A 72,089-nucleotide genomic window follows, 5' to 3' on the forward strand; every position below is an offset into this window, starting at 1 on the left:
TGCCTCATTTGACCGGAATCCATTAGAAAGCAAAACATTGCCAAATCTCTCATGCCATTGCTTAGGGGCTTGTTTTAGACCATATAATGATCTAACCAATTTGCATACTTTATTTTCTTGGCCTTGTAAAATGAAACTTTCTAGTTGATCCATATAAACTTCTTTATCTAAATAACCATTCAAAAATGCTCTTTTCACATCCATTTGATGGATTTTGAAGTTATATATTGATGCTAATGAAATCAATATTCTAATCGAACATATCCTAGTCATGGGGGCATAGGTATCAAAATAATCAATGTCTTTAGATTGTCTAAACCCTTTGGCTACCAATATAGCCTTATACTTATCAATAGATCCATCAAATTTAAGCTTTCGCTTAAATATCCATTTACGTCCAATAGGTTTAGATCCTGATGGTAAGTATACCAAAGTCCAAGTATTATTAGACAAAATACACTCCATTTCATCATTGATAGCTTCCTTCCAAAAAATGACATCTCTTGATTTCATTGCTTCATCAAAACTGAAAGGATCACTCTCCATATTAAGACAAAAAAAAATTCATTCAAAATAGAATTTGAAGTCCTTTCCACAAGGTAAGTCACAAAATCAGGACCAAAATTCAATTCTTTGCTAATTCTTTTGGATTTTCTAATTTCCATATCTTTAAAAGAATTTTCAGAAGAATTATGATTTAGAGATTTTTCTTGATTTTTAAAATCAAATTCTAGAGATTTATATTCTTTAAAGGTTTTATCCTCAAAGAATTCGGCATCCCTAGATACAATCACAACGTTTATATTTATCTCTAGAAAACGATATGCTTTGCTATTAGAAGCATAACCAATAAAAGCACATTTAGTAGTTCTTGGCCCCAACTTTGATCTTTTCAGATCGGGCAATCTAACATAAGCTAGACACCCTCACAATTTCAAATATTCTAAGTTAGGTTTTCGACTAAAACATAACTCATAAGGAGATACATTCCTTTTAGAAGGTATTCTATTAAGAGTATGTGCAGCCATTAGGATTGCTTCACCCCAAAGATTGTCCGGAAGACAAGAATGGTCAAGCATTGCATTAACCATATCCAATAGAGTTCTATTTTTTCATTTAGCCATACTATTTTGTTGTGGTATATATGACCATTATTTTCACAAAATGCATCAAAATCATTGTTAAAGTATTCACCTCCCCTATCACTTTTAAGCATTTTTATTTTACCACCAAGGAGATCCTCAACTTCAGATTTGTATAATTTAAACTTACTAAGTGCTTCATCTTTTGTCCTTAATAAATAAATATATGCAAACTTAGAAAGGTCATCAATGAAGGTAATAAAATATCTTTTACCACCTCTTGTGAGTTTATGATTCAAGTCACAAATATCAGAGTGCATCAATTCAAGTAGAGTTGTAGAAACTCTATTTACACTATGAAATGGTTTTCTAGTTAACTTGGTTTTAACACACGTTTCACATTTACTTCTATCATTATGTAAATTTGAAGGAAGTAAATCCAATTTAACTATTCTTTTAACTAAATCAAAATTCACATGACATAATCTAGCATGCCACAAAGACAAAGAGTCGACAAAATAATCAAAAGCATCATTCTTTACTAAATTTAGTTTAAACATACAATCTTCGGCATATCCCTTGCCGACAAATAAACTTTTCTTAGTTAATACAAATTTGTCCCATCCAAACACAAGCTTATAATCATGCTTAGAAAGCAAACCACCCGAAACAAGATTCTTTCGAATCTCGGGAGCATGGTATACATCAAGTAGAGTAAGAGTTTTTCCCTATGTGAACTTTAGTTTCACTGAACCCTTTCCAATTACTTTAGTAGAGGAAGAGTTACTCATATAAAGCGAGACATCGTCATTTACAAGTTCATATTTCTTGAAAAGATTTCTCTCTCCACAAATATGACGAGTCGCGCCTGTGTCCATCCAGCAATCATTTTTGCCTCGGATATAACAGCAATAAGATTTTCTTCAACTTTGTTGGATTGCTGTTGCTTTTTCTTAAAAATGTGACACTCATTTTTGTACTGTCCCTTCTTCTTACAGTAATGACATATTATATTCTTTTTGTTGCCATTCTTCTTCTCACTAGAAGGATTATCTAATCGGGATTTCTTTCCTTTCTTGTTGTCTATTTCAACAACATGGGCAACTTTTATCATTTCTGTGGTTTCCTCGGCATTATCTCAAAGTCTTGACTCTTTCTCAATTCTGAGTTGTCGTTGAAGAGCCTCAAGAGTGAAATTATTACCCTATCTCTTAAGAGACTTCCACCCATTTCATGAATAAAATGTGACCAATTAACCAACCAACAAAACTACTTGTTACAAATAACATCTTGTTGTTGCATCGAAACATATAAATGTTGACTAATCTGGCTAACGTTGAACTTGGTAAAATGAAATGGTTGAATAATTGAAAAATTAGATTATTCAGGAATACACATTGAATGCTGAGATTACGCATTGAATTTCTGGTAGTAGATCCATAATCCAAAAAGTTTTTGTGATTGTTCCAGAAGAAATGAAACAAAAGATACGGTAGAACTAGGACAGTTATTGTATGAGGTAGTCTTTCCAACTTAGAGGTAATTTGGCGTTGATAGCACCAACTTGAAGTTTCTCCTCTATAGAAATGCATTCAGAAAGCATTTGTTGTACAATAAGCTGTAAATCATGGACTTGAGAAAGAATAGGCTTATTCTCAACCATTTTAAAATCAAAGTAATTGGATATAAGATAGCTTTTGTTACCAGAGTCTTATATTTTATACTTATTCTCCAAGGCTATCCAAATCTCCTTTGCGGTCTTCATATGAGAGTACATATCAAATAGATGGTTGGTGAGGGACCCAAGAATAGTACCACGACACAAAACATTGTCCTCGTCCTATTTTTGCTTTGCGATTTTTTCTTCTACAGTAGACTTCTCGGTCAAGACTAGACGCTCCTTTTCTATTACATAACGAGCCTTCATCACCGTAAGGACAAACTCAATTTTCTCCTTTCATCGCTTATAGTTATTTCTATCAAAGCAATCAAGTTTGTCATGCGGCAACGTAGATGAAAGTGCAGCATTTGAATCAGCCATTTGAAATCACTTAGTCATACTAAATTTTGTTCAAGAATTGTTGGAGGAATATTAAAAGTGGAGATTAATGAAATCAAATGGCTAGGCACTTGCAACGGTCAGGCGAAGGTTAATCTATCTCTAGAACAAATTTGTCGTCCGCTTGTTGCAATTGGAAATTTCGAAGGCAATTTGTTCTCGGGATATAAGACCTTCACGAATCAAGGTGCAACTCGCAAAATTGAACATTGATCTGAACTAGAGCTAATTGTAACAAAACAAGCACTTAGGTCTATGGAATTATCCAAAACAATATAACCATCTTCTATTTATAGAAAATGAAAGGACACCAACTAAAAGGTGCTAGTAGTTAGATAACTAAAAAATAGTTATATAACTAAAAAGTAGTTAGATAACTAAATAATAGTTATGGTAGTTAAATAACTAGAAAGTAGTTAGATAACTAAAAAAGTAGTTATGATAGTTAAATAACTAAAAATAGTTATAATTATGAAAAGGTGTCTAATCTAAATATTTATACAATTCAAACAAGGAAACATTAAGTTTGAATATATTTCTAAATTTCCTTTTGCTGTTCTGCTGCTCCGGTGTGCATCTGAGTTTCTTGGTGCGCACCCATCCCTACTAACACAGAAATTCATACATAAATCTTATCTTGGTGAACACCACACTGTATACGTGCGCAGTCAGCCTCATGACTTTATCATTTTTTGACTCATTTTGCATTTACTTTTTTATTCTCTTCGTATGTACACTAATCCACAAGTAGTGTTTTGATCTTACATTAATTCAAGATTAAGTAGCATATTTCTAAATATTTTGTGTCCATAAAATGCTATTATATAAAATTAGAAAGAGAAAATTCTTATTCTAGTACGTCTTCTTATACTAGTATAATAAGTTAACAACTACTTACCTTAATAATAGTTTACTAAAACTTACTTTTCTCTCCTCTCCTTTTTCCATCCAATATTATTATTTTTACTAGTTCTCATTCTATTCTTGAAAAGACATTACTTCTATTAATCATCATTTTAATCTTTTTTTTATCTTTCTTACTTCGTTTCTCACCTCATCCATCTACGCTATAAAGGATATTTTGTCATTTACTAAACTACCATTTTAACTTTATGTTATATCAGAGTAATTATTTTGCACTAAGAAATACCATAATAACTTACACTGGAATAGCTTCTTTTATGCAAGTCTAAAAATGAGCAAGTTTATACTGTTATACAATTTATTTCATAAGTGAATACCCCTTATCTAAAAAGTTAGAAGGACAAACTTAGAGGTGGCAGATTCGGGTTGAATATGATAATATAAATATGAACACAATCCGTTTATTAAATGGGTCAAAATTTTTAAATACAAACATGGCTTGTTAAGATGTTATTCATGTTATAATTGAATTTGAGTTGTAAATGGATTTTTCTTTGAGCATGTTTATACTGAATGTCCCTTAACTAAAAAGTTAGAAGGACAAACTTAGAGGTAGCAATCAGGTAGCCAGATTCGGATTAGATCATAATAATATAAATACGAATACAACCCGTTTATTAAATGGGTCAAAATTTTTAAATACATACACTGCTTGTTAAGATATTATTCAGGTTATTATTGAATTTTTTCGAGTTGTAAATGGATTTTTCTTTGAGTTATAAATGCGCTTTTTATATTATAAATGAGTTATCGGTCATAAAACGGGTTAGTCGACCTTTATGAGTTAGTATAATCATAAATAAGTTAAATAGGTTCAGATAATAAACATAAATATGACTTATTTAATAATCGGATTAGACGGATTGACTCATTTACAACTCAAACCCGATTAGATTAAATTCTAACCAGTTTAAATTTTTTTAGATAAAATTAACTTTTGCCATGCACCCTTAGACAAACTCACTACTGTTTGCATCAATCGCTCTCTTAATACACAATCATCTGACACACCATGGGGATACATAATGGAGTAAAGAACCTCTTCACATGCCTACTCTCATAAAGAAATGCATACCAAGACAAAGTAAGTATGCTAATTCCACTGTCTGTTCAGTTTGCCTGCAACAATCAAGCCCACCAAACGTGTGGCTACCTAAAGAATCAGAAAACACCTCAAGACTTGGGGATCTCAGAGTAGGTCGATTTTTCACAAGGGGCGTAGGAGAATAGGCGATCGTACATGGATGGGGGAAGGTTTGGTCTTCTAGAACTCAGCATCACTTTTCAACCTTCCAAGAGAAAAAAATGGAATAATGCAAATTAATCTTAAATTACTAGAATTTTATAACCCCTTGATTGTCATAAATAGAGTGCCGGAATTAATATTATATCTTAAAAATGATATTGACAGCGTCGTAGAAGAAAGATTTGACCTAGGCCTTGGATATCTTGCTCGGGCCAACACTGATATCTACTGCATTGTGCTTTTAAAATTTTAATTTAGAAGACCAACAGTTTTCGGTTGCATTCTTGACTAACACTAGGATACGAAGATGATTTCACTACAGATCAAAATGCTTGCAAAAGAAGTTTATCTGGTGTTAAGTTTTGTAGCAATTGTAGCTAATTTTTGGTTAGTTTTTGAGGAGATGACAAAGGATGTTAGGCAGGACAAACTGCATGTGGAAAATGAATCACTGCCTTCCCCAGAATCATTTGGGCATTTTATGCATCTAACATGCACGACAATAACACGTCAAACAATACTTAACTCTAAATACACATGCTTCTCACGTGGATAAAAATCCATATGGTTACGACATGACTTGTTTGTCAATATTTTTATATGATATATATAATAAAATCTAATATTTTCACAAATAGAATAAGCTAAAAAGAGTCCAAAATACGATTGGCCGTGACAAATTTCAAAATACATATTCATACACCTCATTGAAACAAATACCTACATAGGAGCTACATACTATCTAACTTATTTTACAATAATAAAATAAATAAAGAAACTAGAGAAAGATCTTCACCAGCTCCTCCGCAAACTTATGGTCATCTACTAATGTGAAAATATTTTTATTAAAAGGTGGTAAGCATAAAACCCAGCAAGTATAAAAGTTTTGTAAAGAAGGATGCCACATGATACCTATGTATGCCAACCTGATCATAATAATGCATCCATGCTAGATGCTCATATCTCTAGCACATATGTATTAAGTTCACACCGAGCCATAACTATGAATTATCATTACGAGTTATCCACCACATAATAAACACAGACTCACACATCATTTCAAACATTGAGGATGGGTAAACATGTTGCGATAATGTCGTCTGTACATGTCTAGCGACATTGCATATGTTTGGTTGTCTATGGCTATCAGACTAAGGACTCGAGTCGTAAGCCAATATCCCAATTCCATCATCACTGCTCTAGTAAATTATTGCAACGAATATAATCATTACTTGTAACAGAATCATCACACATAGCGGGATCATCACATACAGCGAAATCAAGAGCACACGGCTCATGAATGCCCTAATCTTGCGTCATCGGGTACCATTATGTCTACGCCTCTTACCTCCCAATTATAATTTTAGATCATTTAGTGTTTAGTCTCTATACTTGATAGTGTTACGTCTGCTTAAATCAGCACACACGGTGCTTGATAGTCTCCTCCTAACCTCAAGATCTTAGGCATTAGGAGATATAAATATATATAGTATATATACACTTTGCCCCCTGACCGTAGGCTAAGCGAGTAAATTGGCATTGCCAAGACGAGACTTTGGTGATATGTGCAAGTGGTGCAATTGTCAACATCATAGATCATACATCATATGCATCAAAGTTATCATACCCATGAATGCACCCAATAATTCATGCATAATTATGAAGCAATATCAAAATATGCTAGCTAGTAAATAAATATGTGCACTGCATTATATGAATGTGATGAGATCATAGACTAAAACATCATTTTAACATTACACTACTTCTAGACTACGAAGGTTTCACTTGCCTTGCATCACTTTCAAGTTAATCAACTCCAACTGTACCACGAATCATGCTCGCACAATAATAAATTTACCTCAATAATGAAAGTAATAAATATAAACATAAGCCTATCTAAATTAATTAATAAAATAATCTATGGATAGTCACTACGGGTTTGTGTATGTCCACCTAAGAATTCTTATGTTTATTAATCAAGTAGAGTTGATATATAATATCATAATGATCACTATTCCCTAATTATTGTTGGTTGAAAGTAAATTAGAACAAAAAATATTTGATTAGCTTACTTTATTGATTATTAAAGCATGATTTAAAAGATTAATTATTAGAACTAAACACCAAGGTTGGGCCCAAAGCCTAAACTATGCAAGATAACCACTTTGGCTATGCTACAACTCAACCCGCCATAAATATGGGTTGGGTAGCAGCCCAAACCACTACAAATTTACACTAGGTCGTAGCCCAACCCATCATAGATTTGGGCTGGGCTGCCCGTAGCCCAACCAAGCCCTAATTGGGCTAGCACCCTCAACCCAGCCCAACCTGATACATTTAGTTAGAATCTTTTCTTACTGCATTAGTTGTTTATTTTTATTAAAATAAAATTCTTGTAAGTCGCTTTCGAATGCAGGAGAGGTCACGTTCGAACGCCCTTGCGAACGCCTGCATCGCGTTCACACATACAGAGAACGCTATTTGTGCATTCAAACGCGATTGGGCGCGTTCAAACACGATCGGGCGCATTCGAACACGATCGACAAGAATTCTCTAGAATTAGAGTTACTTATTATTTTAGGACTTGTTGGCTAGCCTTTATATATATGTGGATGATAGCCAAATTCATTATGCTATTGGAATATTGAATTCTTGCCTCTCTATCATCTATCTACCCTAATCTCCCTTCTCCCTCTTCACCATCCTTCCATCTTTATTATTGGCAAGGTTTCTCCTAGCTTCTAATCTCCCTCGACTATTGAGCTACCCCTCTCCTTTAGGATCTCGACCACTTCATTTTCTTCGTCTATATCTCTTAATCACATCCACCATCCACCTTCATCTCCATACTCATCCATAACCCTAACATCCACTCCACTCGTCACCACCACCATCACCCATGTTATTCCGTGTTTTTGTTCCAATTGCAGTTCGAATCTGTGAATGGCGTAAATACGAAAGTTGTAGATCAAGAAGTTATGAATCTAATCCACTTAGTATCCCACGATTGCGCGGACTGCTTTCTGGAATAAATTCATATCTTAAGAGAATTATTTCGAAGCCAACCTTTTGGTACAAGAACCCATCAATTTGGTATTAGAGCAGGCAAACCTCAGACCTCCATTAATGGTTGAAATAAGAAAGATGACATCAACAAGGAGACCTATGGAGAGCACACCGATAAGGGAAGACTCAATCCACGATGACCCTAACCGTGAGGCCAATTCCTTTGGAGCGACCATGGCAGGACTGAGTCAACCAACGTCCATTAGTGTGAATATGGAGAGCTTGGCAGATGAACTTAGGGGCATGTTCCAAACATTGCTGCATAGAGTTGACACAATTCAAAGGGATCACAATGAACTGATTGGGTTTGTCATCTCCTCGACGACGATCAGAGCTTCAAGAAGGACCAACGGTGGGACCTCATCGAACTGATACCCCACAGGTCCAGTTGCGTTATGCAAGTATCAATGATCTCCTCTTACCTATGCCTATACATCATCCCCCATCTCCGATACAAAAGCTAAGATCGGCGGTGGTGGAACCCGAGAAGTGTGCGTGCGGTGCGCTCTGTCGATGAGGAGGATTGGCACTTTGAGGATGAGGTTGATTCCTTCGGAGATGGTGATGGACGTGCTTGAGGATTTAGTGAAGGTGATCAACATGCACAAAGGTTTAGACTTGAACCAAAGATCTTTCGCGAACCAGACAATGCTATTTGGGGGAGAATTGCACACTTGAACTTTCCAAAATTCTAAGGTGGTGATCCAACAGATTGGGTATTTCAAGTTGAACAATACTTTGATTGACAAGGGACAGCGGAGGACGCAAAGGTCCAGATGGCAAGCTTTCACCTCCAAGAAACGGCATTGCATTGGTATAGATCAGTTATTTATGGTGGAGGATTTATCGGTTGGGCTAACTTTTATAGGAGGATTACATGCAGATTTGGGACAGCGGCATATAAAAATTTTACTATCACATTAATCAAGATAGTTCAGAAGATGACCATATTGGAGTACCAAGCTGAGTTTGAAGAGTTAGTAGTCGTTGTGAGCTACCTTGCCTCGAACCAACATTAATGAGCACATTTATTTTAGGGCTACGGAATGAGATACAAGCGGATGTTTGTGCTCTTTGTCCTACTACTCTTGTGGAGGCCCTTGAGGCAGCCTTTGAGAAGGCCATGAGGATGGAGCAAAAATATAAGGCTCTTAAGATGATAGCGAAAATAAGTTGGGGCAACCGAGATGGGTGATTTGCACCTAGAACGTCGATTGGAAATTCTACGGGTTCAAAAATAGTGCCTGCGAGTACTAGACCACGACCACCTTTGAGGCCTTCTTTTGATGTTAGAGGAGGCACAAGACCCCCCCATTTGAACTCTCACACCTGCCCATGTGGAGAAGTGAAGAGAGAAGGGCCTTTGCTTTCGATGTGATGAGCGTTTCACCCCAAGTCATCAGTGTTCTAAACCGATCAGGAGTGTGATGCTCATCGACGGTCCCGAGGAGGATGATAAGGTTGTTGATGATGGGAAGTGTCCAGAGGAGGTCCATGAGGAGGCCATCGAGGTGAGTGCGGAGGAAGATATCTATGCTGAAATATCGATGCATGCATATTCGGGTACTTCCGCGTTGAGGATGTTATGGGTAGATGGACTCATTAGAAAGCATTGTGTGCACATCCTCACCGATTCGAGGAGTACACACAACTTTGTAGATGAGAGGTTAGTGAGGAGATTGGGTTTGGATGCCGAACCGACCACGAAATCTGACGTTGCTATTGGAGATGGCATGAAGCTTAAGGCGGAGAGCTTGTGTCGTCGGGTCGACATACGGGTGCAAAGGCACGACATCATTATGGACTTGTATCCATTAGCACTGCGAGGAGTGGACATTGTCCTTGGCACTTAGTAGTTACAAAGTTTGGGACCCATCACATTTGATTTCTGGAGCATGTGGATAAAATTTAAATAAAAATACAAAGATGTGCGGCTTGATGGCGTTCAATCTTCGCCGATTCCTGCGATGTAGTCTATGGTGGGGCTACCTTGGGCATATAATTTGGCCTATCTTCTTCAGTTAGGACCAGCAAGAGATAAGCCTCAAATGAGTTTAGGTACTACAAATGAATTATCTAATTTATTAGATAACTTTTCTAGACTGTTTGAGGAGCAATAGGAGTTGCCACTGAGGAGAGCGGTGGACCATCGCATAGAGATTGTGCCCAGGGCTGCACTGGCGAATGTGAGGCCATATCGGTATCCACATGTGCAAAAATAAGTTATCTCCAAGATGGTAGCCGATATGCTGGAGCAAGGCCTGATATAACAAAGTCCTCCTCCGTGTTATTGGTGTGAAAAAAAGATGGGACATGATGTTTTTGTGTCGACTATCGGGCACTAAATGTTATTACTGTCAATGATCGGTATCCTATTCCAGTTATAGAGGAGCTACTGGACGAGCTCACAAGGACGACTATAGTCAGCATGCTTGACTTGAGGGTCGGGTATCATTAAATTAGAGTTCACTCGGCGGATGTGCACAAAAGTACATTTCTAACTCCAAACGGGCATTACGAGTTCCGAGGGATGCCTTTTGGTCTCATCAATGCTCCAGCTACCTTTTAAGGCCTCATGAATGATATATTTCGGCCCCTATTATGAAGGTATGTCTTGGTATTCTTTGACGACATTTTGGTGTATTGCAGGGCTGAATTGGAGCATTGGCAGTATGTGGAGGATATGCTGAATTTGTTGAAGCAAAACTAATTTAAGATCAAGAAGTCCAAATGCTTATGGGGAGTACCACACGTGGAGTACTTAGGCCACATCATCTCAGCGGAAGGTGTAGCAGCGGATCCTAAAAAGGTTGCATGCATGACCACTTGGACTATTCCTACTACCACCACCGGATTAAGAGGATTTTTGGGGCTGACTAGATACTATCGCTGCTTCATCGTCGGATATGGCAAGATTGCTGCTCCTCTCACTTCTTTGTTGAAGAAAGACTCTTTTAGATGGATGGAAGAAGCCACTACAGCCTTTGAAAAACTAAAAACAACAATGACGACGGCACCCGTTTTAGCACTATCGAACTTCACCAAAGAGTTCATTGTGGAATGTGATGCGTGAGGAGTTGGCATAGGAGTTGTACTAATGCAAGGAGGATGTCCCATTGCCTATCTTAGTAAGGCTTTATATAAAAATATCAGCAATTATCGACTTATGAGAGAGAGATATTAGCAATTCTACATGTGGTGACATAGTGGAGGCCTTATTTGATTGGTAGGCGAGTCATTATCCGAACTGATCAAAAAAGATTTCCATACTTTATGGGATAGCGTATACACACTCCGGCACAGCAGAGATGGGTCACAAAATTGCTGGGGTATGATTATGAAATCTAATACAATAAGAGAATAGAAAATAGAGCGACGGATGCACTATCGCGCCAACCCGGCACCGCCATCCCTTCCTTGACGAGCTAAGGTATGCATATACATCTGACCCAGATGTTTCGAGCTTATTACAGGAGGTGTTGGATGATCCGGAGTGAAATGTGCGTTCAAACGCGATCGGGCGCGTTCGAATGCGGATGAAGTGCATTCGAACGCGATCGGGCACGTTCGAACGCGGATGGAGTGCGTTCGAACGCGATCGGGCACGTTTAAACGTAGATAGAGTGCGTTCGAACGCGTTTGTGAATGCCTGCATCAGCCTAAAGGGGAGATCGTATCGAGTTGGTATTAGAGCCACCGTTTCTCGGACACGTGCTTCCTATGATGACAACCAGAGCTATGGCTGCCTGGCAAGATGAGGAAGACGAGATCTCCCTAATAGAGGAGGGGGAAACTATTGCAGGGACTTCCACCTACGGAACCGCCTGACCAAACCTGAATACGGAAGAGCCTAGCATTCAAGCCATGTTTGGATCTCTTTCCGAACAAATGGTCCTCAACAACGAGATGATGATGGAGATGATGCGGGAATTACGGGCGACAAGGGAAGCTATGGCGAATAGAAATACACCATCGACCCCACGATGCGAGTCCAACCCCATGAACCCGCCGCCACCAGTTCAGAATTTGCAACCACAAGAGCCGCTGTTGCCACCACCCTATGGGCAGAGACAAGAAAGGATGGTTCCACCAGGCCTAGTTGCAGGTGAGCCCATCTGATGAGCGAATCACTATGGAGATCATCTTGGAGATCTAGATCCGAGGGTGGGGCAATACGAATAGGAACCGCATCGAGTTAATCAAAATTGAAGGAGGGATCATCAACCATTCATGGTGCATCCTCCTCTGGTTAGATAAGGACTTGGATTTGATCTGGATCGAGACAACAGTATCCGTGAGCAAATCGTGCATCTCAAATTTCCCAAGTTTATAGGTGGTGATCTGATCGATTGGTTGTATAGAGCAGAACAATTCTTCGTGTACTAGGGTATTGTGGAAGAATATAAGGTGACGCTTGTGAGCTTCCACCTTAAAGATGCGGCGCTTCATTGGTTTCGAGCAGCCAATGCCCATGAGATGATTCAAACTTGGGCTGACTTTTGCTCCAATATCACGCGATGATTTGGAGTGTCGGGGTATGAAGACTTCGATGCTCTCCTCTCAAAGACGGTGCAAAAGACCACGATTGGGGCATACCAAGAAGAATTAGAGAGGATAAGTAGCTGATTCTAACCCCCATGGACGGATCAGCAACTTCACAACACCTTTATCTTCAGGCTGCGAGGAGATATAAAAGCTGACCTGAGTGTAACAACCCAATCCCAAAAAAAAAAAAAAAATATATATATATATATATATGGGCACGACGCGACCGGCCACACTTTGGCCGGCCTCGTGCCCATGCCAACCGGCTGCAGCCAGCTGGGCGCGGTGGGCCCCGGCGCTGCCACTACTCCTCGTCCACCGCCTTCTCTCTCTCTCTCTTTAAATCTCTCTCTCTCTCTCTCTCTCTCTCTCGCCCGAGGTTGGGCTCGTCGGAGCCGAGCCGCCGACGAGAGGCCGGCCACTGGCTGGCTAGCAGCGGCCGGTGCCCTCCCCGTCGGCCTGGGTCCGCAACCTCCTCCCTCACCTTCTCTCTTTCTTCTCTTCCTCTTCTCTTCTTCTTCTTCTTCTTCTTCTTCTTCTTCTTCTTCTTCTTCTTCTTCTTCTTCTTCTTCTTCTTCTTTCTTTCTTTCTTTCTTTCTTTCTTTCTTTTTCTCCTTCTTCCTCAGCTCTTTCTCTTTCTTTTTGCACAGTGCCGAGCCCAGCACTGATGGCAAATTTAATTAGTTTATTTATGTTATTTATTTAGGTATTTTTCTTCTTAATTAATGCAAATACATTATTTAGACATTAACTATTTTAATAATATTATATATCCATCAATATAATTTTATTAATGATAATTTTTATAATTAAAGATTAATTAGGTATAAATATAGGTAATACTTATATTTATTTATTTATTTACATATCTATTAGATTAATAGATAGATTTATAAATTATAATTATTAGATTTATATACTAATACCCTCATCATATATTTTAAGTATTTCTATTAATTTTATGATTATTCTGCAACAAATAAAATACTAAGTTTATTTAGTTATTTATTTATTATTTTATCGAGTAAAGACTGCGTTGTCCCTAATTAATCAAGATAGTGTATGAATTATAAAATTAATTAAAATTAGACCTTGTCTATACTTATTTAGCCTTTTATTTATTTATTTTATTTTATAATTATATATTTAGAAATACTCTCATATAAAAGGAGAGAGGCCTCTTCTCCTTATGTTATAACTAACATTTTATAATAATAAAGAATTATAATATTTGAATCGTATCTGTATTATAGACCTAGTTATGATATTAAAAATAAAGAAAAGTGATTCTAAACCTAATAAACCTTTATATTTTAACTGAATTAATTCTACTTAGATAAACGACTAACATCATATTACTTAAATATTTCAGATCCCGAACCCCCTTATTTGAGACCCCGTGGACCTTGCTAGCAATGAGTGTTACTCGGTTACCTAACGGATGTGAGAGATGTGTGGTTTGTACCTTCTGATTAGACGGTGAATAGTCTTATCCCTTAGATGTCTTTCTCAAATTAGGTTATATTATATATTTATGTACATGCATGTTTTGGCCTCCACCATGATTTTATGATTTTATCTAGAGATGATTATAGTCGAGCATAATTTATCATGCATTCGATTATGCTAATTTGGGATATGAGTACATTGATGATATATATATAGAGATGATTAAATATGATTCTACTATTATGATTGTTTACCGAGTTGATCTATAGCATGAGTATGCATGTAATAGATTAGCATGAGTATGCATGTGTTGACGATACAGTTGGAGACTACATTGCATCATTTTTCTCTTGATTCCTATTCCACCTAAATTCCTATTATGCATTGACTTGTTATCGTATTGGATATATGCATATGATCTGTCATTTAGAAGAAAAACATGAAATGTGATTGATAGGATAGTTGATAGAAAGCGTGGGAAAACCCGAGTAGGCGCCAAGGTTAGGGGTGCTTGGAGTGATGATATGGTCGCTGATATGCGATATCTCGTGGCCCATGTCGGAGGTCAGTTGAGTCTGTGCGCACAGACAATCAGACACATGCCGTTCGCCAGGGCATATGTGGCGAGTTATCCTTACGAGGTTTCTATCAACTATGTGGGGTGCCTAGTCTAGATGGATGTTGATACCCTTAGCGGATGGCAGGGTATGGTTATATTTGAGATACTCCTTGCGGATACACCGGGTACTAGGTGTTGACTGTGCACAGTGGTCTAGTGTGATGATATTATACCGAGATGTCGGTGATGATTATGATGTTGAGAAATGCATATGATTTCATTATCATTTGATTACCTGATTATCAAGTGGTCAATATACATCATATATGATTGCATTTGATATTATAACGTGGTCATAGTCGGCATCCATCATGTGATATATTTGAGAGAGAGAGTTATGATGATAGTATGATACAGAGATTTGTTTACTCATGGTCGAGGATTATATACTTTTATCAGTTATGACATGTTATCTACTTTTCTTTTATATATTATTGAGGATACATTCATATACTCATTTATGACATGATACTCTTTCTGATTCATATTATCCAGTACATGATTTACTCTCTGTTTGGCATCACTGATTCGAGGTAAGGTCTATTCACTGAGCCATTTGCTCATGACTCTTTTTATTTCTTTTCTAACCCCTCAGATTTGTGGTACGTGATAGCGACTTGAGATATTTTGAGAAGATATTTTAGAGTGATGACGAGGTGAGCTATTGATGCGAGACGGTATAGAAGATAATTTAACCAGACATTGAGTTGTATCATTGTTTGTTATATTTGTATCTTATTGTATCAGATGATGATTTATATAGTATATGTCAGATTTTATAGCACTCGTGTATCAGTTGTTTAGTTCTATCTTGATGGTTTGTTGTGGCCTGTGTGGGTCCTGCCAGATTATATAGTGGTCTAGTGTATATTATTATGGACGTGGATATTCATATGTTAACAGATTTATTTGGTTGATAGTTTGATTTATTTGGCGATGGATTATGTGATCATGGATATGTTAGTAGGTGTTATTTGATGATGTCATGATTGTAGGTGCACAGGAGTGTATCTGTGCGTGACGGACCCCGCCCGACCTGTCACGTGCGCCGCGCATGCCGTGTGGGCGCGTTTGCGTGCACGTGCCCGTGCCGAGCGAGGGCGTTACACTGAGGGTTTAAGGCCTAGACCCTTAAAGGAGGCCTTCGAAGATGCAGTACTCATGGAAGACAAACATCGAGCCATGAAGTTACACCTCAAACAGAACTGGACGAGCCAAGGAAGCCGCAATCCAACTCAACAAACCATAGCGGCAGAAAATGTAACCGGCGTAGTAAGAACCGCTGCTGCAATGGAGCCTTCTCGAGCACCCCTAAAGCCCTCCGAAGATGTGAAGTACACGCCTAGAGGTCCGAGACGAGCACTCACACCTACTCAAGTGGAGGAACGAAGAGCCAAAGGCCTATGCTTTCGTTGTGACGAGAAGTTTGTACCCAGGAATCGCTGCACTAAACTGATGGGATCGGTGATGCTAATAAACGGATTGGAGGAGGCTGAGGATGATATTGCAGATGAAGATGAGGGTGTGGATGGACAGCAAGGAGGAGTAGCTAAGGAGCGACCTGTGGAAGACATGATGGCCGCGATCTCCCTCCATGCCTATTCCGGGACAGCCGCATCAAAGACTTTGCGGGTAGACGGTGTAATCAAGACAACCATAGTGAGAATCTTGATCGACACCAGGTCCACCCACAACTTCATTGACAAGAGGCTTATTTGGAAGATTGGGCTTGAGTCGAAACTCATGGAAGGGTTCGATGTGATGATTGGAGACGGCACCACATTGCGTGCAGATTTCATTTGTGGAGGTGTGGAGTTGAAGGTGCAACGCCAAATTTTCACATTGGATCTTTATCTATTAGCCTTGCGAGGTGCCGATATTATTTTAAGGACTCAATAGCTTCGAAGCTTGGGGCCGGTGACATTTGACTTTACAAATCTCACATTGATATTTTGGAGGAATGACCAGAGAGTGCTGCTGGATGAAAGTCAATTGCTGTTTGAACTTCCAAGCATAGGGGACGCAAGGAAGCTCGCTTCTTTCTCGGCATCCACCTTTCCTTTCTTCTCAGATCTGAGGAGAGCCAGCATAGAGGATAGTGATCTGGTCCGACTCATGGAGGAGCTGAGAGAGAATCCATCAGGCCACCCGGAGCATGAGGAGCGTGACGGGTTGGTACTCGAGGGCAGGCAGATCAAGGTACCCGCAGATGAAGATCTATGAAGACTATTGATAGCACACTTCCGTAAGACTCCTATAGTAGATCATGAAGCGGTCTTATGTACCTACAAGTGGCTGGCCCAAAAAAGTACATGAACAACGATGAAGTCAGACATGACGAAGTATGTCCGTGAATGCCAAATCTCCCAATGAGTCAAATCAGAGACACTCAAGCCCAGCGGGCTGTTGCAACCACTGCCTATACCGGAGCATATTTGGGAGGACATCTCCATGGACTTCATTGAAGGGCTGCCGAAGGTTCGAGGACAATTGGTGGTGTTCGTTGTGGTGGGTAGGCTCAGCAAATATGCTCATTTCATAGCATTGACGCACCCGTTTTCAACAAAAAAAGTTGCTGAATTTTTTGTTCAGGAAGTGGCACGCTTGCATGGGATGCCTAGGACGATCGTGTTAGACCCGGATCGTATCTTCATCAACGAGTTTTGGTTAGAGTTCTTCAGATTGCAAGGGACTCGAGTCAACCTTAGTTCATCTTATCACCCCGAGACGGATGGATAAATCGAGGTGGTGAATCACGGGCTAGAGCAATACTAGCGATGCTTTGTGGCGGACCGACAAAAGGATTGGGTCAAATATCTTCCTTGGGCTGAGTGGTAATACAATGCAGCTCATGACTCTAGCATCGGCATGACCCCCTTTTGAGGCGGTTTATGGGTGCACTCCCCCTGTCTTGCGTGCCTATGATATACTCGCGGCGACGGATAGGACCGAGCTCAACTTGGAACTTGCTAATAGAGATGAAACTTTGAGATGGCTCAAGATTCACCTAGCAACAGCCTAAAACTGCATGAAGCAGACTCATGACAAAGGCTGGCGTGAGCAAGAGTTTGAGGAGGATCAATTGGTGTTCATTCAAGCTCAATTGTACCGACAATCCACATTGAGGCCAATTTTGAACCAGAAGTTGAGTCACAAGTAATATGGTCCGTACCGAGTGCTACAACAAATCAGTTTAGTGGCTTTTCGGTTGGACCTACCCGAGGGAACCCAGATCCACCCGGTTTTCCATGTATCGGCATTGAAGGCCTAGATCGGGCCTAACCATGTGGTGGGTTCAGCCTTACCCAAACCAGGGGAAGAAGATGGCCCAGCTGAACCAGTCTGAGTCTTAGGCCGTAGGAGAAGACACCATGGATCCAGATTAGAGACAGAAGTGCTGATCAAGTGGCTAGGCAAGCCCACTGACGAGTCTACTTAGGAGTTAGAGTCAGATATCATGGATCGCTTCCCTAATTTCAAACCTTGAGGACAAGGTTGCGGAAGCCTTCGAAGATTGATACAATTCGGACTTCACTAATGTCATCTCGAGCATGGATATACTTTAGTGGTGTCTTTTACTCTTGTTTTAGTGTTTAATTCGCAGAAAAACTAAGTTTTCGGTATGTCGTGTTCGAACGCGAATGGAGTGCGTTCGAGCACACGAGAATGCCAACATCAGGTTCGCAAATACAGAGAACGGAAAATGTGCATCCAACGCGGTCGGCAAAAATCTACTATTATAGAGCTAATAATTGCCATTTTTGAATTGTTTGGTTAGCCTCTAAAGGTGTGAATGTCAACCATAGAATCATTATTGAATGAATTGAGTTTTGCCCTACCCTCCTTCATCTTCTTCTCTCTCGTTCTTTTGTTCCCCGGCGTCACCGCTTCTAGCTTCCCCTTTCTTCAATTCTATCTATCACCTTGCCCTAACCCCTTCCATCACCCAAAACCCTTCCACCACCACTTATTCACTAGTGTCACCCCATTATCGCTGGTCCACCACCCTCCACCATCACCAAGGATCTCGTGCCTCCATCCACGGATCCAAAGACGGATTCCTTGACATTTCTCTATTAATCAGACGATATCTCGAGATCCCACCATCTGATTTGCGTCAAACTTGATTTGTTCAAAATCTCTTTTCCAGGACTACAACATAAATTTCACGTCAATCCGATGGTTGCATCTTTCAGGATCTATTTTCAAAGTTCCGTGTTAGAACCTATCGAGATCTGAAAAACAAGAAGGATCAAACCTCAACCTAAAGGGGAAATCATATCAGTCATAAGGGTGCCTTGAGGACTTATAGGAGGATATCTCATAATTGCACGTGGGCAGGATTGAGATGAGATGTGAGGAGTTTTGTCCGTGTTTGTGAAGTTTGTCAAAAGGCTAAGGCAACCGCATTGAAACCGGTCGGATTATTACAGCTTTTACCTATATCGAATCATATTTGGGAAGATATTTCTACGGATTTCAAAGAGGGTCTTCCGTTGGTATGTGGTTATTCCGTTATTTTTGTGGTGGTTGACGGATTGAGAAAGTATGCACACTTTTCTACATTGTCACATCCATTTTTAGCCAAGTCGATGGCTGAAATTTTTGTTAGAGATGTTGCTTGGTTACATGGCATGCCACGCACGATTGTCTCAGATGGTAATTGTGCATTTATGAGCGACCTTCTATAGATTAGTGACATTATTTGTCTAGAAAGAGAAGCATGAATTAAGTATTTCATATGTTCTTGAAATAACTTGTATTTATCGTTCTACTTGGTATTAGTGATAATATTGAGGGATAATCTATTGAGCATGTTTGGGATCGAAGTATACATTCAGTAGATTGGAGATAATTTACTTAAATAGGTTGTATTTTATTATCATAGATGATTATGGCATTACGTTGTTATATTGTTGCAATTAGCAAAAAATATTGATAGATTTGGATAGCTTGAGGTATTTTGGACTAGGATATGATTCAATTAATAGGTGACAACACTTTTTATATTGTAGAATGAATGTACTCTTTCTTGTTGCAGTTGCATGCATGACCGCTTGGCCTATTCCTACTACTACCACTGGATTTAGAGAATTTTTGGGGCTGACCGGATATTATCGTCAATTCATCACCGGATATGGCAAGATCGTTGCTCCTCTCACTTCTTTGTTGAAGAAGGACTCTTTTAGATGGACGAATGAAGCCACTTCACCCTTTGAAAAATTGAAAATAGCAATGACGACGACGCCCGTTCGAAAGTTACCAAACTTCACCAAAGAGTTCACTGTGGAATGTGATGTGTCGGGTATTGGCATAAGAGCTGTACTAATGGAAGGAGGACGTCTCATTGCCTATCTTAGCAAGGCTTTATCACAAAAATATCAGTAATTATTGACTTATGAGAGAGATACTGGTAATTCTGCATGCGGTGACAAAGTGGAGGCTTTATTTGATCGGTAGAGATTCATTATACGAACCGATTAAAGAAGTCTTCCATACTTTATAGGACAACGTATACACACTCCGGCATAGTAGAGATGGGTCACAAAATTGTTGGGGTATGATTATGAAATATAATATATGAAGAAAATGGAAAATAGAGCGGCGGATGCACTATCGCGCCAACCCGATACCGCTGAGCTTGCAACCTATTCTTCTCCTACCTTTCCCTTCCTTGACGAGCTGAGGTATGCATGTACATCTGACCCAGATGTTTTGAGATTGTTGCAGGAGGTGTTGGATGATCTGGAGCGCCATCTAGAGTTGGAGACATCTTAGAACGTTTCTCCGACTTTTCACCTTGAGGGCAAGGTGGGGGAAGCGTGGTGGGCTGATATGTTTAGTTAGGATATTTTCTTACTGCATTAGTTATTTATTTTCATTAAAATAAAATCCTAACCTATTAAGACTCTAACTAAACCAAATAACCAAATAAGATAATTATACTCAATCAATTGAGCCCAATCTCCCTTTGATGTGATCTGATCTGATCGGTTTATATCAGAGATATGTTGGTTTTTAATTATAGATGTTAAATTGAGATATTATGTACTTTGACATGTTAGTTGTTTCGATGATACTAATTGGAGAGATAACTTAATAGAGTTATTCATAGAGCTTATAGACTTAATCATTTGTTATGACCAATAGATGGTTTGGAAGTTAAACTAATTGCTGCATAGGACGGATCATATTCAGTGTATCGATAGATGTTTATTATTCTACTAGAAGATAAATAGATAATGATGTATAGGAAAGTGATTATATTAGCATTTGTTTAACCATTGGCTTTCATGTTCGATTATTACCAGAGGTTATTGAGCGAGCCTTTTAGAATGACGAGATTGATCTTAATAATTGTAAAGATTTACAGGCTTACATTTTAGTCTTAAAATAAAGATACTTGATGGGGAGATAATGATTTCATGATTGGTTCCATTATAGTTTGTAAAAATTTGATCTTTTAATGAATTGCAAAGTTAAGATTGTGAGTTGATCTAAAGTAAAATGGAGGATATACTAGTAAGGTTGTAATTTATATTTTTGGATGTCTTCTGATCTATATGAATCAGTTAGTGTTAGTTATTTTATTAGTAGATCATAATAGCATTACCAATTCGGGAGATTAATCTTAGTAGCTTTAGTTCATGTATAATGATTTTGTGGATTTGTCTAAGATATGTTGTTAGGTTTTTAATTGTTGGCAATTGTGTACAAAATATTCTAAGTGTATTTTTACATGTATATGAGCTTTACTCAAGTCTAGAATATCTCTGGTGTGAAGAATTGCAAGATCATTGGAGAAAAGCCGTCGCGTTCACACCGCGTTCACAAACGCGTTCGAACGCGAAATCTGCGTTCACACAGACAGAGAGCCGCGTTCACAAACGCGTTCGAACGCAGGCACTGCGTTCACACAGACCGAGAGCCGCGTTCACAAACGCGTTCGAACGCGGGCACTGCGTTCACACAGACCGAGAGCAGCGTTCACAAACGCGTTCGAACGCGGGTACTGCGTTCACACAGACCGAGAGCAGCGTTCACAAACGCGTTCGAACGCAACCTGAAGAATTCAAGCTGTTGCGTTCGAACGCACTTGGGCCCGTTCGAACGCACCTGAGATCAAGTCAGGCCGTTCGAACGCACACGGGCCGCGTTCGAACGCACCTATGAAGTTTGCAATTTATTGGATTTTCGTGAGTACGAATATAACTTGGATTTGGCTCTATCTTGGAGATGGTATATAAGGATAGTGTTGCCCTAACTTGTGGGGGTTGAAGAAGATTATTCAAGGAGACTTTTTGGAGGCTACATCGGTTCTTCAACTAACGAGGCTCTTCTCATCTACAAATCTTAATCCTTCATCTTAAGGGCTATCGAGACGAAATATTAATCTCAAGGGTTACTGAGATTGGACTTCAATCACGAGAAGTAGTGAATCGTGGGTTCTAGCGAGCAAGACTGAGAGGAACAAAGTCGTTTGGATCGACGGGTTGTTTTGTGAGTCAGTTTTGTAACTGCTACTATTCTAGTGATTGGTTTTGATCCGAGTTTGGATCAGTGGTTTTTTCCCGTTTGGGTTTTTCCATGTTAAAATCTTGGCGTACATCTCTGCTTTCGTTTTTAATATTTCGTCCAATGTTTACTTAAGCAAACGAAAAATATCATTGCCTAGTGTTTAGATACATACGTGTGTCTAGGGGTTATTTCATATGTTTATGTATTCTTAAAGATCAAGTATGATGGATTAGTAAATATTTGTGTGACAATAGATTAATATTATGAATTGAATATTATATCTGTCGAGATTTTGAAGAGATTATTGGATTACTTAGTAGAACTTAATCTGAATATCGATATCATTACGTGATATTTTGGTGGATATACTAGTAGTGATAGTAATTAAATAGATAATAATCAAACTAGAATTATGTGAATCGAGGAATGAATAGTTTGGATATAGAAATGATTGATAGAAAGGTCATTATAAAGTTTATCATGTATGTTTCTTGAGATAGTTTGAATTTAAGCTTTTAGATATTGCAGATTAAGAAGGAAGATAATGTGGAGAATCAGAAGGGTGTATAAATTCGTTTGAGGTTGCATTAGGATTAACATTGATGGGTTGGATTTCATGAACTATATGTTATTTTGAAGAATGTATTATGAATACAAGTTGATATTGTAGTCTTATATGAATAGGTGTGATCTCTTATATTAATTTATTTCATAATTTCTATAATGGTTTAAGCATATGAGCAGTGCACTTTAAATAAGAGAGTTTGTGCTATCGCCTAAATTTTATGAGGATATCGGATCATGCTAAGTATGATTAGATTAGTGACATTATTTGTCTTAAAAGAGAAGCATGAATTAAGTATTTCGGATGTTCTTGAAATAATTTGTGTTTATCGTTCTACCTAGTATTAGTGATAGTATTGACGGATAATTCATTGAGCATGTTTGGCATCGAAGTATATATTCAGTAGATTGGAGATAATTTACTTAAATAGGTTGTATTGTATTATCATAGGTGATTATGGCATTACGTTGTTATATTGTTGCAGTTAGCAAAAAAAGTGATAGATTTGGATAGCTTGAGGTATTTTGGAGTAGGATATGATTCAGATGACAACACTTTTTATAATGTAGAATGAATGTACTCTTTCTTGCAAACTAGTGGTATTATTGATGTCTATAAACATAGTATGATTACCTGACTGAGCTAGATCGAGGAATTTTATTATTGTAAGGAAGTTACTTGTGGTTGTGTAATGTTAGGAGTTAATGAGTAAGTTAGTGAATGAAGTATGAGTTATGAATCTAAAAAAGTGAGATTGCAGAGTTGTTGATTTGGTTAGAAGGTAGTGGAACTAGACATGTGGATTTTCTTACAATACCAATGTGATATAAATTTTGGGGTCCAAATTTTTGTAAGGGGAGAAAGAAAATGTAACAACCTGCCCTATAAAAAAAATTAAAATTAAAATTAAAAAAAATAATAAGTTTTTGGGCACGACTGGTTGGCCACACTGTGGCCGACCTTGTGCCCATGCAAGTTGCATGAGCAGTTTGCGTGGTAAGGCGCCACACGCCCACCACCGCTGCCATAGCCAACCGATTGTGGCCAGCTGGCTGCGATGGGCCCTAGCGCCGTCGCCCTTTTCCCCCTCCACTGCCTCTCTTTCTCCCTCTATATCTCTTTCTCTCTCTCTCTCTCTCTCTCTCTCGTCGAGGCCGGCCTATCACTGCAGCCGCCATCCTTGGAAACCACCACCGCCACCTCCGCAAGCGTCGGTGAGCTTCTTTCCCTCCCTCCCCTCTCTCTCTCTCTCTCTCTCTCTCTCTCACCCGAGCTCGGGCTCGTTGGAATCATTCTATAACAACATTAATATCACCTAATAATTATGAAAAAAAAGGTTGTATATTTGCAGCCAGACTTCATCACCTAAAACACACGATCGTCATGCTATAATATTATTATCCTCTAAATCAAAGCCCAAAACTAAACTAATAGACGACATATATTTTCGCTGTCATACAACATATGTTATAGGGCTATCAACTTAACAACTATCATCACCCTATATTATTCAGTTCATTATCATTCTTTTCATCTACTCAAATTCACACAATTAGGAACTTCTAAACTAGACCTACTATCATATCGTCCAAAACTATATACCTTACGTCTCAACTACTAACATCACTTACAATCCAATAACTGTATCCATGTCATATTTCCTATACCCATTACCCTATTTAGAAATCAACTCAAAGATTTAAACAAGACGTTAATCCTCTAGTGATACTATTGGACAGACATATCCCTACTAAATCATCCATCTTGTCGGTACAATCAAAATTTTATACTACTAACACAAGTATCTTGCAAATATAATTTATCATACTAATTGTCCCAAAAAATTTTTTCCGTATACAATCAACAATCACCTATATCACAACATATAATTTCTTTTCCACTATGCAAATTCATCATATTCTTACTCATCTATCCACCATCCATAATTATAACTTTCATAAAAATTAGAATAGTCTCTCTGCACATACCTTTTATATCAATCTCATAATCTCACATATATCCATAAAAGATCAAAAATCCAAAAATATGTTATGTCTACTCAAAATAACCTCGAATCTACTAATAATAATCCTTCTATATAAAATACATATCTCCACATATTTATAAATTTTTACATTTTATCACAACATATAAACAAGTCTATATATCCAATATTAAGCTCCACAGACTATAACACCTCAATATCAATAATATCAATGCATGATTTAGTAATATCTTTTCTTATCCATTAGTCGTTCAAATAAATTGTCAATATACTAATATCACAAATTATTTCTATCAATATCGTCAGAGTATCAAAACTTAATAATCTCAATATCACAACCTAGTTTTCTATCTCAACTAATTAATATCAAACTCATCGAGATCGACTACTAGCGTAACCCTAAACTAAATCAACAACTACTATACTTGATAGTTTGACAGATCATCCTTAAACTTAAGCTCTGATACCACCTGAATTGTAACGCCCCCGCCCGGCACGGGCACGGGAACGTGCACGCCCACGCGCTCACACGGCATGCGCGGCGCACGCAACAGGACGGGCGTCACGCACAGATAATCTCCTGTACATATACAATCATGACATCATGAAATATTACTTGCTAACATATCCATGCTCACATAATCCAACACCAAATAAAATATACTATTAACCAAATAAACCTGTTAGCATATGAATATCTAAGTCAACAATAGTATATACTAGACCACTACATAATCTAGTAGGACCCACACATGCCACAATAAACCATCAAGATACAACTAAAATGACTAATACAAGAGTACACTATGAGTTGAGACTCATCGCTAGCAAAGTCCACGGGGTCTCAAATAAGGGGGTTCGAGATTTGAAAATATTCAAGTAATATTAGTTAGTCGTTTATCCAATTAGAATTAGTTCAAGTAGAATATAAAGGTTTATTTGGTTTAAAATCACTTTTTTTATTTTGTACATAACTAGATTCACATTATAGGTACGATTCAAATATTATGACATACTATTATTATAAAATGATAGTTATAATATACGGAGAAAGGTTCGTTTCTTTTTATTTAATATTCTAAATATATAATTATAAAGTAAAAGCTAAACAATTATAAATGGGATATAAGTATAGATAAGATCTATTTATAATAAATTTATATTTCTTAGTCTATTTTGATTAATTAGAAGTTATATAGTATTTACTTAATTATGCAAAAAAATTAATTAATTAATTAATAAGACTAGTATCTTATTCTACACACGATAGTATATAATAAATTGTTAAGATTACTTAAATTGCATATATTATGAATATCAGTACATAAATCTAATAATTATAATTTACAACACTATCTCTTAATCTAATAGAAATATAAATACATAGTTACATCAAAATAAGTATTACCTATATTTATGCATAATAGTTTATAACCTAGTTAATCATTAATTATACTAATTATAATTAATAATCATCATGTTGAAGAATATACATTATTATTAAAATAATTAATGTCTAAATAATTTATCTACATTAATTAAGGAAGTAATACCTAAATAAATAAATAAATAAATTGATACGATTCGGACTTCACCGACGTCGTCTCGAGCATGGATTCACTTTAGGAGTGTTTTTATTTCATGTTTTAGTGTTTAATTTCTATTAAAATAAGTTTTCTGTAAGTCGCGTTCGAACGCGGTTTGTGAACGGGGTTGTGAACGTGGTGAAGAGAATGTACTGTGCGTTCGAACGCACTGTGAATGCCTGCATTGCGTTCGCAAATACCGACAGACGCGTTCGATTGCGCGTTCGAACGCCTGCATCGCGTTCGCAAATTCAAAAGAGCGAACTCGGTGCGTTCGAACGCGGTCGGGCGAGTTCGAACGCGGTCGACGAAAATTATGTTTTTAGGGTTAATTTGAGTTGTTGGTTAGCCTATAAAAGGATGTGGTAGACAACCAAATTGATTATTGATTATTGAGATTGAGTTTTGCCTTGCCTCCTTCGTCTTCTTCGCTCCCGTTCTCTCAATCCCCGGCGACGCCGCTTCTAACCTCCCTCGTCCGGCTAATAACCCTAGTCCCTTAGGGGTGGCCCTCTTCTCCCCCTTCGTCCAATCTATCCAACACTTGCCCTAATCCTTCCACCAACCACAACCCTTCCACCATCACTTTTCACTGGTGCCACCCCATTAACGTTGGTCCTCCACCATCCACCATTACCTAGGATCTCGTGCCTCCATCCACGGATCCAAAACAGAGCATCCTGACGTTCGTCCACTAAACGAACGATATCTCGAGATCCCCAACTCCGATTCGCCTGAAACTTGATTTGTTGGAAAGCTCTTTTCCGGGCCTAAAAATATCAAAATTTCGCGTCGATCCGACGGCGGAATATTTCAGGATCATATTTCAAAGTTCCGTGCAAGATCTATTCTAGATTTGAGAATTAGAAAAGATCGATCTTTAGCCCTAAAGGAGAGATCGTATCATAAATATAAAATAAAGTAGATAATAAAATAATGTCACCAGGAGAAGAAGAAGAAGAAGAAGAAGAAGAATAAGGGAGGAGAAGGAGAAGGAGAAGAGAGAAGGGGAGCGGAGGGAAAAGAAAGGAGAAAGGAAGAAGAAATAAGAAAGGGTTGCGGACCCGGACCGGCGGGGAGGTGATCGGCCGCTGCTGGCCAGCCAGCGACCGGCCTCTCGTCGATGGCTTGGCTCCGACGAGCCCGAGCTCGGGCGAGAGAGAGAGAGAGAGAGAGAGAGAGAGAGAGAGAGAGAGAGAGAGAGAGAGAGAGAGAGAGAGAGAGAGAGAGAGAGGAGAGCTTCTCACCGGCGGTGACGGCTTCGGGAAGGTGGCAGCGGGCCGATGTCGGCAACGAGGAGAGGAAAGAGAGTGGAGAAAGAGTGGAGTGAGAGAGAGATCGAAAGAGAGATAGATAGAGAGAGATTTAAAGAGAGAGAAGGAAGGCGGTGGAGGATTTGCGGCGGCGCCGGGCCCCGCCGTGACCAGCTGGTCGCAGCCCATTGGCTGCGGCTGCAGTAGTGGGCGCATGGCGCCCCCACCATGCAAGCTGCTCATAGTAAGCTGCATGAGTAGCTTGCTTGGGCACGAGGCCGGCCACACTGCCCGAATTTTTTTTTTTTGGGTTTGTGTTGTTTTAGCTGGGCCAAGCCCAGAACTAGTGGCAGTGTTTTATTTATTTTATTTTATTTTATTTTATTTTATTTGTGTTATTTATTTAGGTATTTCCTTCTTAATTAATGCAAATAGATTATTTAGACATTAATTATTTTAATAACAATATATACTCTTCAATATGATTATTATTAATTATAATTTGTATAATTGATGATTAATTAGGTATAAGTATAGCTAATATTTATTTATATCTCTATTAGATTAATATATAGATTTGTAAATTATAATTATCAAATTTATATACTAATATTCTTATGAGATACATTTTAAGTAATTCTAATTATTTATTATACATTATTAATTTGTAACAAATAAAATACTAGGCTTATGTTTTTATTTATTATTTTATAAAGTAAGGACTACATAGTCCCTAATTAATCAAGATATAATTTAATTATAATTAGTTTTTTTTATCTATATTTATATTTTTATTTATAATTAAAAATCTAGCTAGTTATAAAGATAAGTAAAAATTCTAAAACCTAATAAATCATCATATGTTACTTGAACGGATTTTAATTAGATGAACGGCTAACTTAATGCTACTTAAATATTTTGAGATACCGAATTCCTTATGTAAGGCCCCATGGACTCTGTTTGGACGAGTTGTCGCTCAGTTGCTAGATGTGAGGTATGAATTGTGTCTTCTTATTAGATGTGAATAGTCTTATCCCCTAGACGCTTTTATCAAATTAGGTTATATTATATATTATGTACATAAATGTTTTGGCCTTCAGCATGTTTATATGATTTTATCTCGAGATGATTATAGTCGAGCATATTTTATCATGCATGTAATTAGGTTGATCTTGAATACGAGTATGATGATGATATATAGAGATGATTAGAGATGACCATACTATTATAATTTTATGTCTATTTGATTTGTAGCATGAGTATGCATGTTGTGATAGATTAGCATGGGTATGCATATGTTGACTACATGATTGGAGACTACATTATATTATCTTTCTCTTGATTCCTATTCTACCTAAATTTCTGTTATGCATTGACTTATTATCGTACTAGATATATGCATATGATTTGTCATTTAGAAGGAAACCACGCAATATTATTGATAGGATAGTTGATGGAAAGCGTGAGGATACCCGAGTAGGCATGAGGGTTAGGACGCGTTTGGTAGATGATTGATCGCTCGACATAGTCACGATCCTATTACGTCCGAGGTCGTTAGTCTGTGTGCGCAGCAGATATTCGGACACATGCCGTTCGCTATGGCATATGTGGCGAGTTATCCTCATGAGATTTCTATCAGCTAGAAGGGTGCTTGGTTTGGATGGATATTGATACCCTTAGCTGATGGCAGCGTATGATTATATTTGAGATACTCCTTGCAGATGGCAGAGTATGCTCTGAGCCTTCGGGCATGATGTTGAGACAGGGTACCGGGTGTTGATTGTGTACAGTGGTCTAATATGATGATGACATATAGAGATGATATTGATGACTAAGATGTTGAGAAATGCATATGATTTTATTCTCATCTGATTACCTAATTATCAAGTGGTTAATATATCATATATGGTTGCATTTGATATCATAGAATGGTCATGGTCCGCATGCATCATGTCTTATATTTGAGAGAGAGTTATGATGATACTATGGCATGGAGATTTGTTTACTTATTATCGAGGATTATATATTTTTATCAGTTATGATATGTTATCTACATTTCAATTATATATTATTGAGATTACATTCATACGCTCATTCATGACATGATACTTTTTCTAATTCATATTATTCAGTACATGATTTACTTTCAGATATGTGGTACGCGATAGCGACTTAAGATATCCTGAGAAGATATTTTAAATTGATGAGGTGAGCTATAGGTGCGAGACGGTATATATGATAGTTTGTATAGAAATTGAGTTGTATCGTTGTTTGTTATATTTCTACTTTATTGTATCAGACGATGATTTTTATAGTACTTTGAAAAAATCCTAGACACAAGTATGTATCTAAATACTAGGCAATAATATCGCTCGTTCGCTAAAGTAAAAGTCCGGAGAAATATTAGGAACGAAAGCAGAGATGAACGCCAAGATTTTAACGTGGAAAAACCCAAACGAGACAAAACCACGGATCCAAACTCGGATCAAAACCAATCACTAGAATAGTAGCAGTTACAAGACTAACTTACAAAACAACCTGTCGATCTAAACGACTTTGTTCTTCTCAGTCTTGCTTGCTAGAACCCACGATTCATTGCTTCTCGTGATTGAAGTCCAACCTCAGTAACCCTCAAAATTAATTTTTCGTCTAGATAGCCCTTAAGACGAAAGATTAACTTTTGTAGATGAGAGGAACCTTGTTAGTTGAAAAACCGATGTAGCCTCAAGAAGTCTCCTTTGATAATGCTTCTTCAACCACCCTCAAGATAGGGCATCACAATCCTTATATATGATCTCCAAGATAGAGCCAAATCCAAGTCTCATCCGTACTCACAAAAGTCCAATTTTATCAAACTTCGTTGGTGCGTTCGAACGCGGCCCGGGTGCGTTCGAACGGCATAATTTGAACTCAGGTGCGTTCGAACGCGACAACTTGAATTCTTTAAGTTGCGTTCGGACGTGTTTGTGAATGCAGCTCTCGGTTTGTGTGAACGTAGTACCCGCGTTCGAACGCATTTGTGAAAGCGGCTCTCTGTCTGTGTGAACGCAGTACCCGCGTTCGAACGCGTTTGTGAACGCGACTCTCTGTCTATGTGAATGCAGTACCCGCATTTGAACGCGTTTGTGAACGCGGCTCTTTGTGTGTGTGAACGGAGATTCCGCGTTCGAACACATTTGTGAACGCGGTGTGAACTCGACGGCTTTTCTCCAATAATCCTGCAAATCTTCAAACCAGAGATATTCTAGACTTGTGTAAAGCTCATATACATGAAAAAAATACACTTAGGATATTTTGTACATAATTGCCAACAAATAAAAACCTAACAATCTCCCCCTTTGGCAATTTGTGACAAAACACCTAAGTTACAAGATATTACAAAAACTTCAAATTGAGCAATCAACAAGACTAGAATATTTAGCATATCAATCCCTGCAAATAAACATATACCAATCCAAGATCAAGTGAAAATAACTTGAAATGAATGAACAATCCAAACATAAGTTATCAATGGAGCATAAGTTCAAAAGTACTTAAACATACAAAGTTCACAATTTCTCCAAGCAAAGTTATAAGCAAGATTAGAAAGACAGAAAGACTCTAATAAACTCCCCGTATTACCATGCTCCCCCTACACACCTAGACACCTAGACACTCTCCCCTTTTTGCCACAAATGCCAAAGACTAGGAACTCGGAGGAAACTGACGCTGAAGAATCGTCAACACAGAGTCAAGGACAGTCCCCTGATGAGCTTGCTCAGCTCGTAAATCATTCACGGCCGAATGGAGATCCTGCACTTGAGTACTAAGCTGATCAAAACGGTCAGAGCTACCATCAGAATTGTCGAGGTGCGATGAGCGACCAGCGGCGGAAGAGGACGGGTTGAGAGGAGACAACTGGTCGTGAGCTTGACTCCGCTTAAGTGTAATTCGATCCAACGGTTTGTGCGAAGTAAGGGAAGGTTCTGAAGCATCCACACGCGCCCCACTCTGAGTGCACAAATTTATAATAAAGATGCCAAATGGTAACCCCTCACGAGGTGCTTCTTTCTGGGCAGTTGTGAGAATCGAGTCATAGATCACCATAGCCAAATCAACAGAGACTCCAGTTAGCATTGCATGAAGAAGGAATGCACGATCCAGACTAATATTGGAATGTTGAGTCTTCGAGGTGCGTTGTACAGACAAAACAAGTGAAGCATGCGAGCCACTGGTGTCAGCTTCGCATGCGGTATCATGTTTCCCTTCCAACGTTCTCCTTTGATTAGTACAGTGCCAGCATATTCATCGACATCAGGAAGTGGAGCAGACGTGGGGTACTGAAACTCACCATCATGTTTCCCTTCCAAGTATACAGACACCCCATGAATAGTAGAACGAATACAGCGTACTAAAACCATGGCATTACAAAAAAATTCCCGAACAACTTCCACATAAGCAGTCCTGCTCATCCGACACACCGATAACCATCCTCGCTCAGTAAAATCTGTTCTATCCCCAAAGAAGAAAAATCAGAAATGACCACGGGTCGTTCACAGATAACAGGACGGGTCCCAAAATTATGTTTGTATCGCGAGGCAGCCGTTGAAGTAGAAAACTTTGGAGCCGAAGTAGGTGACGATGGCGGCCTAGGTTTCTTGGAAACTGCAGCTTTTCTAGGCATTCTTGAGAAAGAAACAAGATGCAAGATTCAATACATGCCCAAAGCAAACAAAAAGATAGCAAGAAATAAAAAAAATCCAAGAAACCATGAAGGCCCTAAATGAAATCCATCATCCACTTGAAAACGCTAAGATATCACGTTCAATCACACAAGAAACATCAAGATAGTAACTTTAACGTGATCAAAACTCGAAAACGTAGGAAATCAATCAAGATCAAGAGACTTAATTGAATAAAAAAATAGGAAAATTGATGGATGATCATACCTCGCAAAAGTGAAGAAAAACTAAGAAATTCGGTCGAAAGATGCTAGATCCGAAGGAGAACGACCCTTTAAAAGGGTTTGTAGTGAGAAATTTGATGAAAAATACCAAGATCTTGAAGATTTGAGAGGGAGAAATTGAAAGGTTTCTAGGGTTTGGAAGATGGAAGATGAAAACCCTTGGGTTCGGATGCAATATATAAAGAATCCTCGAGTGCGTTTGAACACGCAGAACGCACTAGTTTGCGCGTTCGAACGCACTAGTCACCGCGTTTGAACTCAAAAATTTACGTTCGAACGCCCCCTTTTTTGTAAATAAAAAAATCTAAGAAAAAAATCAAAAAATCTTTTTGGAGATGCACCTCTAAACATTCAAAATAGATTCAAGACATAGAATATGGTAATCGAATTAAATAAGTCGACAACAGATCAATCAAATCATCAAAAGCATATTATAATCAATTCTAATGCATCACTCAAAATTAAATTAATCTTGATTGATCATAACAATATACATATGCAAGGTGAGCATAGATAACATGAAACATTCTTCTTAAATAAACTTTCCTATTTAAACAATGATACAACACAGTAGTCAAACCGACTTAGTATTTAACTTTGTACTTTTCGACTTATTCTCCATAACCGAACATGAATTTTTCCTGTATTATTTTTGTTTATACATAAACCATATAGGTGCAATGATGGCTTTCACACATGAGTAGGTAGCCCTTTTTTTGTAGTACATATTAAACAATATGCAAGAAGATATTCACAAACATCAAAAATTTTATTTAATTTGCAAGCAATGTACTGAGTCAAACTGGACTCTAAACAAGATGGCTTTCACGCAAACTCATTGTAGCCCTTTTCATTGATCTTTTATGAACACATTTGTGATGACTAAGCATGAGGTCAAACTATGCAAATCAACGTCAATAGTGAGCTATTTAAAAAAAATTTCATGATATCATGCTCACACAAGAATATACACACGTTATGAGTGCATTAATTTTAGTATAATTATCATAGAAGTCGAGAGAGTGCATAAATAAGAAATGATACAATATACTACAAGATGACAAAATTGACTATAATAACTCATAATCAAGAGAAAAACCATATTTATATGTCAAGAGTATATTATTGAATCTAGGAGTGCATGAAATTTTTTTTATATGACAAAAACTCTCGACAAATCTGAAACTAAAACCAAAGAAAATTTCAGAGTAAAGAAAACCTAAAAAGAAACGAAAAGTAATAATAAAAATGAAACATGCAAACCAAAACACGCAAACCAAAACGAAAAGAAAATCAATCCAAATCACAAATTCCTAAAGAAGTACGAAGATACTCAAATCTCTATAAATCGAAAGGTTTTGTAAATAGATCACCCAACTGTTTCTCCGTCTCAACATGTTCTAGTGCTATTATTTTGTATTCAACTAACTCGCGTATAAAATGATGTCGGATATCAATATGTTTTGTACGCGAGTGTTGAACAGGATTTTTCGATATATTAATAGCACTCATGTTGTCACAATAAAGATATCGAGTTTTGTTTCTTACTATGCCAAGTAACCAGATTGGTTCCAATATAAAAACATCCACCTGAGGTACTTTTTCTATCATCACATGAACCTGCCCAATCAGAATTCGTGTATCCAGATATGATAGCTCCCAAGTCATACATAAACCAGATACCTAAGTCAACTGTGCCACCGACATATTTTATAATATATTTCACAACAAATAAATATGTCTCCTTAGGTTCAGACTGAAACCTAGCACACACACCGACACTAAATACAATGTCTGGTCTACTAGCAGTTAAGTACAAAAGACTACCAATCATGCTCTTATACAGTGTCTGATCGACACTTTTTCTTGAAATATCCTTACCTAGTTTGGTAGTTGTACTCATAGGAGTTCTAGCATGTTTTGCATTTTTCTTAACCGAATTTAGTCACAAGATCCTTAGCATACTTGGTTTGAGCGATAAATATCCCTCTTTCCAACTAAGTAATTTGAGATCCTAAAAAGAACTTCAACTCACCCATCATGCTCATCTCAAAATGACTATGCATAAGATCTGCAAACTCCTTAGCTAATGATCGACTTGTTGCCCTGAAGACAATGTCATCCACATATATTTGTGCCACAACTAAACTCTTGTTTAACCGTCTAATAAACAATGTCTTGTCCACTCCCGCTCGAGTGAACCCCGCATCCACTAAAAAAGTGGTCAACTTCTCATACCAAGCTCTTGGAGCTTGTTTTAGCCCGTAGAGGGCCTTTTTTAGTTTAAACACATGAGAAGGAAATTTTTGATCTTCGAACCCTGTCGGTTGTTCTACATAAATATCTTCATTCAGAGTACCATTCAAGAAAGCACTTTTCACATCCATTTGAAACAATTTAAACTTTAAGTGACAAGCAATAGCAAGCAGTATACGAATAGATTCTAATTTAGCAACAGGAGCAAATGTCTCATCAAAATCTATACTCTCAACCTGAGTATATCCATGTGCTACGAGTCTAGCTTTATTTCGAACTATATTGCCATATTCATCACTTTTATTCTTGTAAATCCATTTTGTTCCAATGACCTTCACACTCTTAGGTCTAGGAACTAAATACCAAACATTATCCCTAGAAAATTGCTCTAATTCCTCATGCATAGCATTAACCCAAGAATCGTCTAACAATGCTTCCTTCACATTTTTAGGTTCAAAAGAAGATGTATAACAAGTAAATGATACCTCACTTTGGATTTGTTGTCTTGTCTTAATTGGTTCATTTACGTCTCCGATCACTTGTGACAGTGGATGATCTGATTTCACTCTGGTAGATGGTTTCGGTACGTTGCAGTCATCTTTGTTCATTTCAACTTTGTCCTCGTCCTGATTCTCAATTTCAAGATCAAGCTCCTTTCCTATTTCTTCGTCATATGTATCTACAGAAATAGAAATAGAAGTAACTTCAGTTAAATTAGTAGTGGATTCATCTATCATAACATTAGCAGATTCCATAACAGTAGAAGTGTCAAGATTAAATACTCTGTAGGCTCTACTATTATTCGAATACCCTAAGAAGATGCCTTCGTTACTTCTAGTGTCAAATTTAGTTAAATATTCTCGATCACGCAAGATATAGCATTTACTACCAAAAACTCGAAAATATTTAACACTAGGTTTCTTACCTTTCCAGATTTCATATGCAGTCATTTTTGTACCTGGTCTTAGATAAACACGATTTATCACATGTACCGCTGTATTGACCGCCTCTGCCCAAAACCTTTGAGGAACCTTTTTAGCATGAAGCATAACCCTAGCCATTTTCTACACAACTCGATTCTTTCTTTCCACAATCCAGTTCTATTGTGGAGTTATAGGAGCTGAAAATTCATGTTGAATACCAAGAGAATCACAAAATATGGAAAAAATTTTATTTTCAAATTCTCTACCATGATCAGAACGAATCCTAACTAGGGTAATAGATTTTTCATTCTGCAATTTTAAGTATAGTGATTTAAAAACTTCAAAGGTTTCAGACTTCTCACGTAGAAAGGCAATCCAGATATATCTGGAATAATCATCGACCATTAAGAATATATAGCGTTTACCTCCAAAACTTTCCATTTTTATTGGACCCATCAAGTCCATGCGAACTAATTGGAGCACACAGTCGGTGGTGGCTGCATTTACCTTCTTGTGTGAAATCCTAGTTTGTTTTCCAATTTGACACGAACCACACACTCTTTTTGACATTTTTTTCATCTTAGGTATTCCCCTTACCACTTCTTGTTTGGACAGAGTAAATAATTCCTTGTGATTCACATGTCCAAAACGTTGATGCCAAAGATCTGTAATGTCAAAAGAGGCACTATTACATTTCAGTCTATGTGACGTTCCAACAACATAGCAATTATCAGATGTTCTAGATCCATAACATATAACATTACCACCATGATCTAAAATAGTACAATCATTTTTGGAGAATTTTACCTCATAATCTTCATCACAAAATTGACTGATACTCAGAAGATTTGCTTTCAAGCCCTTAACATAAATACATTTTCAAAAATAGGAACCCCCGGAGAACTTACCTTTCCTTTACCTATTACCTTGGATTAATTACCATCTCCGAATGTCACAACTCCCCCTTCATATTTTTCAAGATTAGAAAATAACGACTTGTCACCCGACATATGTCTTGAACAGCGACTGTCTAAATACCATAAATAAGAATTTAAAGCTTTCAAAGCTGTATGCACAACATAACATTTCAAATCACTTTTCTTGACCCATATGACCTTTGTTTTTATCCCATAAATAAAAGCAGTTCTAGGTTTTTGCAAAAATTTGCAATAAGGTCGAATATGCCCTAGAATGCCGCAATGATAGCATGTCGGAACCAACCATTTTTTACTCACATTTTGTCGAGGAGTGTGACTAAAGTTTACCTTTAGTGCCGTTGACGATTCACCAGTTTGTAGATTCACTTTCAGTTTAGAAGCATTCATCTAGGATTGCTTCATAAATGCGGTTGATGACTTCAGATATTCTTCCTTTTGTATACCTGTAGAAACGAAGACAGTTTTATTATTATTTAAATTACTAGTGTATCCAACACCATACCTGTCTTTTCCAGAGATCTGAGCCTTTAGGATCTCGTCAAGTTTGTTCTTCCCTTTTAGAAATGTCACTTCCTTATTCAGTTGCTCTAATTCAATTTCATCAGCCTTCATTTTATTTTTTGTATTGTCAAGTTGTTCAGAAAGGTCTTTGACACGTTCAAGTTCCAATTTATACTTCTCCTCAAATTGAATTCTTTCAAGTTCGATTACCTTGAGTCGTTGATGTAGTCTATGATTGCTTTTCTTGAGTTTAAACGACTCCAAGTACAGGTCATTATATGCCTTTTGTATTTCAGATTCATCTTCTTCAGCTGGTAACATATCCTGATCATCTGTACTATTAGTATCAACAACGGAATCAATATTGAGTAGAGAAGAGACAAAAGCAACAAAGTTTTCTTCGTCTTTTCCAGAATCATTATCAGATTCATCTGAGTCATCGCAAGTAACTTTCATAGCTTTACCCTTCTTCTTAAGGCAATTAGGGCATTCTTGTGCTATGTGTCCAAAACCAGAATATTTAAAACATCGAACTTAATTCTCAGAATTCTTATTTTTCTTTTTGACACCGTTGTTGCTCACACCTGTGTTCGAACTCACAGAATTCTTATCATCAACCATGTACATTGGTGGACTCCAACCGTTCACAACGGCAAACCATACTCGTTCATCTATAGACTTCAAGTAAGCTCTCATCCTAGCTTTCCAATATCCATAATTTGATCCATCTAGGATAGGAGGTCTAATAGATGATGATCCATCTCTATGAAAATCCATGCCTATCTGATCTCTCTCAAAGGTGAGAGAACCTACTCTGATACCAATTGAAAAAACCCTAGACATAAGTATGTATCTAAATACTAGGCAATAATATCGCTCGTTCGCTTAAGTGAAAGTCCGTAGAAATATTAGGAACGAAAGCAGAGATGAACGCCAAGATTTTAACGTGAAAAAACCCAAACGGGAAAAAATCACGGATCCAAACTCGGATCAAAACAAATCACTAGAATAGTAGCAGTTACAAGATTGACTCACAAAACAACCCGTCAATCAAAACGACTTTGTTCTTCTCAGTCTTGCTCGCTAGAACCCACGATTCACTGCTTCTTGTGATTGAAGTCCAACCTCAGTAACCCTCGAGATTGATCTTTCGTTTAGATAGCCCTTAAGACGAAAGATTAACTTTTGTAGATGAGAGGAACCTTATTAGTTGAAGAACCGATGTAGCCTCAAGAAGTCTCCTTTGATAATGCTTCTTCAACCACCCTCAAGATAGGGCATCACAATCCTTATATATGATCTGCAAGCAGCAAGGATATAACGAGGGTTGTTGACCCAACAAAAGACAGGGTTATCTTCCAAATCCAAGTCTTATCCGTACTCACAAAAGTCCAATTTTATAAAACTTCGTTGGTGCGTTCGAACGCGACCTGGGTGCGTTCGAATGGCATGACTTGAACTCAGGTGCGTTCGAACGGGCCCGAGTGCGTTCGAACGCGACAACTTGAATTCTTCAGGTTGCGTTCGAACGTGTTTGTGAACGCAGCTCTCGGTCTGTGTGAACGTAGTACCCGCGTTTGAACGCATTTGTGAACGCGGCTCTCTGTCTATGTGAACGTAGTACCCATGTTCGAACGCGTTTGTGAACGCGGCTATTTGTCTGTGTGAACGCAGATTCCTCATTCGAACGTGTTTGTGAACGCGGTGTGAACTCAACGGTTTTTCTCCAATAATCTTGCAATTTTTCAAACCAGAGATATTCTAGACTTGTGTAAAGCTCTTATATATGAAAAAATATACTTAGAATATTTTGTACACAATTGCCAACAAATAAAAACCTAACATACTTGTCAGATTATAGTGTACTTGTGTATCAGTTATTTAGTTGTCAGATTATACATGAAAAAATACACTTAGAATATTTTGTACACAATTGCCAACAAATAAAAACCTAACATACTTGTCAGATTATAGTGTACTTGTGTATCAGTTATTTAGTTGTATCGCGATTGTTTATCGTGGCCTATCTGGGTCCTACTAGATTAGATAGTGGTCTGGTGTTTATTTGATTGTTAGTATAATTTATTTGGTGTTGGATTTTGTGCGCATGGATATGTTAGTAGGTATTATTTGATAATATCATGATTATCTGTGCATAAGAGTGTATCTATGCGTGATGGGCCCCGCCTGACCTGGCGCGTGTGTCGCGCGTGCCGTGTGGGCGCGTAGTTGTGCACGTGCTTATGCCGGGCGGGGGCGTTACACAAGATCTATCCTAACTTCTAATCTCTCTCGTCTGTCGAGTCCTCCTTCTTTGGGATCTCGACCACTTCTTCCCCTTCGTCTATATCCCTTAAACTACACCACCCATCCACCCTCATCTCCATTATCATCTAAAACTCTAACTTCCAGTCCACTCATCACCACCACCATCATCTGCACTAAATCATACTTTCTCCCCAATTGGAGTTCGAATCTGTGAAGTATGTAAATACGAAAAAATATAGATCAGGGAGTTACAGATCAATTTCAATTGGTTTTATAATTTTCTGACTATGAGAGAATAATTGGTGAATATTATTCCTCAGTTGTGCAGACTACTTTCTGCAATTAATTCATATCTTAAAGGAATTGTTCCGTAACCTATCAAGCATCTAACCAATTATGGGTCTACATCCATCTAAAAATCCTCTAAATTGTGCATCATACATAATGAAAAGCCGTCTAAATAATAGCTGTACATTTAGAGTAGGCCTATCAACTTATAATATGGCCCTACTTCCAAGATTCTGTTTTCTTAACACTTCACAATAATCCCATAACTTAGCTCCATATGAATTCCTTCTATTTTCTACAACGCCTTTTTCTTTGCTTTATAAACTTGCATTTTTTATGCATTTAACATCCAGTCTCTCCTAACCGTCTTCTTCATAGAATTAACTTTCTAATCTGGATTGTCAATTAGTTGTTCCATATATTTTTTAGAGAGCCATGTACTTGTTGCTGCTATATTTTTAGACTCTTCCACTTGAATGAGGCCCTTTGAGACTTCTAATTTAATAAGTTGAGCTATTTGCTAATGGGGATGCATGATATATAAATCCACATTCTTTCTTGCATACAACAGCCACTTTAGATGACTCATTTTTAATGAATTTGTATTCATAACCTTCCTTAATGTGAAATTCCTTAAGAAATAGCCTAAATGCTCGCACATTAGGAAAAGTCATACCAACAGATAATCTAGGGCTCTCCAAATCCTTTTCACCCATATATTCTTCATAATCAGGTTGATCATCATCACTTGAGCCCCCCCCCCCCCCCCCCATTCCCCCCTCAAATATTTTGCCTCTTGACTACTAGTAGAGTCATAAAAAGCATCTAAGTTCTGACTTCTTTTTCTTTTAGTAGAGGTAGGGATAGATTTGGAAGAATGCAAACCACTAGCATCCATAAATTCACTTTCACTTGATGATTCCTCTAAACCTGGTTCCTCTTCACTATCACTGGATTGCTCATCATGACTATCATAACTATCCCACTCCTTATCACTATAACTATCATCATCCCATGAATTATCAAAATATGCATCTATTCCATCCTCAGATGCATGTGTTTCTCGCTCAAAAGGTGGTAGTGTTTTAGGCTGAGGTACATGCGTTTCCGGGTCAGTAGGTTCTTCTGCTGGCTTAGGTGGTTTATATACTACCTCTATGGGTATTGTTGGTTCATCTATGTATAATAGTACCTCATTTAACCCAGCATGCATGCCAAACATGACTAAAACATCATTGTAATTAGAAGGCAACTTGTAATACACCTTAGCTTAAGTACAATTTAATTCTTTTAAAATATCCAACACTTCTATATAGGACATCAAATCAGGGTCCATTGGCATATATGATACATCTCCTCTAACATAACTGACATTGGGGCCATGAACTATCTTCCCCCCATGATTAATGACCAATTTGTGATAGGCAAAAGACATCTATTTTGAGGTAAAATTAATTAGTATAAATATTGCATGCAAGATATTTTACTAATAATCTAGGGGACAAAACTACCATAAAAGTGAAATCCAGTCAAACAAAATAGGGACCACAAATGCATTTTTTTCACAACCACTATAGAAGAAGAAACATTTTTCTAGCTCACAGTCACAAAAAAAAAATCCAATATAGGTCCAGATATCAAGGACCATAAAGAGAAAAGCAACCATATTTTTATAGGAAGGAATCAAACGGTTCCCCAAAACAGAGACAAAAAACATATATTCACACTAAAAATCATTTTTTTTTCCACTTAATCCAACAGCCATTACAATACCTCCAAGATATTTGTACTAAAAAAAAATCAAATGTTAGGGTACTAAAAAACTCAAATGTTAGGGTTGTCAAAGTATACCTTCAGGATGCTTAGATGAAAATGTAGGCTATGACGACACAGAGGCGACAACGACATAGAGGCGATGATGGGAGATTAAGGCACAAAGGAGGTAGAATGCTTAGATGAAAATGAAAAGAGAAAATTTGATTTTGAAATGGAGAAGATAAAGGTAAAGTTGCTATCGTTTCTTCATCAAATCACATCACATCGAAGGATAAAATGGGTAATCTGTATTTTATCTAATAACAACTAGCAGAAATAGAGATTAATGCCACGTGGACATGGATAAAAGAGTAATCAGTCATTTTCTGTTGCCACCGTCCGATCCGTTACACCCCCCTGATAGTTTAAGGGGCCTGGTTGTAGCGTTTTAAATGTCAGGGGGTCACTTCAATACTACTCTATAGTACAGGGGGTGTTACTATAATTAAACATTTTTTTATTATCCACATAGAACCTTCGAACTAAAAAAAAATAGTCATATATATATCTACTCAACTAAGATAAAGTATAACTATATGAACTCTCTGAACTAAGAATTTTTTTAGGTCAGAAAGTTTATGTAGCAAAAAGAAATTTAGGAAATGCATGTGATAATGGTATTCATAAGAGCCGAGTGTAATTAACCTAATAATATAAAGACTTTGTTTTTGTAAATTTTTTCTTAAAGAAAAAAATGAGCCCTTGTGTTCCTCGTAAAGCCTATGGCCAACCGCAAAAATGATTAGCTTGGCCCGTCATTCGTGCAAACCGTGTCGCTACTCGCTACCTCCCCATGTGCTGCTCCCAACTACCTTTAGCTCTGCCCAATATATTCTTCTCCTATGCCTATGCTTTTCCCTTTTTAACTTCCTTAAATATAGTTCATTAAAGTCACTGACTCACTGCTCTATCTATCCACACATTTCAATAACCCAAGGGCGGCTTGTCTTCTTGTGAGCTCTTCTTGTCCTCCTCATGCAAACACTTCTATAAAATGCTCTTCAAGTCTCACCATCTCCCACCTAACAGAGATAGAGACAGAGAGACACAGAGAGAGAGAGAGAGAGAGAGAGAGAGAGAGAGAGAGAGAGAGAGAGAGAGAGAGAGAGAGAGAGAGAGAGAGAGAGAGAGAGAGAGGTTGTGAGAGATGGTTAAGCTAAGACCAGGAAGGCTGTTCAGATGCTACTCTAATAAGCTCAACGATAGCGAAGATGGCGGCGGCGGCGCCAGTGGGTGTGACCGAGACGGGATTGAGTGGGAGATGAGGCCCGGGGGAATGCTGGTTCAGAAGAGAGAGTGCGGAAGAGACGAAGGGGTGATCCAGGTCAGAGTCTCAACTGGATACCTGTGGCATGACATCTCCATTAGAGCTACTTCTACTTTTGGTAAGATCATAGTTTCTCATAGGGATTCTTACATAATTATCATTGGCTTCCTTTTTTTGTTAAATATCACAATTGACAATACATTTTTCACAATATCATAGTAAATAGCATAGTTGCTACTGAATTTATTGAGCTATTTCAAAAATATCTTAATATTAGTTAAATTTATCTAATAAATTATAAAAGGAATACTTTACCCATATATATATATTATTAAAATTATTCTAAAATTATCTAATGTATCCCATATCATAGTAGAAGGATAAAAAGTATTTTCTTTCATTTTGGACATTTCAAGATAGAAATGTATTTTGGTTATTTATATTCATTTGTTAATATTAACCACTAACTATTAGAAATATTACACAAATATTTATTTAAAGTTAACCATAATGGTAATCGTGAAAGAGGTCAAAAAAAGAAAAATCAGCGTCAATTCTAATATTTTATAAGTTTTTAGTGACAATTATGTGGCAAGAAAAAAAAAGAAAACCTTCCTTTCATTGCGGTGGCTAATGGTTATTGGATGAACATTTTACAAAAAATTCCACTTATTAAGATCAACTGTTGTTACACAATGCAGGAGAGTTGAAGGTGATTTTAGCGCTGGTGTCCGGATTGAAGCCAACAGAACAACGGCTTATATTTAGAGGCAAGGAGAGAGAGGACAGTGATCACCTCCACATGGTGGGAGTTGAGGACAAGGACAAGGTGCTTCTAATGGAAGACCCAGCCATCAAAGAAAGGAAGCTGAGGTCCGTCACACTGGGCCAACTCTTGGGAACGCATTGCCACAATTATATTAAGGTGTAGGGTTTCGTTCTTCGCTTCACCGTATTACAACTAATGTGAGAAGGTTAAGGGAATCTTGTTTGATGAGAAAGATCTCACTTGCCATTATTTGAAACTAACTGCATTATTGGACATCAAATTGGGCCTCTCGCTAGGCCTAGGTAGGCCATATAGTTTAGGCCTTGCTACTATTGATATCTAGGGCTGTCAGGCTTGACGAGCGGCTTGGGCTCAGCTCGAGTTCGGCTCAGCTCGGTCAGAGCTAAGCCAAGCTCGAGCCATTGTAACAGGCCCAAAATTAATATCGAGCTGACCCTGAGCTGGAGCCGGCTCGCTCAGGCTCGGCTCGATAGTCTCGATAGCCTGATTAGCTATAACTAAGGACACGTGGCATAAAGAAATATTGCCACGTGTCCCTCACTAACCCATCCTTACCTTCACTCGTAACCCATCCATCACACTCACCCACCATCACCTACCCCACTCTCACCCATCACGTCACCCTCCCCCATCACGTCACCTTCTCCATCCTCACCCATCAGGCCATCACCCTCACCCTCATCCACCCGATCACAACTCATAGCCTCACCCCCATGCGCCGCTACCTCCTCCCTCTCCGTCGGCCTCCATCGGCAATCCACCACCACAGCGCCATGTTCTCCTCTCTGTAGGCCTTCTCCTCCTCCATTGGCCTCCTCCTCATCCACTTCGTCGGCTGCCTCCTCCTCCTTCATTCACCATCTACTCGTCCTCGCCCCCTCGTCCATCCGTCTCCGACTCCTTCAGCAAGTCGCCGCCCGTGCCGCCACCGCCTTATCCTCTAATCAAGCTCGAGCTTTGCTCGGGCTCGGTTAGGCTCAGCTCAAGCTCTGCTCAAGTTGAGTTGAGCCGAGCCTGGGCAAAATTATGAGGCTCGAAAGTAATTTCAAGCCGAGCCTGAGTCATAGTCGGCTCGCTCAAGCTCGGCTAGTTTACACCCCTATCGATATCCAAGTTGTCCTTAGATAGGAGTTGTTGTAGGAATTTATTGTGTATAATAATGTTATACAAAGTTGTCTTTAAATGAAAGGCATCCCATTATGCTTTACAATATCGGCTTTCCCTTCTGATTGAACTACTTCACAGCTATAGTTGGTCATTGTTGTGGATTGCTCTAAGATGGAGTTATTTGAGGTGATGGTGGTGGGCGGTTCGATAGTGGAATTAATGAAGATTATGAGATCTAGAGGATGAAACTGGAATGGATAATGGAGATGATGATGACATAAGATACATCTCTGATTTAGAAAGAAAAAAGGACGAGAAGATGGTCGGCCCTAAAGAAGAAGGTGGACGATGGTCGGCCCTAGAGAAGAAGGTGGACCATTCGATAAAGAGATAGGAGCTAGCGAGAAGAAGGTGGACCAATAGATAAAGAGATAGGAGCTAGCCGGTGGCTCGAGTTTGTGTGTGTGGGGCGGGGGGGGGGGAGACTAGGGGGATCAGGAGTCAAGGAGAAAGGGAAAAGCATCAGCCTTGAATTAAAGGAGAAAATTCAGAGAGATGAGAGGTAGAAGATAGAAAATAATTAATATTCTTTCGTATTCTCAAAATGGGTGTCATCCTGATACGACTTGGTCAGATTGGATCCATTCACGACACATTGGGATAAGCCTATTTATCTAGTTTGATTTTTTTTCATTTCTTTTTAGCAACTACCCTATTAGTTGAGCCATAAACTCAAGTACTTACTAAATATGGTCTCAACTTGTTAATTAATTAATTGAGTATAGTCAAGTTGATTAATTATTTTAGTCAAGTCATGAGATGTACTGTAAACTCGAGTTAGTCGAGTGGTATTAGTTGATCGAGTCCTTATCTAGGTCGGTCTAGGGTTAGCATCTATAAATATGTGGAGGAAACTATTAGGTTTTTATTTGTTGGCAATTGTGTACAAAATATTCTAAGTGTATTTTTTTATGTATATGAGTTTACACAAGTCTAGAATATCTCTGGTTTGAAGAATTGCAAGATTATTGAATAAAAGTCGTCGAGTTCACACTGCGTTCACAAACGCATTCGAACGCAGAATCTGCGTTCACACAGACAGAGAGCCGCGTTCACAAACGCATTCGAACGCGGGCACTGCGTTCGCACAGACAGAGAGCCGCGTTCACAAACGCGTTCAAACGCGGGTACTGCGTTCACATAGATAGAGAGCCGTGTTCACAAACACGTTCGAACGCGGGTACTGCGTTCACACAGACCGAGAGCTGCATTCACAAACGCGTTCTAACGCAACCTGAAGAATTCAAATTGTCGCGTTCGAGCACACTCGGGCCCGTTCGAACGCACTCGAGCCGCGTTCGAACGCACCAACGAAGTTTGATAAAATTAGACTTCCGTGAGTACGGATAAGACTTGGATTTGACTCTATCTTGGAGATCATATATAAGGATTGTGATGCCCTGTCTCGAGGGTGGTTGAAGAAGCACTATCGAAGGAGACTTCTTGAGGCTACATTGGTTCTTTAACGAACAAGATTACACTCATCTACAAAAGTTAATCTTTCGTCTTAAGGGCTATCTAGACGAAAGATCAATCTCGAGGGTTATTGAGGTTGGACTTCAATCACGAGAAGCAATGAATCGTGGGTTCTAGCGAGCAAGACTGAGAAGAATAAAGTCGTTTGGATCGACGGGTTGTTTTGTGAGTCAGTCTTGTAACTGCTACTGTTCTAGTTATTGGTTTTGATCCGAGTTTGGATCCGTGGTTTTTTCCTGTTTGGATTTTTCCACGTTAAAATCATGGCATTCATCTCTACTTTCATTCTTAATATTTCTACGGACTTTTACTTAAGCGAACGAGTGATATCATTGCCTAGTATTTAGATACATACTTGTGTCTAGGGTTTTTTCAATTGGTATTAGAGCAGGTTCTCTCACCTTTGAGAGAGATCAGATAAGCATGGATTTTCATAGAGATGGACCATCATCTATTAGACCTCCTATCCTAGATGGATCAAATTATGGATATTGGAAAGCTAGGATGAGAGCTTACTTGAAATCTATAGATGAACGAGTATGGTTTGCCGTTGTGAACGGTTGGAGTCCACCAATGTACATGGTGGATGATAAACTTGCTGATAAACTGATAGAGTCATGGGATAGGTCAGACTATGAAAAAGTTGGATGGAATAGCAAGGCAATAAATGCAATTTTTAATTGTGTTTCCTCGGAAGAATTTAGAAGAATCTCTACTTGTGAGATAGCAAAAGAAGCTTGGACGATCTTAGAAACTACTCACGAAGGAACTATGGCTGTAAAACTTTCTAAACTTCAGAGGTTGACTACTAGTTTTAAAACTCTACGTATGGAGGAGAATGAGACATTTGATGATTTTTATGCGAAGCTGAGTGATATAGTCAACTCCAGTTTCAACCTAGGAGAGAAAATTCCTAAAAATAGAATTGTCTGTAAGATCCTTAGGTCTCTTCCAGAGTGGTTTCAGGCGAAAGTTACAGCTATTAAGGAAAGTAAGGACATCGATTTTATGAAAGTTGAACAATTGGTAGGAAAGGGATTAGATGTTGAACAATTGGTAGGAAAGGGATTATGAAAGTTGAACAATTGGTAAGAAAACCGAGGAAGTCCAAAAGGATTACCCTATCCACAGTTGAACAAAGTATAGAGGAGTCTGATGATGAAGGTGATTTAGATGTTGAGATGTTGACCATGTTCATCAAAAAGTTCAATAAATTCTTTCGGAAGCCAAACAAGTTGAATGTTGAAAAACTTGAGAATAGCAAAGCATTTGTGAAAATGAAGAATACTGCGAGTTCGAACACAAGTGTGAGCAACAATGGTGTCAAATAGAAAAATATGAATTCTGAGAATAAAGTTCGATGTTTCGAATGTTCTGGTTTTGGACACATAGCTCAAGAATGCCCTAATCGCCTTAAGAAGAAGGGTAAAGCTATGGAAGTTACTTGGGATGACTCAGATAAATCTGATGATGATTTTGAAAAAAACGAAGAAAACTTTGTTGCTTTTGCCTCTTCTCTACTCAATATTGATTTTGTTGTTGATACTGATAGTATAGATGATCAGGATATGTTACCAGCTGAAGAAGATGAATCTGAAATACAAAAGGCATATAATGACCTGTACCTGGAGTCGTTTAAACTCAAGAAAAGCAATCTTAGACTACATCAACGACTCAAGGTAATCGAACTTAAAAGAATTCAATTTGAGGAGAAGTACAAATTGGAACTTGAACGTGTCAAAGATCTTTCTGAACAACTTGACAATGCAAAAAATAAAATGAAGGTTGATGAAATTGAACTAGAGCGACTGAATAAGGAAGTGGCATTTCTAAAAGGGAAGAACAAACTTGACGAGATCCTAAAAGCTCAAATCTCTAGAAAAGACAGGTATGGTATTGGATACACTAGTAATTCAAATAATAATAAAACTGTCTTCGTTTCTGCAGGTATACAAAAGGAAGAATATCTGAAGTCAACAACCGCATTTACAAAGCAATCTTGGATAAATACTTCTAAACTGAAGGTGAATTTACAAACTGGTGAATCGTTAACGACACCAAAGGTAAACTTTAGTCACACTCCTCGACAAAAAGTGAGTAGAAAATGGTTTGTTCCGACATGCTATCATTGCGGCATTCTAGGGCATATTTGACCTCATTGCAAATTTTTGCAAAAACCTAGAACTGCTTTTATTTATGGGATAAAAACAAAGGCCATATGGGTCAAGAAAAGTGATTTGAAATGTTATATTGTGCATACAGTTTTGAAAGCTTTAAATTCTTATTTGTGGTATTTAGATAGTCGCTGTTCAAGACATATATTGGGTGACAAGTCGTTATTTTCTAATCTTGAAAAACATGAAGGGGGAGTTGTGACATTCGGAGATGGTAATTAATCCAAGGTAATAGGTAAAGGAAAGGTAAGTTCTCCGGGGGTTCCTATATTGAAAATGTTCTTTATGCTAAGGGCTTAAAAGCAAATCTTCCGAGTATCAGTCAATTTTGTGATGAAGATTATGAGGTAAAATTCTCCAAAAATGATTGTACTATTTTAGATCATGGTGGTAATGTTATATGTTATGGATCTAGAACATCTGATAATTGCTATGTTGTTGGAACGTCACATAGACTGAAATGTAATAGTGCCTCTTTTGACATTACAGATCTTTGGCATCAACGTTTTGGACATGTGAATCACAAGGAATTATTTACTCTGTCCAAACAAGAAGTGGTAAGAGGAATACCTAAGATGAAAAAAATGTCGAAAAGAGTGTGTGGTTCGTGTCAAATTGGAAAACAAACTAGAATTTCACACAAGAAGGTAAATGCAGCCACCACCGACCGTGTGCTCCAATTAGTTCACATGGACTTGATGGGTCCAACAAAAATGGAAAGTCTTGGAGCTCCTATAACTCCACAACCGAACGGGATTGTGGAAAGAAAGAATTGAGTTGTGCAGAAAATGGCTAGGGTTATGCTTCACGCTAAAACGGTTCCTCAAAGGTTTTGGGTAGAGGCGGTCAATACCGCGGTATATGTGATAAATCGTGTTTATCTAAGACCAGGTATAAAAATGACTGCATATGAAATCTGGAAAGGTAAGAAGCATAGTGTTAAATATTTTTGAGTTTTTGGTAGTAAATGCTATATCTTGCGTGATCGAGAATATTTGACTAAATTTGACACTAGAAGTAACAAAGGCATCTTCTTAGGGTATTCGAATAATAGCAGAGCCTACAGAGAGTATTTAATCTTGACACTTCTACGGTTATGAAATCTGCTAATATTATGATAGATGAATCCACTACTGATTTAACTAAAGTTACTCCTATTTCTATTTCTGCAGATACATATGACGAAGAAATAGGAAAGGAGCTTGATCTGGAAATTGAGAATCAGGACGAGGACAAAGTTGAAATGAACAAAGATGACTACAACGTACCGGAACTATCTGCCAAAGTGAAATCAGATCATCCATTATCACAAGTGATCGGAGACGTAAATGAACCAATTAAGACAAGACGACAAATCCAAAGTGAGGTATCATTTTCTTGTTATACATCTTATTTTGAACATAAAAATATGAAGGAAGCATTGTTAGACGATTCTTGGGTTAATGCTATGCATGAGGAATTAGAGCAATTTTCTAGAAATGATGTTTTGTATTTAGTTCCTAGACCTAAGAATGTGAACGTCATTGGAACAAAATGGATTTACAAAAATAAAAGTGATGAACATGGCAATATAGTTCGAAATAAAGCTAGACTCGTAGCACAAGGATATACTCAGGTTGAGCGTATAGATTTTGATGAGACATTTGCTCCTGTTGCTAGATTAGAATCTATTCGTATATTGCTTGTGTAACGCCCCCGCCCGGCACGGGCACGTGCATGCCCATGCGCCCACACGGCACGCGCGGCACACGCGACAGGTCGGGCGGGGCCCGTCACGCATAGATACTCTCCTGTGCACATATAATTATGGCATCATCAAATAAAACATGCTAACCTATCCATGATCACATAATCCATCACCAAATAAATCATACTCTTAACCAAATAAACCTGTTAACATATGAATATCAAAGTCCACAATAATATACACTAGACCGCTACATAATCTGGCAGGATCTGCTGCGCACACAGACTAACGACCTCAGACGTAAGGCCAAGAGGATCGCGACTATGTCGAGCGATCAATCATCTCCAGGCACGCCCTAACCCTCGCGCCCACTCGGGTATCCTCACGCTTTCTATCAACTATCCTATCAATCACATTTCACGCTTTCCTTCTAAATGACAGATCATATACATATATCCAGTACGATAACAAGTCAATGCATAACAAGAATTTAGGTGGAATAGGAATCAAGAGAAAATGATGCAATGTAGTCTCCAACTGTATCGTCAACACATGCATACTCATGCTAATCTATTACATGCATACTCGTGCAAATCTATTACATGCATACTTATGCTACATATCAACTCGGTAAACAATCATAATAGTAGAATCATCTCTGATCATCTCTATATATATCACCAATGTACTCATATTCCAAATCAGTATAATCGAATGCATGATAAAATATGCTCGACTATAATCATCTCTAGATAAAATCATATAATTATGCTGGAGGCCAAAACATGCATATACACAAATCTATAATATAACCTAATTTGAGAAAGGCGTCTAAGGGATAAGACTACTCACAGTCTGATCAGAAGCTACAAACCATGCATCTCTCACGTCCGTCAGGTAACCAAGTGACACTCATCGCTAGCAAGGTCCACGGGGTCTCAAATAAGGGGGTTCGAGATCTAAAATATTTAAGTAGTATGATGTTAGCCGTTTATCTAATTAGAATTAATTCAGTTAAAATATAAAGGTTTATTAGATTTCGAATCACTTTTCTTTATTTTTGAGTTCATAACTAGGTCTATAATATAGATACGATTCAAATATTATAATTCTTTATTATTATAAAATGTTAGTTATAATATAAGGAGAAGAGGCCTGTTTCCTTTTATATAAGAGTATTTCTAAATATATAATTATAAAATAAAATAAAAGGCTAAATAAGTATAGAGGTGGTCTAATTTTAATTAATTTTATAATTCATACACTATCTTGATTAATTAGGGACAACGCAGTCTTTACTCAATAAAATAATAAATAAATAACTAAATAAACTTAGTATTTTATTTGTTGCAGAATAATCATAAAATTAATAGAAATACTTAAAATATATATGATGAGGGTATTAGAATATAAATCTAATAATTATAATTTACAAATCTATCTATTAATCTAATAGATATGTAAATAAATAAATAAATATAAGTACCCAGCACTGTAGCAGATAGAAAGAGAAGGAGCTGAGGAAGAAGGAGAAAAAGAAAGAAAGAAAGAAAGAAAGAAAGAAGAAGAAGAAGAAGAAGAAGAGAAGAGGAAGAGAAGAAAGAGAGGAGGGGAGAGAGAGAGAGAGAGAGAGAGAAAGAGAGAGAGAGAGAAGGAAAGAGATGGGGAGTGAGAGATCTCACCGGCGGCGGCGACGGCTCCAGGGAAGGTGCCGGTATAGAGAGAGAGAGTAGAGTGAGAGGGTGGCCGAGAGAGAGAGAGAGAGAGTAGAGTGAGAGGGTGGCCGAGAGAGAGAGAGAGAGAGATTTAAAGAGAGAGAGAGAGAAGGCGGTGGAGGAGGAGTAGTGGCGGCGCCGGGGCCCACCGCGGCCAGCTGGCCGCAGGCGCGTGGTGCCCCACCAAGCTGCATGAGCAGCTAGCATGGGCACGAGGCCGGCCACAGTGTGGCCGGTCGCGTCGTGCCCATGAATTTTTTTTTTTTTTTTGGGATTGGGTTGTTATAGCTTGCTATTCCTTGTCACTTAAAATTTAAATTGTTTCAAATGGATGTGAAAAGTGCTTTCTTGAATGGTACTCTGAATGAAGATGTTTTTGTAGAACAACCGAAAGGGTTCAAAGATCAAAAATTTCCTTCTCATGTGTGTAAACTGAAAAATACCCTCTACGGGCTAAAACAAGCTCCAAGAGCTTGGTATGAGAAGTTGACCACTTTTTTAGTGGATGCGGGGTTCACTCGAGCGGGAGTGGACAAGACATTGTTCATTAGACGGTCAAACAAGAGTTTAGTTGTGGCACAAATTTATGTGGATGACATTGTCTTCGGGGCAACGAGTCGATCATTAGCTAAGGAGTTTGCAGATCTTATGCATAGTCATTTTGAGATGAGCATGACGGGTGAGTTGAAGTTATTTTTGGGACTTCAAATTACTTAGTTAGAAAGAGGGATATTTATCGCTCAAACCAAGTATGCTAAGGATCTCGTGACTAAATTCGGTTTAGAAAATGCAAAACATGCTAGAACTCCTATGAGTACAACTACCAAACTAGGTAAGGATATTTCAGAAAAAAGTGTCAATCGAACACTGTATAGGAGCATGATTGGTAGTCTTTTGTACTTAACTGCTAGTAGACCAGACATTGCATTTAGTGTCGGTGTGTGTGCTAGGTTTCAGTCTGAACCTAAGGAGACATATTTATTTGCTATGAAACGTATTATAAAATATGTCGGTGGCACAGTTGACTTAGGTATCTAGTTTATGTATGACTCGGGAGCTATCATATCTGGATACACGGATTCTGATTGGGCAGGTTCATGTGATGATAGAAAAAGTACCTCAGGTGGATGTTTTTATATTGGAAACAATCTGGTTGCTTGGCACAGTAAAACACAAAACTCAATATCTTTATCTACTGCGGAGGCCGAGTACATTGCAGCGGGAAGTTGTTGTTCTCAGTTATTTTGGATGAAACAGATGGTCAAAGATTACGGCATTGAACAAGATACTATGGTGCTTTATTGTGACAACATGAGTGCTATTAATATATCGAAAAATCCTGTTCAACACTCACGTACAAAATATATTGATATTCGATATCATTTTATACGCGATTTAGTTGAAGACAAAATAATAGCACTAGAATATGTTGAGACGGAGAAACAGTTGGGTAATCTATTTACAAAACCTTTGGATTTATAGAGATTTGAGTATCTTTGTACTTCTTTAGGAATTTGTGTTTTGGATTAATTTTCTTTTTGTTTTGGTTTGCGTGTTTTGCTTTACATGTTTTATTTTTATTATTACTTTTCATTTCTTTTTAGGTTTTCTTTACTCTGAAATTTTTTTTGGTTTTAGTTTCAGATTTGTTGAGAGTTTTTGTCATATAAAAAAAAAATTTGATGCACTCCTAGATTCAATAATATACTCTTAACATATAAATATGATTTTTCTCTTGATTATGAGTTATGATAGTCAATTCTGTCATCTTGTAGTATATTATATCATTTCTGATTTGTTCACTCTCTCGACTTCTATGACAATTAAACTAAATTTAATGCACTCATAACGTGTATATATTCTTGAGTGAGCATGACATCATGAATTTTTTTTTAAATAGCTCACTATTGACGTTGATTTGCACAGTTTGACCTCATGCTTAGTCATCACAAATGTGTTCATGAAAGATCAATGAAAAGGGCTACAATGAGTTTGTGTAAAAGCCATCTTGTTTAGAGTCCAATTTGACTCAGTACATTACTTGCAAATTAAATAAATTTTTTGATGTTTGTGAATATCTTCTTGCACATTGTTTGATATGTACTACAAGAAAAGGGCTACCTACTCATGTGTGAAAGCCATCATTGCACCTATATGGTTTATATATAAAAAATAATAATACAGGAAAAATTCTTGTTCGGTTATGGAGAATAAGTCGAAAAGTGCAAATTTAAATACTAAGTCAGTTTAACTACTGTGTTGTATCATTGTTTAACTACTGTGTTGTATCTTGTTCGGCTCCAAAGTTTTCTACTTCAACGGCTGTCGGGCGGTACAAACATAATTTTGGGACCCGTCCTGTCTGTGAAAGACCCATGGTCATTTCCAATTTTTCTTCTTTGGGGATAGAATAGATATTTACTAAGCGAGGATGGTTATCGGTGTGTCGGATGAGCAGGACTGCTTATGTGGAAGTTGTTCGGGAATTTTTTTGTAATGCCACTGTTTTAGAAGCTGTATTCGTTCTACTGTTCGTGGGGTGTCTGTATACTTGGACTCAGATGTTATTCGCGTTGAACTTCGTCTTCCTGATGGTGAGTTCCAGTACCCCATGTCAGCTCCATTTCCTGATGTCGATGAATATGCTGGCACTGTACTGATCAAAAGGGAACGTTGGAAGGGAAACATGATGCCGCATGCGAAGCTGAAACCAGTGGCTCGCATGCTTCACCTGTTTTGTCTGTACAACGTCACCCCCAAGACTCGACATTCTAGTATTAGTCTAGATCGTGCATTCCTTCTTCATGCAATGTTAACTAGAGTTTCTATTGATTTGGTTGCGGTGATCTATGACTCGATTCTCATAGCTGCCCAGAAAGAAGCACCTCGTGAGGGGTTACCATTTGGCATCTTTATTACAAATTTGTGCACTCAGAGTGGGGTGCGTGTGGATGCTTCGGAACCTTCCCTTACTTTGAACAAACCGTTGGATCAGATTACACTTAAGCGGAGTCAAGCTCACGACCAGTTGTCTCCTCTCAAGCCGTCCTCTTCCGCCGCAGGTCGCTCATCGCACCTCGATAGTTCTGATGATAGCTCTGACGGTGACACATCTCACTCTGAGGGGGAGTTACCACAGTACTCTGACCGTTTTGATCAGCTTAGTACTCAAGTGCAGGATCTCCATTCGGCCGTGAATAATTTACGAGCTGAGCAAGCTCGTCAGGGGACTGTCCTTGACTCTGTGTTGACGATTCTTCAGCGTCAGTTTCCTCCGAGTTCCTAGTCTTTGGCATTTGTGGCAAAAAGGGGGAGAGTGTCTAGGTGTCTAAGTGTGTAGAGGGAGCATGGTAATAGGGGGAGTTTATTAGAGTCTTTATGTCTTTCTAATCTTGCTTATAACTTTGCTTGGAGAAATTGTGATCTTTGTCTGTTTAAGTACTTTTGAACTTATGCTCTATTGATAACTTGTGTTTGAATTGGATTGTTTATTCATTTCAAGTTATTTTCACTTGATCTTGGATTGGTATATGTTTATTTGCAGGGATTGATGTGCAAAATATTCTAGTCTTGTTAATTGCTCAATTTGAAGTCTTTGTAATATCTTGTAACCTAGGTGTTTTGTCACAAATTGCCAAAGGAGGAGATTGTTAGGTTTTTATTTGTTGGCAATTGTGTACAAAATATTCTAAGTGTATTTTTTCATGTATATGAGCTTTACACAAGTCTAGAATATCTCTGGTTTGAAGAATTGTAAGATTATTGGAGAAAAGCCGTCGAGTTCACATCGCGTTCACAAACGCGTTCGAACGCAGAATCTGCGTTCACACAGATAGAGAGCCGCGTTCACAAACGCGTTCGAACGCGGGCACTGCGTTCACACAGACAGAGAGCCGCATTCACAAACGCGTTCGAACGCGGGTACTGCGTTCACACAGACAGAGAGTCGCGTTCACAAATGCGTTCGAACGCGGGTACTGCGTTCACACAGACCAAGAGCTGCATTCACAAACGCGTTCGAATGCAACCTGAAGAATTCAAATTGTCGTGTTCGAGCGCACTCGGGCCCATTCGAATGCACTTGAGTCAAGTCATGTCGTTCGAACGCAGTCGGGCCGCGTTCGAACGCACCAACGAAGTTTGATAAAATTGAACTTTCGTGAGTACGGATAAGACTTGGATTTGGCTCTATCTTGGAGATCATATATAAGGATTGTGATGCCCTATCTTGAGGGTGGTTGAAGAAGCATTATCGAAGGAGACTTCTTGAGGTTACATTGGTTCTTCAACGAACAAGGTTCCACTCATCTACAAAAGTTAATCTTTCGTCTTAAGGGCTATCTAGACGAAAGATCAATCTCGAGGGTTACTGAGGTTGGACTTCAATCACGAGAAGCAGTGAATCGTGGGTTCTAGCGAGCAAGACTAAGAAGAACAAAGTCGTTTGGATCGACGGGTTGTTTTGTGAGTCAGTCTTGTTAACTGCTACTATTCTACTGATTGGTTTTGATCCGAGTTTGGATCCGGAGTTTTTTCCCGTTTGGATTTTTCCACGTTAAAATCTTGGCGTTCATCTCTGCTTTCGTTCTTAATATTTCTACGGACTTTTACTTAAGCGAATGAGTGATATCATTGCCTAGTATTTAGATACATACTTGTGTCTAGAGTTTTTTTAGAAACCCTAATTTGATCTAAATATGATAATTGCATTGGCATTGTTGCCCATTTCTCCCTCCTTACTCTAGCCATCGGCGCCCTCTCCCACCTCCTTCCTTCCACCGCCTAAGTCCTTGGACAACTTCATCTAACTCTTAATCCCCCTCTTCTGTAGTAACTTCTCCCCCTTCACTCTAAAAGTAGAGTTCTCCTAACACCTATCTAGCCATTGAAGGGCTAACAAGTTAGGATTCATCTGACCTCCTCCGGTCACTGTTTGGCTGATATCTCGAGATCTAGCCATCCAAACCTGAGATCTTGGATTCATTGGAAAGATCTCTTCAAGAGCAACAATATCTAAATTTCAGTAGGATCCAATAGTTAGATTGACCGTAACAACCTTCGAAAGTTTTATTCAAATTCTATCTAGAACTAGTTGTGAGATGATTAAACCTTTTAAGGGAAGATCGGATTGTAACACATCCACATATTTAAAGGCTAACCAAAAATTTAAAAACATTCAAATTAATACTAACATGAAATGACATCCACGTCTGACATTCAAATGGTTCTATGGGATGTTCAAACGTTTTATCGAAACTCTAAATTTGCACTCTCGAGTTCAGATGCTCGAACATGTTAAACAGGTGTTTAATGCTGTTAGACGAAGGTTGCTCTCGGATTGGGGCATTTGAACGTCGTTAGCCGAGGGTAGCATCCGCCACCAAATACATGTGCCTCTCATGTGGGTAGAATCCACGTGATGTTCACGTGACCTATTGGTCAATGTTTCAACATAATAAACATGAGAAAAACCTATATTTCTATAAATAATACAAAACGAAAGAAAGTTTATAACACCATAACCATAACAAGCCCCAAAATATATAACCATAGATAGATTCTAATGCCCACGCAAGAGCTACAAGCCATTTAGCTTACTTTACAAGAATATAATAAATAAAAAGAACTAAAACTAGTCTTCACTAAATCTTCTACGAAGGTGGTGAGCATAAAGGCTAGCAAGTATCCACTGCTATAGTCTAAACATAATGCAATCATTGATGCAACAATAAATAAATATGAATATGCGCATGATGACCAAATCAATGCATCAGTATCCCATACTCATTATGTTCATCTAGTGTGCACATGCATTAGCAATCAATAACCTACTATCTATCAATTTGGACTATCAAGTCCTCAACTCGAGCTCACATCGAGCTTCACCCATAGGCCATATCAACGCTACACCACATGATATGCATCATCTTAGACTACCAAGTTTGTAACTTAGGCTCATGTATAGCTATGCCCGTAGACCACATCAACACTCACACCCGACCACACAAACCCTCACTGGAGAAGTATTGGGTACCATCGAGATGTAGCGATCACCCTCTTTATGGTCTTGCACATGTGCAAGTCGCATAATATTATATAGCATGACAAGCATAATGGAAAATACATCATTATCATGTATTACATGCCAATACACATGATCATGCCCAATAAATATGCATAGAAATCATGATATGACAAATTTTACCGAAAAACAAAATAAAATTAATATGCACGACGTGCAATAATAACAGTAAAAAAAACGTATGCACATACATGATAGAAATGTGATGATATTATAAGGTAACTTATTGCATTCTCTATATAGAAGTTTCATTTGTTTGACATCACTTTCTTGATACAAGCTACAACAACTCCATAGGATAATTTTCATAGAGTACGGAGTCCACCTTAATAAGGAAAGTAATAAAAAACATAAGCACAAATACCTCCCACTAATTAATTAAATAATCCTACTAATGTCCGCTATAGGCTTGGGTATATCCATTTAAGAATTCTCATATTTATTAGTCAAGTGGGACTGACACAGTTGTACCAAGGCCAGACGAATTATTAAACGTAATTGAAATAATTTACCTCAAATTATCGTTCATATCATTATTATCAATATATATTAATTCATGTAGTTAAATTTAATTAATCAACTTCATTAAATAATACAATTTGCTTAATATCCTAACTCTACAATAATCTTTATTAATTCTCCGTTAGGCGCAATTAATATGGATACACCAGATCACCGACTACTTTGTTATAATTAAATTAACCAAAATCATAATCAACTATGCTAAACTCTACTTAGAGTTAATTTCCATTTATGAGCAATTAGCAATGACACTTAAAGGCCACAGTCTAATTCATTAATATTGATTTACAATAATTATTATAATTAGCAAGCATCAAAAAAGATAATTTAAGGCTCGAGTTGACAATGATCATTAATTAAAAAGGTTACCACAATTTTAACAACAATTGAAAACACATAGGCTAACCCTAGGCCCAACCACAACCACATGGGCTAGGCGGCACCCAGCCCAATCCCAACATGAGCTAGGTTGACAGTAGCCCAACCCAACACACCACCAACTTGGGTTAGGCCACAGCCCAACCCACAACAACATGGGTTGGGTGTGGCCTAGCCCAAACTCGACTTGGGATAGGCTGACAACAGCCCAACCTAACACAAGCCCCACAAGGCTAGGTTGCAGCCCACCCAAGCAGCCTCAGGCGAGGCCGCAGCCAACCAAGGTAAGGCTTGGCCCACCAAGGGGCTATTGGAAATCACCACCACTGATAGTCAGGCCGGCACGCCAACCAACATCCCACCAGTCGAGGAAGGCACCCATGGTGTCAACTGACTGGAAGAGGGTCTAGCAGCCACCCACAACCCATCAAGGCACCCATCGGTGGGGTGAGGGAGCTGTCGACGGTACCGACCGCCGATAGTCCCAATCGACCCCACCAAAACTTTCCCCTCAGCAAGCCAAAGCTCGCCGAGGGGAAGCCCACATGCCTCGAGCAATCGACAGTGAGAAGTATCCTCTCCAAGGCTAGTGGCTAGGGCAAGGGGCCACCTAGCGACTCTGGTCATGAGGGCCCAAATGTCGGGGCCCACAGCAACCCCTTGCAAAGAGGAAGCTGCGGGGTAAGGTAACCCTATTGACGATGGCGGTGGCCGAAAATCCACCCAAAACTCATGAGGGGAGGCTACCATGTGTAACCTCCACTAGGGGTCACGGCCCACAAAAAGTGCCATCGGAAAGAAGAGGATGGGGGAAAGCAAATGAGGTCGGCACGAGGCTGCTGGCCGACCGAATCCCTAGTGAGACCACGACGGGGAAACTTCAGAGGAAAACCCCAAATCACTAACACATTTTTAAATGAAACTTATTTGATGAGGGAGGGAGTTCCAATGCTTTGATCCCCTAGGTCGGTGAGCTCGGATGGTAGTATCGATGTGCAATATTAACCTACTTAGCTCTTAACCTTGGTATCTGCGGATATTTTTGGGATCCTAAATATTCTTTGTGATCCAATTCTAAGTTCAAGTTTGGGTTCTTCATAATTTTGTGAGTGGGAATCTATATTTAGTTTTGGATTATGGTAATATGCAAACCTAAAATCTATCATCTAACCACCTTTGTACCAAGTTATTTGACATACCAATGGGCCAAGTTTTGTTAAATTCTGCCCATATAGCCCTTGCAGAGGGCCAAGTAAGAAGAAGTGATCACAATATTCGTCATGCAGGCCACAGGTGTGGCAGATTTTGGGGCAGCCTAGCCCCCAGCCTGCTATCAAGGTTCTTGTCGGCAGGCAACCTTCCAAATGAACATCTTAATATTTAGCGGCACTCAGCTACCATATTTCTTTCCAACCTTTCCAAGCAATTGAGTCTGTCTGATCAATCATATTGAGCATATTGTAAACCAATTTAGCAATCACTAATCCGAATGGGTTTGAGAACCAAACCTGTGTCTTGGGCCCCAGTAATACGAAGGTAGATCCCAAGGATCCTTTCAATAAGATAGGATCGAACAAGTCATTGAGCAGGCTTTCATTCCAACTCCTATCGCAAATAAGGTTAGATACCTTATGAACCCTGTTAATTAAGTTCATATTGATAAAAGTAGGCCATCTTTTAATAGGCATGGCTTTGATCCAAGGGTCCCTCCAAATTGAGGTAGAGTTACCATTCTTAACAATTTTAAAGAAACCATGCCTAATGTGGTGCATAGTTTCTTTGAGCAGTTTCCAACCCCAAGTGATACGTTTGTTTTTCTTAATGTACCAGGGGTGTATGGTAGCATACTTGGCTTGGACCAGTCGGGCCCAAATGCCATCATGATTGTTTAAGACCTAGAGAGCCCTCTTAGCGATAAGGGCTCAACAAACATCTCTTAGGTTTCTAATGGCCAACCCACCAAGGGCCTTGGGTTTAGTGATAATATTATGGGCCACAAGGTGGAGGCCTTTCTAGCAGATTTAGTGATTTTATCCACATCCATGAGTAGGGTCCAGGAAGAGGAAAGTAAATGAACGGGAATCGAGTTAATAATAGAGTTTATGCAAGATTTCCTTTCTTCCACCAAGCTAGCCATTTTTCAATGCAGTTAAGAAACCCGAATAGTCACTAATCTTAAGATAATCAGGAGAGATCTGAGCTCCCAAGTAGAAGGGGTAAAGAAACATATTAAGGATACGTCGAATACTATTAATGTCCTCCTCCTTCATGTTGTTCGAGAAATACACATTGGATTTAGCAGAGTTAATTTTCAAATTAGTGATCTCAGTGAACTTTCAGATTATTACAGAAAAACTCACCTAACCCAATAATAACTTATAGATCATCATTAAATAACAGATGGTTATTGATAAAAGAGTTATTTATGTGGAAAGGAATAATTTCCCCTCTCTCCATAGTCTCATTCAGGAGGCAAGTGAGAATTTGAGCAACCATTATGAAAATATAGGGAGAAAGCGAGTCCCCTAGCGAATACCTTAAAACCTAAAAACTACTCCGATAAAAAAACCATTATTCAAAGTAGTGTAAGAGACAGATGAGATACAAGTTTTAATCCAATGCACCAGTTTCGGAAGAAGATTCATTTTGGACATGTAGCGATAGAGTTCCAAGACACTCTATCATAAGTCTTTTTAAGATCTATTTTAATAACACAGTAATGCTCAAGTCTATTATTTTTGTTTATAATGTGGATGATCTCCTACGCAATAAAGATATTATCATGCATGTGTGTCCCTGCCAAAAGGCAGATTGCTCATATTCGATTAGCTGTGGTAATAGGGGTTTAATCCTATTAGCTAGGAGTTTGGCCAAAACATTGTAAACCTCATTGCAAAGCAAGATCAGCCAAAAGTCTAGGACCTTGAAAAGGTTCAACTTTTTTTGAATAAAGATAAAAAAAGTTTGGTTACATGTTAGAATAAAATAAGAATTTTGAAAGGAAATAAAAGCTTTGACAAAATCCCCACCTAAGATATCCCAAAAATGTTTTAAAAAGCTTAGTTTGAAATCTGTTTGGGCCAGGCGCTTTGCCCACCAGCATAAACCGAGCAGTCGATCTCACCTCGTTCTTAGTAAAAGGTCGAAGGATATCATCGTAGCTAGACACAATAATGGAGGAAATACTAGGCCACAAGGAGGCTTTGTCCTAGTACCCCCAACCCAATAGCACAAGTTAGAATAAAAGTTCACAAAACACTCGATTATCTTATAGGAGCAGGTAGTGAAGGACTCATCCTCCAAAGAAGATAGGCACCGAATAAAGTTCTTTGGATTTTTAATTTTAGTCATTAATTGAAAGAACTAAGTTTATTGTGGATGGCAGACAATTGAAAGGACTCATCCTCTACCACTAATGATTTAGCAAGGCCACACATCGGCGGTTAAGGATGGCTAGCGCTTGACTCTCGGAGATCTCAAGGGGTTTAAGAGTTTAAGAGTCTCGCAAGCTTCCATTTCATGATGGCGGCTCTATCTTTAGACAAGTTGACCTCAAGAAGGCCGAGGCTATGTCTATTCTAGTGGATGATATGCTTGACAAAGATATTTAGTTTATGCTAAAAGAGGGTTACTGTTCCTAGAAGTACAACCCAAAGCCAAGTGTCAGATACCATAACCATTTAAAATAGAAAGGATTTTGGTTACTTTTTTAAAGGCCCCCCTAGATTAATCAGAAGAGGACAATGAGCTGATGCTATTCTAGAAAGATGCATAATAGAATATTGAGAAAACATAGAGAACACCTTGTCCAGCATCAATGAAACCAGCATCAATGAAACCCATTGAAGAAATGAAATTGCGAAAAGTATCAATCAAAAAGGATATAGTGAATGGTCTTCCCCCAAGCTTGTTATTTGGAGAAGAAGGAGCTACTTTTTGCTGCTTGAAAGATGCTACGATGATCATGAGAATGAAACACTTAGTTAGGATCTTTTCTTATTGTATTAGTTTTTTATTTTTATTAAAATAAAATTCTTATAGGTCGCGTTCGAATGCAGGAGGGCTCACGTTCGAACGCCCTTGCGAACGCCTACATCAGGCTCGCATTCGAACGTCTGTCGGGCACATATAGAGAATGTCAGGCATCAGGCCCGCATTTGAACGCCTGCATCACGTTCGCACATATAGAGAACGTCTTTTGTGCGTTCGAACGCGATCGGCCAGAATCCTTTAGAATTAGGGTTACTTATTATTTTAGGACTTGTTGGCAAGCATCTATATATATGTGCATGGAAGCTAAATTCATTATGCTATTGGAATATTAATTTCTTACCTCTCTATCATCTATCTACCCTAATCTCCCTCCTCCCTCTTCACCATCCTTCCACCTCTACCGTTGGCAAGATTTCTCTTAACTTCTAATCTCCCTCGACTATCGAGCCACCCCTCTTCTTTGGGATCTCAATCACTTCGTTCCCTTTGTCTATATCATTTAATCACCCATCTCCATACTCATACATAACCCTAACATCCACTCCACCCGTCACCACAACTATCACCCACGTTATTCCATATTTTTGTCCAAGTTTTAGTTTGAATATGTGAAGGGAATAAATATGAAAGTTGTAGATCAAGAAGTTATGAATAAATCCACTTAATTTCGTAATTTTCTGACTACCGAATAATATTTGACAAATATTTTTCTTTGGTTACACGGACTGCTTTCTGCAATAAATTCAGATCTTAAGAAAATTATTCTGTAGTCGACCTTTTGGTACAAGAACTCATCAATCTGGTATTAGAGCTTATCAAAGTGGTATCAGAGTAGGCAAACTTTAGACCTCCATTAATGGCAGAAACAAGGAAGATGACATCAATAAGAAGACCTATACAGAGCACACCGACAACACACCGACAACGGAAGACTCAATCCACGATGACCCTAACCGTGAGGTTGATCCCTTTGGAGCGACCATGGCAGAACTAAGTCAACCAACGTCATGAGTGTGAATATGGGCTTGGCGGATGAACTTAGAGGCATATTCCAAACATTGTTGCATAGAGTTGATGCAATTCAAAGGGATCATAATAATTTTAAGGAATATCTCGTGAACTGATTGGTTTTGTCATCTCCTCAACGACGATTGGAACTTCAAGAAGGACCAGTGGTGGGACCTCATCGAATTGATACCCCACAGGTCCATGTGCGTCACCCCCGGTTCGAACTCTCACACCTGCCCAGGTGGAGGAGCAAAGAGCGAAGGGCATTTGCTTTTGATGCGATGAACATTTCACCCCCGATCTTTGGTGTTCTAAACCGATCGGGAGTGTGATGCTCATCGACGATCTCGAGAATGATGGGGTTGTTGATGATGGAGAGTGTCCAAAAGAGGTCCATGAGGAGGCCATTGAGGAGGGCGTGGAGGAAGATATCCATGCTAAAATATCGATGCATGCATATTCGGGTACTTCCGCGCCGAGGACGTTACGGGTAGACGGACTCGTTAGAAAGTATTGTGTCCACATCCTCATCAATTCGGGGATTACACATAACTTTCTAGATGAGAGGTTAGTGAGGAGATTGGGTTTGGATGCCGAACCGACCACAGGATTTGACCTTGCTATTGGAGCCGGCAGGAAGCTTAAGGCGGAGAGCTTGTGTTGCCGGGTCGGTATACGGGTGCAAGGACCGACATCATTGTGGACTTGTATCCATTGGCACTCAGTGATTACAGTGTTTGGTACCCGTCATATTTAATTTTTGGAGCATGTGGATGAAATTTAAACAAGGAAACAAAGATGTGCGACTTGATGGCGTTCGATCTTCGCTGATTCCTACGATGCAGTCGATGGTGGGGCTACCTTGTGCGTATGATTTGGCCTATCTTCTTCAGTTAGGACCAGTAGGAGATGAGCCTAAAACGAGTTCAGGTACTACCATTAAATTGTCTAATTTATTAGATAACTTTTCTAAACTGTTTGAGGAGCCACAAGTGTTGCCACCGAGGAGAGCAGCGAACCATCGCATAGAGATTATACCCGAGGCTGCACCGACGAATGTGAGGCCATATTGGTATCCACATGTGCGAAAAGAAGTTATCTTTAATATGGTAGCCAAAATATTGGAGCAATGCCTCATTCAACTAAGTCATAGCTCATATTCATCCTCCGTGCTATTGGTACGAAAAAAGGATGGGACATGGCGTTTTTGTGTCGACTATCAGGCACTAAATGCTATTACCGTCAAGGACCGGTATCCTATTCCAGTTATAGAGGAGCTGCTGGACGAGCTTGTAGGGGCAAGTATATTCAGCAAGCTTGACTTGAGGGTCGGGTATCATCAAATTAGAGTTCACCTGGCAGATGTGCACAAAACTGTATTTCGGACTTCGGACGGGCATTACGAGTTCCGGGTTGTTAGGTTTTTAATTGTTGGCAATTGTGTACAAAATATTCTAAGTGTATTTTTACATGTATATGAGCTTTATACAAGTCTAGAATATCTCTGGTTTGAAGAATTGTAAGATTATTAGAGAAAAGCTGTTGAGTTCACACCGCGTTCACAAATGCATTCGAACGCGGTGCATTCACAAATGCGTTCGAACACAGGTATTGCGTTCACACAGACCGAGAGCTGAGTCCACAAACGCGTTCGAACGCAGGTACTGCGTTCACAAACACGTTCGAACGCAACTAGAAGAATTCAAGCTATCGCGTTCGAACGCACTCGAGCTCGTTCAAACGCAGCTGAGATCAAGTCAGGCTGTTCGAACGCACCCGGGCCACGTTTGAACACACCAATGAAGTTTGAAAATCTTGGATTCTCATGAGGATAAGACTTGGATTTCGCTCTATCTTGGAGATCATATATAAGGATTGTGATGCCCTATCTCTAGGGTGGTTGAAGAAGCATTATTGAAGGAGACTTCTTGAGGCTACATCGGTTCTTCAACTATCAAGGTTTCAATTATCTACAAAACTTAATCTTTCGTCTTAAGGGCTATCTAGACGAAAGATCAATCTCGAGGGCTACTGAGGTTGGACTTCAATCACGAGAAGCAGTGAATCATGGGTTCTAGCGAGCAAGATTGAGAGGAACAAAGTCGTTTGGATCGACGGGTTGTTTTGTGAGTTAGTCTTGTAACTGCTACTATCATACTAATTGGTTTTGATCCGAGTTTGGATCCGTGGTTTTTTCCGTTTGAGTTTTTCCCCGTTAAAATCTTGGCGTTCATCTCTGCTTTCATTTTTAATATTTCTTCAGACTTTTACTTAAACGAACGAGTGATATCATTGCCTAGTATTTAGGTACATACTTGTGTATAGGGGTTTTTCACGGGTGATGCCTTTTGGTCTCACTAGTGTTCTAGCTACCTTCCAAGGCCTCATGAATGATATATTTTGGCCTCTATTGCAAAGATATGTCTTAGTATTTTTTGACGATATTTTGGTGTATAGCAGGAATGAATTGGAGCATTGGTAGCATTTGTAGGACGTGCTGAATTTGTTGAAGCAAAACTAATTGAAGATCAAAAAGTCTAAGTGCCTATGGGGAGTACCACAAGTGGATGGTGTAGTGGCGGATCCTCAAAAAGTTGCATGCATGACTGCTTGGCCTATTCCTACTATTACCATCGGATTGAGAGGATTTTTGGCGCTGACTAGATATTATCGCCGCTTCATTGCCAGATATAGCAAGATCACTGCTCCCCTCACTTCCTTGTTGAAGAAGGACTCTTTTAGATGGACGGATGAAGCCACTACAGCTTTTGGAAAATAGAAAACAGAAATAACAACGGTGCCCGTTCTAGCTCTACCGGACTTCACTAAAGAGTTCATTATGGAATGTGATGCGTCGGGTGTACTAATGCAAGGAGGACGTCCCATTGGCAATTCTACATGCGGTGATAAAGTGGAGGCCTTATTTGATTGGTAAATGATTCATTATACGAACCGATCAAATGAGTCTTCTATACTTTATGGGACAGCGTATACACACTCCGGCACAGCAAAGATGGGTCACAAAATTGTTGGGGTATGATTATGAAATACAATACAAGAATGGAACGGAAAATAGAGCGGCAGATGCACTATCGCGCCAACCCGATACCGCCGAGCTTGCAGCCTATTCATCTCCTACCTTTCCCTTCTTTGATGAGCTGAGGTATGAATGTACATCTGACTCAGATGTTTTGAGATTGTTGCAGGAGGTGATGGGTGATCTGGAGCGCCATCCAGAGTTGGAGAATTGAGGCGATTTGTTGTTGGACCGCAGATGCATTCAGGTGCGCGCAAATGATGGATTGTGGTAGAAATTGTTGGAGCACTTCCACCAAACTCCAGAGGCTAGTCATGAGGGCGTCTTGAGGACTTATAGGAGTATATCTCAGAGTTGCATGTGGCCAGGATTGAGGCGGGATGTGCGGAGTTTTGTCCGTGCTTGCGAAGTTTGTCAAAGGGCTAAGGCAACCACATTGAAACCAGTCGGATTACTTCAACCTTTACCTATACCGAACCGTGTTTGGGAAGACATTTCTATGGATTTCATAGAGGGTCTTCCGCTTCTACGTGGTTATTCCGTTATCTTTATGGTTATTGACAGATTGAGCAAGTATGCATACTTTTCGATATTGTCACATCCATTTTTTGCAAGTCAGTGGCTGAAAATTTTGTTAGAGATGTTGTTCGGTTAAATGGCATGGCACTCACGATTGTCTTGGATCGTGATCGTGTATTTATGAGTGACTTTTGAACAAAAAATTTTAGATTGCAGGGGACTCGATTGAACTTCAGTTCGACCTGCCATCCACAGATGGATGGCCAAACCGAGGTGGTCAATCGAGCCATTGATTGGTCCTACAATCCACAAACTTTAGTTCGGCCTACCATCCACAAACTTCAGTTCTGCCTACCATCCACTTGAGGTGCTTTGTTGGAGAGATGCCGAGACGATAGTTGGAGTTCTTACCATGGGCGAAGTGGTCCTACAACACCGCCTACCATAGCAGCATTGGCATTACTCCATTTGAGGTGGTATATGGACGCACGGCTCCGACGTTACGCGCTTATGACCTAATGGCATCTGCAGATCGGACGGAGGTGGACTTAGCCTTGATAGATAGAGACGCCACATTGAGGAGGTTGCGTGCCCATCTTAAATTTGCTCAAAATCGCATGAAGCAAGTTTATGATCGTAGCTACAAGGAGAATGAGTTCGACATCGACAGTTGGATGTTTATGAGGGTACAGCCGTATCGACAGGTGACCTTACGTCCGATGCATAACCAAAAGTTAGCTCATCGCTACTTAGGTCCGTTTCGGGTGTTAGAGCATATTGGTCCGATTGCATATTGTTTGGAGCTGTCGGAGAGGTCAAGAGTGCATCATGTCTTCTATGTTTCATTACCGAGGGAGCGGATAGGAGATCATGAGGTCGTTGGATCAGTTCTTAGTAAACGTTGACGACGACATGGTACTAGACTAGAGATGGAGATTTTAGTTGAGTGGCTTGGCAAGCCATCCGATGAGGCGACATGGGAGTTGGAGGCTGATATCTTATAGCGTTTCCCTGACTTTTTACCTTAAGGGCAAAGTGGGGGAAGCGTGAATACACTTTTTCTTATTGCATTAGTTGTTTATTTTCATCAAAATAAAATTCTTGTAGGTTGCGTTCGAACGCACGAGGGGTCGCGTTCAAACGCACTTGCGAACGCCTACATAAGGTTCGCAAATACAGAGAATGCATATTGTGCGTTCGAACGCGGTCGAGCGAGCTCGAACGCTCGTGTTCGAATGCCTACATCGCCTTCGCACATACAGAGAACATCTTTTGTGCGTTAGAACGCGATCGGGTGTGTGGATCAACGGGAATCCTCTAGAATTAGGGTTACTTATTGTTTTAGGACTTGTCGGCTAGCATGTATATATATGTGAATGGCCGCCAAATTCATTATGCTATTGGAATATTGATTTCTTACCTCCCTATCATCTATCTACCCTAATCTCCCTCCTCCCTCTTTACCATCCTTCCACCTCTTCCATTGGCAAGGTTTCTCTTAATTTCTAATCTCTCTCGACCGTCGAGCCACCCCTCTTCTTTGGGATCTCGACCACTTCGTTCCCTTTGTCTATATCCTTTAATCACATCCACCATCTACCTCCATCTCCATACCCATCCATAACCCTAACATCCACTCCACCCGTCACCTCCACCATCGCCCACATTATTCCGTGTTTCTGTCCCAGTTGCAATTTGAATCTGCGAAGGGTGTAAATACAAAAGTTGTAGATCAGGAAGTTACGAATCGAATCTACTTTGGTTTCGTAATTTTCTGACTACCGAATATTTGACGAATATTTTCGCACTGTTGCGCAGATTGCTATCTACAATAAATTCAGATCTTAAAGGAATTGTTCCATAGCCGACCTTTTGGTACAAGAACCCATCAATCTGATATCAGAGCTTATCAGAGAATCAAGTTGAGATCGTCTTGCTTAGGGGGAAAGTCCACCTTCTCATCCTTCACTCTGACCTCAGCATAATCAAGCGTCGCTAAGCCCTAATCCACAAAGGAGATTCGGTCATCCAGATTAAAGGCTTTTGTCGAGGAGGGGTCAAGTTGCTCTCTCGCCCGAGGGGACAGGAGGGGAGGCTTGGTTGGCAAAGTGGGATTGATCATGAAAGGTGTAGGCAGTTGGCAGGTCAAAAGTGGAGGAGTACCCGTGTCTTTAAAGTCCATGAGGAACTATAGGTGTGAATTGCATCAACAATGGAGCGGACTTAATCTCTTCGTGAAATGGTTGGATGTCTAGCTTCCAAGGGGTTAAATTGAGAACCATGCCACGAAAGCTCCATTGCCCCTAGTCAGCACCCGTAACATATTGTCTTTCTTCGAGAATTTGAAGGTAAAGAAACTAGCTGCAAAATCCCTATGGGGCCCATCTCTTCTTGGTTTCCTACATGAGGTTAAGTTAGCAGTGCCGTGTTATGGATCGTGCGTCTGTTGCTGATCAAAATCGGATGCAATGAAGATATCTGCACAGTCGAAGGAGAATATTTTCAAAATATTATTCCGTAGTCAGAAAATTACGAAACTAGTGGTAATCGTTTTGTATTTTCCTTATCTACATTTTTTATATTTATGCCCTTTGTAGATTTTGACTGTACCTAGGACGAAAATACGCAATATTGTGGTGAAGGTGGAGATGACGGGTGATGGTGATGATGGTGATAAAGTTGGTCGAAATCCCAAGGAGGAGGGAGGACTCGATAGTGGAGGGGGATTAGAGGTGACCAACATCATGATGACACACAGCTAGGGCTTGAACAAGGAGGGAGAAGAATTAGGGTAGAGGAGGAAGGGAAGAAAATTCAATATTTATTCATAATGGTCCCCAACAAGCCAAACTAATAAGTAGTAACCCTAGAAACATTGCATCCTCGTCGATCATGTTCGAACGCCCAATTCATGTTCTCTGTTAGTGCGAACATATGTAGGCATTCGCACGCGTGCATTTGAATAGGGTCAAGCACGTTCGAACGCACAATTTGCATTCTCTATCGATGCGAACGTATGTAGGCGTTCGCAAAGGGCGTTCGAACGCGACCTCCCTATGTTCGAACATGGCATCCAAAATCCTTATTTTTTGAAGAAAACAACTAAAATAAAATAATACAGAGAGCCCATTGGTTGTATCTATGCACGAGATGACTTAGTGTGGTTCGAATCACATCATTCCACCATGCTTCCGCTCACTTTGTCCTCAAAGTGCAAATTTAGGATAATGGTCCATTAATGTTGCCTCAAATTCCCATGTGGCTTGCTCCTGTGTCTAACCGACCCAACTCACCAACACCTCTGTGACTATTCATCCTTCGTGCCTGACCTTCCTTCGTGCTAGGACCTTCTCTAGAGTGAGCTCAACTGCCTCCGATTCAGGCTTGGTTAGTTCTGCTGCAGCCTACTCAACTGGACCAACTCGGGCTCTCAAGCTAAATACATGGAAGACTGGGTGAACTCGGGATGACTCGGGTAAGTCTAGCTTATATGCAACCTCTCCCACCTTCCCTAGAATCTGAAATTGACCAAAGAAGCTATGTGCTAGCTTTTGGTTATGAATGGTTCGTACCGAGACTTGTCGATACGGTTGGAGTTGAACATAGACACAACCGCTAACTTCATAGCTTCTATCCTGGTGTTTGCGATCATACACTTGCTTTATTTGATTCTGTGCCGCTGCTAGGTGAAGCTTGAGCCACTTGAGTACTTCGTCCCATTCCACTAGCACCTCATCTATGTTAGTACGAGTAGGTGCGCTTGGTCGGTCATAAGATCGCAATGTTGGGGGCATTCTATAGACAGTCGGCATTCCATGCAACCGGACTATTTTCTTCACAAAAATTTCTGCTACCTTCTTTGCAGTGTGACTACATTAGAGCTGTAAAGTGCACACTCTTCGTCAATGACCATAATTATCGCTATATGTCCTTTGACCTAGGAAAGTCCTTCAATGAAGTCCATCGCCACATCTTCCCAAATTTGCTCTGGCATAGGTTGGGGTTGCAGTAGCCCCGTTAGTTTCGTCGAGTCAGCCTCACATGCTAGAACATAGGACAACACTTCTATTCTCACTCCTGCCCATACATAATTTTGTGTTAAACCTCTTAAAGGTTTTGAAGGTTCCCTCATGCCTCACCATAGGAGTATCGTGGAAGTGGTGAATCAAAGTCACTCACAATTCGGGTATGGCCAATACTCTTACTCGCCCTTGGTCTAGTAGTAGACCGTCCTTCACTTCTAACCTAGAATAGCTGGCTGGTTCTTCCTCTACCTTCTTCATGAGTTCCATCATCTCTGGATCTTCCACATATCTAGCTCTAATATCTGAAAGAAAAGAAAAGACGAATAGAAATCATGGCTAGGTCGGCCGGTTTGGATTACCGCGATAGTTCATCGGCGACCTAATTCTCAATTCCCTTC

General features: G+C 39.0%; 1 protein-coding gene across 2 annotated transcripts; it reads left to right on the top strand.

The window, feature by feature from the left end:
* The first annotated feature begins 42,914 nt into the window (after window positions 1–42,914).
* On the top strand, window positions 42,915–50,122 carry LOC140792695 (BAG family molecular chaperone regulator 3-like). 2 transcript variants are annotated; one of them, XM_073143845.1, is made up of 3 exons: window positions 42,915–43,236; window positions 43,820–44,043; window positions 49,898–50,122. In XM_073143845.1, exons 1-3 carry the CDS (start codon window positions 42,999–43,001, stop codon window positions 49,916–49,918), a joined length of 483 nt encoding a protein of 160 aa, XP_072999946.1. In that variant the 5' UTR covers window positions 42,915–42,998; the 3' UTR covers window positions 49,919–50,122. The 2 variants fall into 2 exon arrangements, with proteins under 2 accessions (XP_072999946.1, XP_072999947.1); XM_073143846.1 differs by lacking the exon at window positions 49,898–50,122 and having other exon boundaries at window positions 42,918–43,236; window positions 43,820–44,097.
* Window positions 50,123–72,089: the final 21,967 nt, after the last annotated feature.

Source organism: Typha latifolia, chromosome 7, assembly GCF_019914945.1.
Source record: "Typha latifolia isolate L0001 chromosome 7, TyphaL0001v2, whole genome shotgun sequence".
Lineage (NCBI taxonomy): Eukaryota > Viridiplantae > Streptophyta > Magnoliopsida > Poales > Typhaceae > Typha > Typha latifolia.

What these genes read in the sequence shown, in the direction of transcription:
- LOC140792695 (XM_073143845.1), top strand. Translation starts at nt 42,999, where the DNA reads ATGGTTAAGCTAAGACCAGGAAGGCTGTTCAGATGCTACTCTAATAAG. An exon ending in TAGAGCTACTTCTACTTTTG is followed by an intron (nt 43,237 to 43,819) that starts GTAAGATCATAG and finishes TACACAATGCAG; the next exon opens with GAGAGTTGAAGGTGATTTTA. An exon ending in ATTGCCACAATTATATTAAG is followed by an intron (nt 44,044 to 49,897) that starts GTGTAGGGTTTC and finishes CTATTTCTGCAG; the next exon opens with ATACATATGACGAAGAAATA.